General features: G+C 44.9%; 2 protein-coding genes and 2 non-coding genes across 5 annotated transcripts; 2 read left to right on the top strand and 2 right to left on the bottom strand.

The window, feature by feature from the left end:
- Positions 1-17,574: 17,574 nt before the first annotated feature.
- Positions 17,575-17,647, bottom strand: TRNAF-GAA (transfer RNA phenylalanine (anticodon GAA)). Its single transcript has one exon. It is a non-coding gene; the product is annotated as a tRNA-Phe (tRNA).
- A 214-nt stretch (positions 17,648-17,861) lies between these two features.
- On the bottom strand, positions 17,862-21,628 carry LOC100282942 (uncharacterized). Of its 2 annotated transcripts, XR_556773.3 has the most exons (6): positions 21,044-21,628; positions 19,766-20,154; positions 19,130-19,371; positions 18,377-19,004; positions 18,136-18,207; positions 17,862-18,069 (listed from the first exon to the last, which is right to left on the bottom strand). XR_556773.3 is itself a non-coding variant. In NM_001155847.3 (4 exons), the coding sequence occupies exons 1-4, from the start codon at positions 21,162-21,164 to the stop codon at positions 18,491-18,493; spliced, it is 1,266 nt and encodes a 421-aa protein (NP_001149319.2). In that variant the 5' UTR covers positions 21,165-21,628; the 3' UTR covers positions 18,145-18,490. The 2 variants fall into 2 exon arrangements, 1 of the variants encoding a protein (NP_001149319.2); NM_001155847.3 differs by lacking the exon at positions 17,862-18,069 and having other exon boundaries at positions 18,145-19,004.
- A 35,181-nt stretch (positions 21,629-56,809) lies between these two features.
- On the top strand, positions 56,810-58,715 carry LOC100280390 (uncharacterized). The gene is given in 6 exon segments (NM_001153315.1): positions 56,810-56,957; positions 57,089-57,298; positions 57,401-57,577; positions 57,720-57,944; positions 58,045-58,173; positions 58,257-58,715. Coding segments are annotated over 6 exon segments (1,110 nt in total). The 5' UTR covers positions 56,810-56,822; the 3' UTR covers positions 58,491-58,715.
- A 3,163-nt stretch (positions 58,716-61,878) lies between these two features.
- TRNAK-UUU (transfer RNA lysine (anticodon UUU)) lies at positions 61,879-61,950 on the top strand. The gene has a single exon. It is a non-coding gene; the product is annotated as a tRNA-Lys (tRNA).
- The last annotated feature ends 1,558 nt before the right edge of the window (positions 61,951-63,508 follow it).

The raw sequence follows: 63,508 nt of genomic DNA, 5'->3' as shown, positions 1-63,508 counted from the left end.
GTCCCAGTGGATTGTGGTAGAGAGATATCCCCCGGGGTCCTTACGAGCACAGAAACATTGTTCCATCTTGTTCGAGGCCAACCTCGAATGGGAGACACTGCTCCATCTCGCCTGAGGCCAACCTCAGACGGGAGATGATGTTCCGTCTCGCCCGAGGCCAACCTCGAACGGGAGAAGTTGTTCCATCTCCTCCGAGGCCAACCTCGGACGGGAGACACTCTTTTGTCTCGCCCGAGGTCAACCTCAAACAGGAGACGTTGTTTCGTCTTGCCCGAGGCCAAGTCTCGGCAGTAGAAGCAGTCACGACTCACTTGAGGCCAGCTCTAGGCGAGAGATGTTGTTTCTGTAAGGGAATTAGGCTTACACCTACTTTCTAATTGATTTTGGTGGTTGAATTGCCCAACACAAATAATTGGACTAACTAGTTTGCTCTAGATTATATGTTCTACAGGTGTCAAAGGTTCATCTACAACTATACTAAATCGACTGTCCGGAATACCGTAGATTATTCCAGACAGGAGAAGTTTTTTGGTAAAACAGGCCAAGCGCGGACCGTCCGAGCCCTTGCAGCGGACCGTCCGCGACACAAGGATGACCCTCGGACAGAACCAATGCAAAAATCCGAGTCTGCACTATGGACCGTCCGGAGGATAAGCGCGGACCGTCTGGGACCTCGCTCGGACCGTCCGGCCTCAGGCGCGGACCGTCCGGTAGGCAAGGTTCCGAAAAACCCGAAGGTGACGGGTTCGGAAGAATGAATTTTAGCGGGCTCGCGGACCGTCCGGGGTGCACGACCGGACCGTCCGCGACTGGGTCTGTCTGACATCTGATGACGCATTAAATGCAATATAGCCGTTGATATAGCCGTTACTGCTGACCGTTGCATTTTCAGCCGTTGATCTACAGGGGCGGACCGTCCGGACCTGGCGGGCGGACCGTCCGCGCTCAGCAGAATGGAGTAACGGCTAGGAAGTGGTTGGTGGCTATAAATACAACCCCAACCACCTCCATTCACAACACCCAAGCATTCCAACCTTCAACATTCAATACAAGAGCTAGCAATCCATTCCACGACACATTCAAAGCCTCCATCTCTCCAAGTTTCACAATTGAGAAAAGAGATCATTAGTGATTATTGACTTGAGAGAGAAAGTGATCCGTGTGTTATTTGTCGTTCTTGTTGCTTGGTTTTTGCAATCGTGCTTTCTTTCTTGATTCTTTCTTGCGATCAAAACTCGCTTGTAATTGAGGCAAGAGACACCAATCTTGTGGTGGTCCTTGTAGGAACTTTGTGTTCCAAGTGATTGAGAAAAGAAAGCTCACTCGGTCCAAGGGACCGCTTGAGAGAGGGTAAGGGTTGAAAGAGACCCGGCCTTTGTGGCCTCCTCAACGGGGAGTAGGTTTGAGAGAACCGAACCTCGGTAAAACAAATCCGCGTGTCTCACTTCATTATTCGCTTGCGATTTGTTTTTCACCCTCTCTCGCGGACTCTATTATATTCCTAACGCTAACCCGGCTTGTAGTTGTGATTATTTTTGAGAATTTCAGTTTCGCCCTATTCACCCCCCTCTAGGCGACTTTCAATTGGTATCGGAGCCCGGTGCTTCATTAGAGCCTAACCGCTCGAAGTGATGTCGGGAGATCACACCAAGAGGGAGATGGAGACCGGCGACAAGCCCACTACAAGCCAAGGGAGCACTTCATCGGAAGAGTCCCGCACCAAGAGGAATGAGAAGAAGAAGGACTCCTCCAAACGGAAGGAGAAAAGATCTTCTTCCTCACACCACAAAGAGAAGAAGGAAAAATCTTCTTCCCACAAGTCGCATCGGAAAGACGACAAGCACAAGAGGATGAGGAAGGTGGTCTACTACGAGACCGACACTTCATCAACATCGACCTCCGACTCCGATGCGCCGTCCGTAACTTCTAAGCGCCAAGAGCGCAAGAAGTTTAGTAAGATCCCCTTACACTATTCTCGTACATCTAGACATACTCCATTACTTTCCGTTTCATTAGGCAAACCGCCAACTTTTGATGGCGAAGATTATGCTAGGTGGAGTGATTTAATGAAATTTCATCTAACCTCACTCCACAAAAGTATATGGAATGTTGTTGAGTTTGGAGCACAGGTACCATCCATAGGGGATGAGGATTATGATACGGACGAAGTGGCCCAAATCAAGCACTTCAACTCCCAAGCTACAACCATACTCCTCGCCTCTCTAAGCAAGGAGGAATACAACAAGGTGCAAGGGTTGAAGAATGCAAAGGAAATTTGGGACCTTCTCAAGACCGCGCACGAGGGTGATGAACTCACCAAGATCACCAAGCGGGAAACGATCGAGGGGGAGCTCGGTCGCTTTCGTCTTCGCCAAGGGGAGGAGCCACAAGATATGTACAACCGGCTCAAAACCTTGGTGAACCAAGTGCGCAACCTCGGGAGTAAGAAGTGGGATGACCACGAGGTGGTTAAGGTTATTCTAAGATCTCTTATTTTCCTTAACCCCACTCAAGTTCAATTAATTCGTGGTAATCCTAGATACACACTAATGACTCCCGAGGAAGTAATCGGGAATTTTGTGAGCTTTGAATGTATGATCAAGGGATCAAAGAAGATCAACGAGCTTGACGAACCCTCCACGTCCGAAGCACAACCAGTGGCATTTAAGGCGACGGAGGAGAAGAAGGAGGAGTCTACACCGAGTAGACAACCAATTGACGCCTCCAAGCTCGACAATGAGGAAATGGCTTTAATCATCAAAAATTTTCGCCAAATCCTTAAGCAACGAAGGGGGAAGGACTACAAACCCCGCTCCAAGAAAGTGTGCTACAAATGTGGTAAGCCCGGTCATTTTATTGCAAAATGTCCTATATCTAGTGACAGTGACAGGGGCGACGACAAGAAGGGAAAGAGGAGAGAAAAGAAGAAGTACTACAAGAAGAAGGGCGGCGATGCCCATGTTTGCCGGGAGTGGGACTCCGACGAGAGCTCCACCGAGTCCTCTTCCGACGAGGACGCCGCCAACATCGCCGTCACCAAGGGACTCCTCTTCCCCAACGTCGGCCACAAGTGCCTCATGGCAAAGGACGACAAAAGGAAGAAGGTTAAATCTAAATCCTCCACTAAATATGAATCCTCTAGTGATGATAATGCTAGTGATGAGGAGAATAATTTGCGTACCCTTTTTGCCGATCTTAACATGCAACAAAAAGAAAAATTAAATGAATTAATTAGTGCCATCCACGAGAAGGATGATCTCTTGGACTCCCAAGGGGACTTCCTAATCAAGGAAAATAAAAAGCATGTTAAGGTTAAAAATGCTTATGCTCAACAAGTTGAAAAATGTGAAAAATTATCTAGTGAGCTAAGCACTTGCCATGAGACTATAGACAACCTTAGAAATGAAAATGCTAGATTAATTGCTAAGGTTGATTCTCATGTTTGTGATGCTTCAATTCCCAATCTTAGAAATGATAATGATGATTTGCTTACTAAGATTAAGGAATTGAATGATTCTCTTGCTAGCCTTAGAGTAGAAAATGAAAATTTGATTGCTAAGGCTAAGGATTTTGATGTTTGCAATGTTACTATTTCCAACCTTAGAAGTGAGAATGATATGTTACATGCTAAGGTTGTTGAATTAAAATCTTGCAAACCCTCTACATCTAATGTTGAGCACGTTTCTATTTGTACTAGATGTAGAGATATTGATGTTAATGCTATTCATGATCACATGGCTTTAATCAAACAACAAAATGATCATATAGCAATATTAGATGCTAAAATTGCCGAGCATAACTTAGAAAATGAAAAGTTTAAATTTGCTAGAAGTATGCTCTATAATGGGAGACGCCCTGTCATTAAGGATGGCATTGGCTTCCAAAGGGGAGACAATGTCAAACTTAATGCTCCCCTTAAGAACTTGTCTAACTTTGTTAAGGGCAAGGCTCCCATGCCTCAGGATAACGAGGGTTACATTTTGTACCCTGCCGGTTATCCCGAGAGCAAAATTAAGAAAATTCATTCTAGGAAGTCTCACTCTGGCCCTAACCATGCTTTTATGTATAAGGGTGAGACATCTAGCTCTAGGCAACCAACCCGTGCTAAGTTGCCTAGAAAGAAAACTCCTAGTGCATCAAATGATCATGGCATTTCATTTAAGACTTTTGATGCATCTTATGTTTTGACTAACAAATCCGGCAAGGTAGTTACCAAGTTTGTTGGGGGCAAACACAAGGGCTCTAAGACTTGTGTTTGGGTACCCAAAGTTCTTGTTTCTAATGCCAAAGGACCCAAAACCGTTTGGGTACCTAAAGTCAAGAACTAAAATTGTTTTGTAGGTTTATGCATCCGGTGGCTCAAGTTGGATACTCGACAGTGGGTGCACAAACCACATGACAGGGGAGAAGAAGATGTTCTCCTCATATGAGAAAAACCAAGATCCCCAACGAGCTATCACATTCGGGGATGGAAATCAAGGTTTGGTCAAAGGATTGGGTAAAATTGCTATATCACCTGACCATACTATTTCCAATGTTTTTCTTGTAGATTCTTTAGATTACAATTTGCTTTCTGTATCTCAATTATGTCAAATGGGCTACAACTGTCTCTTTACTGATGTAGGTGTCACTGTCTTTAGAAGAAGTGATGATTCAATAGCATTTAAGGGTGTGTTAGAGGGTCAGCTATACTTGGTAGACTTTGATAGAGCTGAACTCGACACATGCTTAATTGCTAAGACTAACATGGGTTGGCTCTGGCATCGCCGACTAGCCCACGTTGGGATGAAGAATCTTCATAAGCTTCTAAAGGGAGAGCACATTTTGGGACTAACAAATGTTTATTTTGAGAAAGACAGGATTTGTAGCGCATGCCAAGCAGGAAAGCAAGTTGGCACTCATCATCCGCACAAGAACATTATGACAAGTGACAGGCCACTGGAGCTCCTACACATGGATTTATTCGGCCCGATCGCTTACATAAGCATCGACGGAAGTAAGTACTGTCTAGTTATTGTGGATGATTATTCTCGCTTCACTTGGGTGTTCTTTTTACAGGAAAAATCTCATACCCAAGAGACCTTAAAGGGATTCTTGAGACGGGCTCAAAATGAGTTTGGCTTAAGGATCAAGAAAATTAGAAGCGACAACGGGACGGAGTTCAAGAATTCTCAAATTGAAAGCTTCCTTGAGGAGGAGGGCATCAAGCATGAGTTCTCTTCTCCCTATACCCCACAACAAAATGGTGTAGTGGAGAGGAAGAATCGAACTCTATTGGACATGGCAAGGACCATGCTTGATGAGTACAAGACACCGGATCGGTTTTGGGCCGAGGCGGTCAACACCGCCTGCTACGCCATCAACCGGTTATATCTACACCGAATCCTCAAGAAGACATCCTATGAACTCCTAACCGGTAAAAAGCCCAATATTTCATATTTTAGAGTTTTTGGTAGCAAATGCTTTATTCTCGTTAAAAGAAGTAGAAAATCTAAATTTGCTCCTAAAACTCTAGAAGGCTTTTTACTAGGATATGATTCAAACACAAGGGCATATAGAGTCTTTAACAAATCCTCAGGACTAGTTGAAGTTTCTTGTGACGTTGTGTTTGATGAGACTAACGGCTCTCAAGTAGAGCAAGTTGATCTTGATGAGATAGGTGAAGAACAGGCTTCGTGCATCGCCCTAAGGAACATGTCCATTGGGGATGTGTGTCCTAAGGAATCCGAAGAGCCTCCACATGCACAAGATCAACCGTCTTCCTCCACACAAGCATCCCCACCAACTCAAAATGAGGATGAGGCTCAAGTTGATGAAGGAGAAGATCAAAGAGATGAGCCACCTCAAGATGACGGCAATGATCAAGGGGGAGATGCAAATGATCAAGACGAGGAGGATGAACAACCTAGGCCGCCACACCCAAGAGTCCACCAAGCAATCCAACGAGATCACCCCGTCGACACCATTCTCGGCGACATTCATAAGGGGGTAACTACTAGATCTCGTGTTGCACATTTTTGTGAGCATTACTCTTTTGTTTCCTCCATTGAGCCACATAGGATAGAGGAAGCACTACAAGATTCGGATTGGGTGATGGCGATGCAAGAGGAGCTCAACAACTTCACGAGGAACGAGGTATGGCATTTAGTTCCACGTCCTAATCAAAATGTTGTAGGAACCAAGTGGGTCTTCCGCAACAAGCAAGACGAGCATGGTGTGGTGACAAGGAACAAAGCTCGACTCGTGGCCAAGGGGTATTCACAAGTCGAAGGTTTGGATTTTGGTGAAACCTATGCACCCGTAGCTAGGCTTGAGTCAATTCGTATATTATTGGCCTATGCTACTTACCATGGCTTCAAGCTCTACCAAATGGACGTGAAGAGTGCCTTCCTCAATGGACCGATCAAGGAGGAGGTCTATGTTGAGCAACCTCCCGGCTTTGAAGATAGTGAGTACCCTAACCATGTCTATAGGCTCTCTAAGGCGCTTTATGGGCTAAAGCAAGCCCCAAGAGCATGGTATGAATGCCTTAGAGATTTCCTTATTGCTAATGGCTTCAAAGTCGGCAAGGCCGATCCTACTTTGTTCACTAAAACTCTTGACAATGATTTGTTTGTATGCCAAATTTATGTTGATGATATCATATTTGGGTCTACTAACGAATCTACATGTGAAGAATTTAGTAGGACCATGACAAAGAAATTCGAGATGTCGATGATGGGGGAGTTGAAGTATTTTCTAGGATTCCAAGTCAAGCAACTCCAAGAGGGCACCTTCATTAGCCAAACAAAGTATACTCAAGATATTCTAAGCAAGTTTGGAATGAAGGATGCCAAGCCCATCAAGACACCCATGGGAACCAATGGGCATCTCGACCTCGACACGGGAGGTAAGTCCATCGATCAAAAGGTATACCGGTCGATGATTGGATCTTTACTCTATTTATGTGCATCTCGACCGGACATTATGCTTTCCGTATGCATGTGTGCAAGATTCCAAGGCGACCCTAAGGAATCACACCTTACGGCCGTAAAATGAATCTTGAGATATTTGACTTATACTCCTAAGTTTGGGCTTTGGTACCCTCGGGGATCCACATTTGATTTGATTGGTTATTCGGATGCCGATTGGGCGGGGTGTAAGATTAATAGGAAGAGCACATCGGGGACTTGCCAGTTCTTGGGAAGATCCTTGGTGTCTTGGGCTTCAAAGAAGCAAAATTCGGTCGCTCTTTCTACCGCCGAAGCTGAGTATATTGTCGCAGGCCATTGTTGCGCGCAATTGCTTTGGATGAGGCAAACCCTGCGGGACTACTGTTACAAACTAACCAAAGTTCCCCTTCTATGTGATAATGAGAGTGCAATCCGCATGGCGGATAATCCCGTTGAGCATAGCCGCACTAAACACATAGCCATTCGGTATCATTTTCTTAGGGATCACCAACAAAAGGGGGATATCGAGATTTCATACATTAACACTAAAGATCAATTAGCCGATATCTTTACCAAGCCACTTGATGAACAAACTTTTACCAAACTTAGGCATGAACTCAATATTCTTGATTCTAGGATTTTCTTTTGCTAATTTGCACACATAGCTTATAAATATACCTTTGATCATGTCTCTTTTATATGCTATGACTAATGTGTTTTCAAGTATATTTCAAACCAAGTCATAGGTATATTGAAAGGGAATTGGAGTCTTCGGCGAAGACAAAGGCTTCCACTCCACTCTACTACTCATCCTTCGCCGTCGCTCCGCGTCAATCTCCATCTTTGGTATAATCTTTTCTTATATGTTTTCCTTGCCAAAGGGGAGAAAGTACCTAGAAAGGGCTCTAATGACTTCGTTTTTGGCGATTCATGCCAAAGGGGGAGAAAGTATTAGCCCAAAGCAAAAGGACAACACCACCACCTAATTTTAAAATATAATTTTCAATTGTCAATTTGGTATCTTAATGTGTTCAAAAAGGGAGAAAGTAGTATTTCAAAATTAATTCATCAAAACCCTCTTGAACACTAAGAGGAGAATTTCATTTAGGGGGAGTTTTGTTTAGTCAAAGGAAAAACATTTGAAAAAAGGGGGAGAAAATTTCAAATCTTGAAAGATGCTTCGCAAAATCTTATTCATTTACCTTTGACTATTTTGCAAAAGACCTTTGAAAAGGATTTACAAAAGAATTTGCAAAAGTAAAACAAGTGGTGCATGCGTGGTCCAAAATGTTAAAAATAAAGAAACAATCCATGCAAGAATTCTTATTGGCTCAATTCCAAGCAACCTTTGCACTTACATTATGCAAACTAGTTCAAATATGCACTTTTATATTTGCTTTGGTTTGTGTTGGCATCAATCACCAAAAAGGGGGAGATTGTAAGGGAATTAGGCTTACACCTACTTCCTAATTGATTTTGGTGGTTGAATTGCCCAACACAAATAATTGGACTAACTAGTTTGCTCTAGATTATATGTTCTACAGGTGTCAAAGGTTCATCTACAACTATACTAAATCGACTGTCCGGAATACCGTAGATTATTCCGGACAGGAGAAGTTTTTTGGTAAAACAGGCCAAGCGCGGACCGTCCGGGCCCTTGCAGCGGACCGTCCGCGACACAAGGATGACCCTCGGACAGAACCAATGCAAAAATCCGAGTCTGCACTATGGACCGTCCGGAGGATAAGCGCGGACCGTCTGGGACCTCGCTCGGACCGTCCGGCCTCAGGCGCGGACCGTCCGGTAGGCAAGGTTCCGAAAAACCCGAAGGTGACGGGTTCGGAAGAATGAATTTTAGCGGGCTCGCGGACCGTCCGGGGTGCACGACCGGACCGTCCGCGACTGGGTCTGTCTGACATCTGACGACGCATTAAATGCAATATAGCCGTTGATATAGCCGTTACTGCTGACCGTTGCATTTTCAGCCGTTGATCTACAGGGGCGGACCGTCCGGACCTGGCGGGCGGACCGTCCGCGCTCAGCAGAATGGAGTAACGGCTAGGAAGTGGTTGGTGGCTATAAATACAACCCCAACCACCTCCATTCACAACACCCAAGCATTCCAACCTTCAACATTCAATACAAGAGCTAGCAATCCATTCCACGACACATTCAAAGCCTCCATCTCTCCAAGTTTCACAATTGAGAAAAGAGATCATTAGTGATTAGTGACTTGAGAGAGAAAGTGATCCGTGTGTTATTTGTCGTTCTTGTTGCTTGGTTTTTGCAATCGTGCTTTCTTTCTTGATTCTTTCTTGCGATCAAAACTCACTTGTAATTGAGGCAAGAGACACCAATCTTGTGGTGGTCCTTGTAGGAACTTTGTGTTCCAAGTGATTGAGAAAAGAAAGCTCACTCGGTCCAAGGGACCGCTTGAGAGAGGGTAAGGGTTGAAAGAGACCCGGCCTTTGTGGCCTCCTCAACGGGGAGTAGGTTTGAGAGAACCGAACCTCGGTAAAACAAATCCGCGTGTCTCACTTCATTATTCGCTTGCGATTTGTTTTTCACCCTCTCTCGCGGACTCTATTATATTTCTAACGCTAACCCGACTTGTAGTTGTGATTATTTTTGAGAATTTCAGTTTCGCCCTATTCACCCCCCCTCTAGGCGACTTTCAGTTTCATCTCGCCCGAGGCAAACCTCTAACGGGAGACATTATTCTGTCTCGCTTGAGGCCAACCTCGAACGGGAGACGCTATTCTGACTCACCTGAGGCTAGCTCTAGCAGAAGAAGCAGTCACGACTCGCCCGAGGCCATCTCTGGGCGGGAGACGCTTTCCGACTCGCCCTAGGCCAGCTCTGGGTGGGAGACGTTGTTTTGACTCACCCGAGGCCAGCTCTGGGCAGGAGAAGCAGACACGACTAGCCTAAGGCCAGCTCTGGGCGGGATAAGCAGTTACGACTCGTTCGAGGCCAACCTCAAGTGGGAGATGTGACAGCCCTCCCAAGTTATCGGGTCCACATGCACCAATCCTTGCCTTGATGGCCTCAGATGGCTATGCACGTGTACCAGGTAACTTAACAAGGCTATCACGAGTTCAACCACTTGAACTCATCATCCCAAGGATCTCCCACCATTCATGCATATTACAGTAATCACATTCGATACACACACTTCGGAGATAAAGAGCGGAAGACTTTACAAACATTATTTACCTTTTCAAAACTCAAGTTTTACATGTTTCGAAAGAGTAATATTTATTACAAGTCTTGATATACTCAAAGTGCATAACTTATTACAAAAGCAGGAAGGTAGAAACCCTCCAAAGCTTATACATAAACCTAGCTAGTCCTCCTCCAGAACTGGAAACGCTCTCCAGCCTCACGGACACATAGAGTACTCCTCATCACCTACAACAACATGGGTTCGAAAACCCTGAGTACGGAGTGTACTTTCGCAAGTCTTACCCGACTAAGGAAAAATGACTCTCAAGGATATGCTGATTAAGTAGGAATCAAGGAAAAGGCTTTAGCAAGAATCAACTTAGATACTTTTGCAGAAATAGCTTACTAAAGTGAGTCCTTACTTTCAATATTTTAACGCCAGATTAAATATTAATAGACTCTGGTTGCATCTAGTCTAATTTCACCATCTCATCAATACAACATCATTTTTATTCATAATGTTCACATCCTGACTTAGGTTGCAGGGCAGCGATCAAGTCTCCACTCTCCGGGGATATAACGGCGATCCGAATCGATTTACTCAGTTGAGGATCTCTAACCACACGACATATGTAGCACTTAACCCTTGCATATGTCAACCGTTCCCACAGATCCTCCACAACGTGAACCGGTCCGCGCTACCCGGGAGCACAGTACTCCTCCATCCAGCCTCCAGCCAGGAGGGTACACGCTACTCCCACCATCTCCCACGCCCAGTGCGCGGTTGTCTTTTCACGTATGGAATAGCTGGGTTCAAGCTTACCCTGTCCCATATCCAGGGCATGTGGCCAGTTAAGATAGTCCTTGATCATACAGGCCTACATACGCATCCAGTCCTTAATTAACCTGGGTGGAGCATCACCTGTTCCTAGCCCAAGTCCCGATTTAAGTACTTCCATCCTTAGGGTTGTTTTGTGTTCCTTAGGATGAAAAGAGCATTATAGGGAACTTTGCAGTAAGATCCCACCATGCTCCCAATGAAAATATTCTTGCAGGTAGAAGTCATCCTTCCTCAGGATAACCCCTGAGCTAGGCATTAACGCAAAGGACAACCTCTATCCACAAGATCTAAGCAGGGATAAGCATTTTTGTAAATCATATTTTGATACTTCATCAGAAGTATCTATAAAGGTATGGATATCAAGGTAGGCAATGCATCCAATAGTTTCCAAGCAACTTTTATAAACTTAATGCACATTTCACTAGTCTTAAAGTGTATAAAAATCTTTTAAAAATACAAGAAAGGGGTAAATGCACCAGGGCTTGCCTTTGTTGCAGAGAAGAGGCTTCAGATCCCTCTATCCAATACCCAGTTAGATGGCTCCTTCACTTGATCAGCAGCCACTGGAGTAGACTCCTTCAAATACCACTTCTTCTAGGTGTTCTACAAGTCAATTACAAATACATGTATGCTTATGTAATGATATGGAATGCAAACTCTCACAAGGAGAGGTGGTAAACATAAATACCACAAACTAAAACACAAGACAAGTATACACATGCATCTACACAACCTAGCACTTAATAAAAGTGACCAATTTGAATTCACTTAGGTAAACTAGAGAACTAATCCAACTTATATCTCATCCAAAAGCTTAAAACTTCTTAAGCAACTACATCTCTTCCCTAGATAAACTTATCTCCTTTCCAAAGCACTAACCCACACTTGATTAGAGATTAACCATTTATTTTTAGGACTTACAAGGTTTCCATAGCAAATGGTTTCCAAATAGCCTCAAACTTTTACCACACCCTCCACTATCCAAAACAAGATTACTCAAAAATTCCCATAATTTTTGGGATTGTACTTTTATTTCTAAAATCCAAACAGTCCTTCCAAAAACACCTTTAATTCACTTAATATTTTCTAATTGCTCTAAAATACTAAAACCAACTTTACCAGAGAGCTTTTGATTTTATACCTCCAATAAAATTTGTCCCATGATTTTTGGAATTTTCTACAAATTTTGGCACCATTTCTAATTTCTCAGCTAATAGAAAAAGGCAAAACTCAGAACAGTATCGGGCTCAAACTCACTCAGCCGGCCCAACCACAGACAGACCTGGCCCGTGACCGAGGCCCCGCGCCGTCCTAACTAAATCCAAAAAATTTCTGAACACTATTTACACCACCCACGGACATGTGCATGGGGGTTCTTTCCTTTTTGCTTATTCACGAACCCAGGTCCCCGATAGTCGCTCCGGTAGTCCGGGGTCGACGTCAGGTTGCACGCTCGCGACGAGTCATTGGCGGCCTTCTCCGGCAAGATTTAACACAATCGCGTGTTATCCCAAGCTCAACCCTACCTGTCCCATAAGTGAATCGGATTCAAACGACCTAAACCATTTTAGATCACGGCGGTGACGGGCACCGGGACTATGGCGAGGTTGATCGAAAAGTTTAACACAGTAACACTCAATCTAGGGATACAGAAAGCTTCTCTAGCATACTAAGGTCATGGTGCTCGCTTAAACTTGTCCGGAGAAATCGTGAACAGGCCAGTCGACTATGGGGTGGTCCACGGTGGCGTTCTAGTGTTCTGAATAAACTACACCAGTGAAGATCAAACGACTGGTTCAGGGATCTTCACTGATAGGTATAGATACAAGAACACACCACTGAAAGCGTGAAATCATATCGCGCTATCCCAACCACCGGAGGTCAGCGACCACCCTGAGCACGGTCGCCGCAGGCAGTGGCAAACATGATTTAAAGCACACCGGGGTTTTCAGATGGTGGAGAGAGATCAAGGGAGTGTTGTGGGTGTTGAGGAACAACAAAGCATAGTGAAGAAACTAAGAGATCACTGAGAGCACCAGTGACCCAGTTTGTGAGCACCCAACGCACAGAGCAAAAGGTGGCCTTGCTGTGGTCAATCTGGAGCTATAACAGAGGGAAATGAGCACTCCTATCTACCACTATACTTCTGCATGTTTACCACGTACAGACACAGTACAGGAAAACAGTAGTGGTGGCCAAACTCCAATTGGACAGCACATACTTGAGCTGTCAGGCAGGAGGAAAACCAGCTAGAATTTTCACCTTTGTCCTATCCTTAGCAGAAAAAAATATCTTTATTAACCCCCCCTCCGGATAAATCTGCATTTGTTGGCCATATTTTCTAGAATCTCCTAGAGAGAAAACAGTGGACTGAGATCTTTTTTTGTTGTAGATATTTTCTTCATATTTATTTTGATGTGCACTGAACTGCTCAAGTCCGACTGAACCCCTTTGTTTAGCCCCACTTTTCTCACTATTCCAAATAAGGGTAGCTCAAGCCTTTCTAAACAAACTTGTTGTCCAACCATCACTCTTTAGGTTTACTATGAAAGTCCAACACTCAAAATGTGTAGACCACAAGATATGCGGCTCTGAAGTTGGCTATAGCTCACTGAAAACCAAGTTCCGTTCTCTGAATTTACAGAATCAGCCAACGTTGCCTCCTTGCATACCTCCCTATTTAGCTGCCTTGATCACCCAATTTCACTTAATAACAGACCTCTCCCCTTTAACCAAAGTGATTCTCCATGCATAGCTCTTCCTCTTTTGCATAACAACTCATGGTTGAAAATATATAGAACAAGAGTTGTGGCGATCCAAAGTTACCCCCATCACTCTGCACTCCTGCCAGTTAACCGAACTCACTGACTGACAGAGGAAGTTCAGGTGTACTTTATTCCTAATTGTGTATAGTACCAAGCCCATCTCTGTTAACCAAAAGTATTCTCCAACTATAGCTCTATTAGTTTGTTGCAGCAGTTCAAGACCAAAAATGCAGGGATCAAAAGTTACAGTGCCCCAAACATCTTCCAAACTCACTAAATCTTTTAGCAACAGTCAACTAAATCAGTCCTCTCTTAAGTCTGATAGAGAACCTTTGGAGACACTTTACTCCCGCTTTTATGTAGCACCAGCCTAGCATTGCTTAAATAAGTTTGTTCTCCTAGATATGTTCTTCCATTTTTCTTTAACGTTTTCTGTCTAAAATTACCAGGATTTGGCACAATAGAGCTCCAAACAGAGCACCAAACTGAAACCCCCAACATTAACCCCTTTGATCCTCACGATCCCAAGTAATACATGTCAACCTTAGTCAATAACATTTGCTCACCAAACAAATCTTTACAAGTTTGCTATAGCATCCCAAGACCAAAAGCTCATGGATCAAGAGTTATAGTGCTCCAAAGCTTGGTGGAAACACAAAAAATTAAATTCAGCCAACTGAAGTAAGAACTGAACTCAACATACTTCCTTACTAGGAACTATTCCACTGCCTTCACTCCGCATCTTTCTTTTAATGATTGCTAACTAAAGCTCCACAAACTCTGTGTTAATAAGGTCCTAAGTCGACCAACAGAGTTGAGAGTACTAAAACTGGGTTTCAGCTGGCTACTCCAAATTCAGCACACATTTGTCTGACAGAAAGTTTAGAGGTGTTTTACTCTCACTTTTATGTAGAACCAAGTCCACCCCTATTTATAAAACATATTCTCTGTATTATGGGCTCCAACTTTTCTATATAGTTCTTAGTTCAACACCCCATGATTTAGTCACAAAAAGACATCAAACTGGCACCAAACACTAATTTTCAGTTTTTAGTGAACTGAGAAAAATTCAGTTTCAGTCACAAGGCAGTCCAACTTTGAGCAAGTTTTACTCCACTTTTTGTGTAGTATCATATCCATCACCATTAAATACATTTGTACCCCAACTTATGGCCTTCAACTCCTCTATAGAAACCATAGTTCAAAACCTTATGGATTATGCACAAGGAAGCTCCAAAGTCTGTTACAATCACTGAAATTCAGACTTAGGCACTATTCTAAATCTGAAAATTCAGAATTCAGCCCACACCACTTTGAACCACCTTTACTCCTAGTAGCATATGGTTTTAGGGGCAAGTTGCTTATTAAAATTTATACTCCAATAGTTCCTATACAGGTTTTACATAGTGACCGTTAGCTAAACCCTTTTGGACTCCAATCTATCAGAGCCCAAAGTTGGCATCAAACACAGAAATTCTGAATCTGAATTTACTCCAAAAGTCTGAATTTGACAATCTCTGACAGCTCTATTTTGGACCAGTTTTACTCCAAGTTTCGAATATCTTTGGGGCTAGGTGACTTAATCAAAATTATACTCCTCATGTAGCTTTATAATTTTGTTTTAATGATCATAACCTATAACCCTATGGATAGAGCAATAGAGAGCTCCAAAACTGCACAAATCTCACTAAAACTCAGCTGCAATGATTCAGCTAAGTCTGAAAACACAATACCTAGCATCCCATCTTTGGACCACCTTTGCTCCTGGTATCATGTAGTTTCAGGGCTAGTACACTTAAAAGGGATTGTGCTCCAACAATTACTCTACAATTTGTTATAGCAACTCCTTACCAAAAGTCCATAGATCAAAAGTTATAAGGGTCCAAAAACAGCTATATGAAACTGTTTTCAGCCCAATTCAACTGAACCCAAGCTGAAATGTTGCAAATTACTCCAAATTTCTCCATACAACTTGGAATTCTCCAGATATGAAATTTGTTTACTTTTCCAAGTTCTACAACCTTGATATATGGACTTTTAGCTAAATTCTTCTAGATTTTAAATTCCACATTTGGGGTTAGTTTCGGGTTTCAAATGAGTTTCATCTGTTTTTCAGCTTCCTCCAGGGATTCATCCCTTTGATCCATCCATCAAAAACAAAGTTACTCTCTAGTCTAAGATCCAACTTTAGTATATGCAGCTCATTCCCAATAAGTCCTTGGTTTAGGAATTATTTTTTTATCCATAATTCCAAGCAAGTTTTTTAACCTAAGTCCTATACTCAACACACCACATCACACTTTTGAATCGAAAATTTTAACCTAATAAATGCATTCTAAGTGTAACAAGCAAGTTAATGCAAATGCTTATGATGACATGTCAGAGTTTTAGTTCACGTAACACCAGGGGTGTTACAGGAGATGCAGTCACGACTCGCCCAAGGCTGACCTCAGGCGACAGCGCAGAAACACTCCATGGAGTGCTTGATGGGCCTCCCAATGGTTTGCCTAGCGAGGCATGCCCTCGGCCCGCAACCAGGCTAGATAAGCTCGACCCAGGGAGGCGAAGACTGGACAACCGAATAATGCGCAGAAGGAGCGATGTTGCCTCTGGCAGAGAGGTTGAGCATACCTAAAGTGCTAAATACTCGGAGATAACTCGGATGAAGGGCAACTGAACTTCGGATAAGGAGGAATGCATGTCGCGTTAAAAGGATAGACTCAGATAGAGTAAGATAGCCATCACGACTTGTAAAGGTATAACCCTCTAGCCATCTATATAAGGTCGAAGGGGTACCCCTACGAAGGCATCTCTCATCTCATCTCGTCACATCCCATCTCCACCTCATAGCTCATTAGCCCTCTCACAACAACCACACCACCACTAGCTTAGCAGGAGAACTCACCCTCCACCGCCCCATAGCTCATCTATAATCTATGTACACCAGTGATACTGAAATACTCAACCTCAATAGGAAGTGGGGTGTTACATATTCCAGCGGTCTGAACCTGTATAAACCCTTGTGCGATCCGACGTGCATCCGCACGTACCATTGAGTCGCAATTAATGACATCGTCCAACTCAAAACCATCATATGGGGAACCCCGTGGTGCGCAGTCGGGTCATAAACACCAACAACTGGCCCGCAACCACGACAACGATGTCTTTTAGGTGCCACCCTGGTTGGAGGAGGGGGAGGAGAGCACGGTCGCACATGTTGGCCAACGAGGCCGCGTACCCCATGGTGGCGCCCCTGGAGACTGGAGTAGCGCACGGATGGCCGAAGGAGGGAGAGGATAGCGCACACATGGGGTGCTGGCGCACGTGACGACAAGGCCAGAGTCGGTGAGGAAGAGGAAGGCCACCAGAATAAGCGCGAGGTGAAGGGGAGGCGAGGCCGGCATTGAAGGCGGAGGAGGGCGTGACGGAAGAAGACGAAGTCCTCCGTCTCATCAGCGTCCGAGACGGCCGAGAGTGCGTGGGGTAGAATGACTTGAGGAGCTGCACGAGCTGCGAGGAGGGTTCTAGAAGCCGCTTGTCCGCCAATGCGAGTTGCAGTTTGTTGCAGTTGCCTTCAGAGTGCTTTAATATGTAGGAATGACAATGATCAGCAACAGTGGCTTGCTACGAGTGCATGCTTTGTGGAACATTTTTCGAACTTTTAGAGCTGCAGTTTTTGCTACGAGTAATCCTTTATGCGGTAGGTTGTAGACTTTGTGGATGCCGTGAAGACAAGATTTAGGATTAGTCAAAAAACATAACATGACGGATTTAGGATCAGTTTATCTTATATTCGTGGTCATTGAAGGACAATGAAATGGATAAAAATGGAGCGACAATATAAAATAGATGAACAAATAAAAAAATCACATGCGGTGAGCGTGGATCGAACACGCGACCTTCAGATCTTCAGTCTGACGCTCTCCCAACTGAGCTATCCCCGCTTTTGATATTTTGTTTTGTTTTTATTTTAATCATCCCTTTCACTAGGCATGTGCCAAACCTCCCAAACCATCGATCATCCGGCTTAAGGCAGCAGACAAGCTTTATAATTTAGTTACATATCAATTTTATTTCAGAAAATACTGTTTTGCAAGTTCCAGTTTTTGGTCAGTCTGCCACACCTCCACACTGCCACCATCATGCTCCGATCCTAAGTTTTATACCCAAAAAAACTGAGATTTTTTTTAAAGACAGAACATATAAAAAAATACAGCTCCTACAACCTGGCCATTTCAAATTGTTAGCTCGTACACCTCCTGGGCCACAAAATAAAAAAAGGAACGTGCTGATGTTGATTATGTGCTCGCGTCAGTTCCTTGAGAACTCAGCAACATTCAGACAAAGACTGCAGCGACATGCTACCCTGATAAACCATCAGCGAATCAGGCAGGTTCCCCAATGATCTTGCTTCAAAAAGAAGTAGTTTCACCTTTGCATTAGATGATGAAAGATGGCGGTCCATGTGCTGTATATATGGCAATTGTCAGCTCGATCAGGAGGGCTGTCCGGCAGTGAACATTCAGAGTGAGTAAAATGGTGTAGATTTCGACTATGGTATCCGCATGATTGACAAGGCTGACATTCTCATACCCTAGTGAGAAAGGGCAGAAAAGAAGAGAGGGATAAATGAAGATATATGGTATAACAACTACAGGGAAAGAAGAACATACCAAAATGCAGCACTATACAAGTACACAACCATGGTAACTTAAAGGCGCATGTATGTATATCACCATGTTCTCGTTCTTGCTTTTTTTCACAAAAAGGTTCTAGGCAGGCAGATGCTACCAAGGCTTCAGGTCGCCTGGCGGTCCGGCGGTCCAGTTCAGGACCCTCTCCCCGGGCTTCAAGAAGACGTTGTCACCATGTGGGAGCTTGCGCGCGAGCCCGTTTAGGATCTGGTGGAATGCATCTCCCGCCTGAGCAGGCTGGGGGAACAGCATGGCCTGCTTCATGGCCGGGTTCGCGAGGAGACGCTGCTTCCTCAGTATAACATCTGTTGGGATGGACGTCAGGATGCTGTCCAGCTTCGGGACATCCTCCTCGGCGACAAACACACCAATCTCCTCCCACGGGATGGCGTCCGCAAAGGGCAGGACAATGTCGTCGGCGATGATCACCGGGATGCAGCCGAAAACCACAGCTTCCACCAGCCTGGGGCTCCATGGAGCCCAGCCCAAGGGGCACAGGCAGAACACTGAACGCTGCATGTCTTCGTAGTAAGTCGGTGGGTGATCAGTCGAGATGTCGAAGAGCGGGTTGTTCTTGAAGTTCTCCCAGACTGATGCACGAGCACCTCTGTAGAACATGCAGAATGATAAGAGATCAGACCCAGGACGCAGTGTTGTGATGAATGACTGGGGAAAAAGAAGATGCGGACATAGAGGGAAGCTGCATCACTTGCAGACAGATAGATGATTTACCTCGCATAGTAACCACCCTCAGGATCGTTGCTGGTGTCGTAGAACAGACCACGGAAGTACACGAAGATAGACCGAGGGGTGTCCAAGGGGATAAGGTGAGCCTGCATTTTCTGGGGAGGTGCAAATGGTGGGATTGTGATGGACCCGCCCTTCAGGCAGACATGGTTCTTCTGTCCAAAGGTCTGAACCAGTGTAGCACGCTGAAGCAAGGGAAGGATTCCCCGCCCGATTGCTTTCTCTTCCTGAAAATAATTTGAAGCGCTTGTGTTACAGAAATATCGAGATGTTGGAACAGCCAGTAATGTAAGGTGCCAACTGGAAGTTTAGCAAGTTGTCATTATAACAGTACGGCAACTAACAAAATTTCCAACCTGAGACATGTTTCTTCTACAAGAGACAAACAAACATGTGGGACCTAAGTATTTTAGTCATAGACTCATAGTAGTTCATTCATAGTGAAACAAGAATCTTGATGCCCACAATGCCCCATGTTCAGCGACGCAATTAGATACGTCCCAGTTGTTCCAAATGCTGGTATTCAATACTCATCTATTATTGATTAGCATCTAAACTTTATTAATGGAAGCATAGATAAATGCACGCTACAGCTACTTCATGTACCGGTGGTGTTTGTACCTGATAATGGAAGCAAGCACCAAAGTCATGTGGCGTGACAAAGAAATGATCTGCACCCTCTGATCTGTTCCAGTAAGGCCAGTTCGTGGCAATCAGCTCAATTGCGCTGCGCATCATGCGTGGAGATTTGAAGGGAAGGGGAAGACCCGAAGGAGTCAGATCACATGTGGCGTATACGGGAGTGTAGAACCAATCTGCTTCTTCAGGATTAAATGTTCGGACAGCACTTGACAACAGGAACCGGTGCATGAAGATCTCAGCAGCAAACATGTGGTTCAGGCACCTAGGATCCTTCTTCACCAGCTTCTTGTTGTATTTACTGGGGAGATCATACACGTAAACCTTGAGCCTCCCAACAGGGTTATCTTCCAACACGTCACCAGCACTTCCTGAATTTTATCGGCCACATCATTACAGGCTTTGCACAAAGGTAGGGAAAAGAATATACTTGGGCCTTAGAACCATGCTAGGGATCACAAGATCATAAAAGTACAATGATAGAATGAAAGTGTGCCAGGTAGAAGCCTTATAGGTGTAAAGTGATTTTTGCACCTATGTTGAACTGACAGTAGGGTACTTTTTAGTTCACATGTTTGTAACGTGAATGATAACCGATAACGTTAAACCATGTTTGGTTAAGTCTAACCGTAGTCAGATAGTACACTAGAAACTGACATTGTCTTATTCAAACTTGTTATCACTGGCAATCAGAGTGTGAATCATTACTTTCGTGAACCAAACGGCACATAGGATTCTACTTGTCCAAGCTTGAAGAACTAGCAACAAAACACACCGTGAAAGAGGTACATAAATTGTAGGCGTTGGTGATAGAACATAGGGAACAAGTACCATATTGCATTCTACATTTTTCACAACAGATTCATGGAGCAGCATGTAAAAAAGTGGTTTCTGCTAAATTTCACGAGAACCGGATCAAACTGCTACGAACAGAACACCACAGGATAAACCTGCATCCAGTTTCTCTGTAACTTATTAGCATACGAAATCAGGATTAAAGTTCTATGAATTTAGGATTCAGAGGTCCCGACAGGTGCACTGCCACATTAACCGATGCCAAAACTCTAGCTTTACACAATTAATACTACTAGCAAAAAGCAAATGACACCCAACTAGACAGACCAAGCAGCTTGAGTTCTACAAACTGACAAGGATGTGCCTATCAAGATGAGAAACAAGACGGGAACAAACGCAAGGAAAAGAGGCCCATCATCTCTTTCTCTCTCTCTCTCTCTCTCTCTCTCTCTCTCACGGTCTCACCTGAGATCCTCTCTGTCTGGTGGCCCTGCTGGACCGCCTGGGCCTCAGCCCCAAGGAACAGCGCCGCCGCCGAAGCAGCGGCGAGAATGGGAATGGCGATGGCTAAGACCCACCGCCTCATCTTCCTCTGGATCCCTGCGTCCCCACGAACCTCTTCCTCTTCCCAGCGAGCGCTCGTTGTCTGTGTCTCCCCTCTCCTCTCCTGGCCTAGCCGGCCAGCTCGCTCCCTCTCTCCCCCTGTCTGGTCTAATGAGCCAGGCAATCCCCAGGGGTAATTAAAGAAGAAGAGATCCCGGCCAACGGGAAGCTTTTCGGGCAATTCTTCTCCTACCAAGCGGCGTTTGGTGGGTAGCGAGAAGGTGGGCGATGGCTTTCCTAGGCTTACTTCCTCCTTCCTCCAACGCGCGCGCGCACACACAGCAGAGCTTCAGTATGACGGAGAAATAGTACTACTTGCAGAGAAGAAACGGGTGAGATAGAAAGGAGGGTTAGGAATGCTGTCCGCTGGATGATGTTGCTAATTGCTATGCACTCCGCCACTCCCCTTCTCCTGCTTTCCTAATCGTTTTTCCACTCACCAATGATGAGCTGTAATCCTCCTCTATAATAGGCTAATAATAACTAACGTTAATGTGGTCCGTGAATGGAGGTTTGGCGAGGGGTTTGTCTCCACATCAGATGTTAGGTTTCTTTTCTTTTTCTCCCTCACTCCTCTCCTGTACTAATTTTACCAAATTTCACTCTACGAACAGTATAAAATAGTATTTTGGGTAACTATACGAGTAAACTGTCAAAGACGGTCTTAGAAAAAAAGAGAAATGACATAATCTAAGGGCTAGTTTGGGAGCTAGAAAACCTGATGGGATTAGAAGAGCTAAAATCATTTTTTATTCAAAATTGAAATAGAAGGAAATTTTGAATCCTCTAATTCCCTCTGGTTTTGTGGCTCCCAAACTAGTCCTAATATTAGCTAAATACACATGGCTACGGTAAAATGACACATCTATACACACAAATGGTTATTTGCAAATAGGGTCTATTTAACTACACCCTCTGTTTCAAAGTATGTAATTGTTGGTATACATCTAAGTACACAATATATCTAACTATACAATTAAAAATATATATAAAAAACAAGTTGCTTCCATGGTGTTTAAAACTCTGCTTGTGCAATCATTTTCGGCCCCTTTTCAACACACACCCAATTGGCCAGTTCCAACTTCCAAGCAATGTCCTACTTCTTTTCCTGCAGACAAAAACAAAATGAACCCTGAGAATCAGTGGATTCAGGATCATTTTGGTTGGTAGCTAACTACACTACACTTTAGTAAAGATTAGTTGTTCGAATTAAAAAACTAAACTTAAAAAAGTTAGGTAAAATATGATAAGTTACCAAACAGGCTCACTGTTCCCTTGCACATGTGGAATGGCCGCATGGATCAGATAATGCCGTGTCACGGCTCAGCATAGCTCATGCAGGTTTCCTTTTCTTCGTTGATGACAATTGCAGCCAAAGCAGCGTGCCGTCCGCGTAAGGCTTTCCTTCTTTTCGTTTTTAATTAGCAAAGCAAAACATTATTTTTACAGAAAATATTGAACTGACAACAAAAGCAAGAAAACGATACTAGTTTGGGTGCATGTGCTTGTGGAACAAACGCGGATTTGCGGAATGGGTTAGCAAACTGTTGCTACGACTACACGGATCCCGGACACATGCGTTTGGTATCTTAGGTTTAATGAGCATGAATTAAATTTTATTTAATTAAATAAAATAAGTTCTAGTCATATAGGAGTATTTTATTAGATGTAAAACATTTGTGTAGTGTAATTAAGTAGTTGATATATTGTGTCCTTGAGTGAAGTCAACCTAGAGATTTAGCGATTAGAATTATTAAAGAGGCTTGCTTATTGTGAGAAATAGAGCTTAGCAAGTATTCACTTTATGTCTTCTCTTTTTTGAATTAACTATGTTCTAGTACTATAAGTTATTCTTTTGCTCTAGTCATCTAGGGGTAGGCTGGACATACAAACTAGTGGGTTGTAAGGGCCTCCAAACCTATGGGCTGGTAAATTTGGATATTTTTTATGTTTTTTATTGATTGGGAGCAGAATTGGATTAGGCCATTCTATTAAAAGGACGAGCACCAATTGGTGATCAAACACGACACAAGTGTGCGTGTAGATTGAATGCAGGGCGGAGCTCGTGGATCGTGTGGAGGGCCACGTCTCTCAGCCTCTCAGGCAGTGCAGTCTCCATCGTCGTAAACCACTGCTAGGTCTCGTCGTCTAACGCGGCGCAACACATGTAGCTAGGGCTGGGCAAAAAACATGTAACTCGAAACCCGAACCCGGAATACCCGAACCCGAATCTGAAATACCCGAAACCCGAATTTTGTTCGGGAATTTCGGGTAGCAACTCGTAAAACCCGAATTTAGTTCAGATAATTCGGGTATCACAATCAGGTACCCGAAATACCCGAATTACCCGAACTTTCATGTGTCATATACTCATGTCATGCTTAATTATTAATTTGTACATTTATAATTATGTGTATGTGTGCATAACTTGTTATTGTAGATTGCTTGTGTTTTATATGTCCATATATATCATTATTCAAACTATATTTTTATACTAATTTAATAGGGTGTATGTGTTTTTATGAAGTCGACACAATAGTTTGGGTAGTTCGGTAATACCCGAACCCGAACCCGAAATTTTAGGTACCCGATTTTTCGGGTATTGCAAAACCCGTTGTAATTTCGGGTATCGATTCTCAAAACCCGAAATTTTAAAAAACTGAATTACCCGACCCGAAATTTTTGGGTAACCCGAACGCCCACCCCTACATGTAGCCCCGTGGAGACGTTGTTCCTGCAGCGGAGGACAAGGCCATCCTCACGATCGAGCAGTTGCGGCCCAAATCTCTACTTCGAGCAGTTTTAAGAGTAAGTTCTCAAAAGTGCACTGCTTTGAGATCTATTGCTTCTTGTTGCGTCTTGTGTCTTGCTGCTTGCTTATTGTTGCGTATGACTTTATGAGTGTCGTGTTTTGCAACAACTAATAGTCGTATGACTTATATGGGCTCAATTTGTCTCTGAACAACCGATGCTTCGGTTTTTATGAGAATGTGCGAAGAGAAGATCAGCTACTTGTAGTGGATAGCCTCTTCAGTGAATTCCCTTTCCCCCGCTTGAGTACTCATAAAGTCATTTCTTGACGTTGCTACATCTGGACATCCGCAACTGTAAAGGACCTATGCAACATATTTGGAAGTACAAACATCACACTTATACTATTACCACAAAGTTGCATAATTGGGTTCATGTTTGTGCTCTTTTGGACTTAACGTCTTCAATTTGCTTTCTATACACCTATGCTCATGCTCATATAAAGATTATTAGTTCAAGGTGGTGTGTTGACCATTTAATCACCTAAACAATTAGAAATGGCCCAATGACACATTTCCATTTCAATCTCCCCATTTTGGTGATTTATGCCAACACACCTAAAGCAACTCAAAACTCACTAACTTAACCAAATATGAGTCAACTTTTGCAAATTAAAGTCACACTAAACATCAATTGAATAAGTATGGACGGTGATATTCTATATTTCGTTGGTGGGTGAAGAGATATAGATATTACATTGTTTTTCTGCCATACTAATATTCAATATATCTGAGTTTTATTGTAAGCATTTATTTGTTTCTTGTAAGCATTTAATTGTTACATCCTTACTCTCACTCTTTGTTTTATTAAAGCACATGAAAACTTATTTCTTGTTATGCAGGAGCTCTGAAAAGATTCAATTAGGTATAGGAGCTGGTCACAATTCTAGAGAGGTTGCTGGAATGTGGAAGCACTCCATCAAAGTTTCTTATGAAGCGACAAAGGCAGATACTACAAGGCGTCTGATCAACTGCAAGTTTTTCCCATAAGGAATTTTGGAAGCTTGAGATGAACTACAAATTCGTACTTAATTTATATTTTTCTCACGGATTCTTACTCTAGCATCTACGTTTGTGGCTGATTTGTGGTTCCCTAACGTGTTTTGAGAGGTTTTTTTATTGTCTGCTAGAATTGAAGAAATAGCTTGCTCTATTTATCCATACTTCTATATCTTAGAATTGAAGAAACAACCCATCAAAGTAAACAAAAGGTTAGAAACACGAATCAAGAGAAAGTCACACTCGTGTGGTGCTCCAACAAGAATTATTGGAGAGTCCTGACACTCTGATACCTCAGAAAACACCGTTGTGTTTCTAACCTTTTGTTTACTTCGATCATATACTCTTATACAATTATATTCTTATATTTACATTACTAGAATTGTCGTATTAGAATCGAGTTAGAACTTTGGGTGTAAAACTTTTGTGTGGATAATAGAAAACACTATTAAGCATAAGGAATAAAGTGTGTAAATCTTTTCACAACCAAAACTACTGAAACGACGGTTCAACAGATTCTTAACCGTACGACCTAGTGAATCGATGATCTCACTGATTTAATATTCGATGTAGTCTGATCCTAATAACTAGGCTCTGTTGAGCCCCAAATTGAGCGAGCGGACGGTCCGGCCCTGAGGCCGGACGGCCCGCGGTCCGGACAGTCCGCGCCTGTGGGCCGGACGGTCCGCGCATGCACAGAGCAGTTTAGGGTTCCGAGTTTTGTGCTATGTTTGTTGGCTAGATTTGCGGAATTAGCTCGGAATCCAGTCGTGTAAAGGGTCCAGCCCCCCTCCTCTATAAAAAGAGAGGTCTACGACCGATTTATGACAATCAATCGAATCAATACAACTTCTATTCGCATTTATTTCCAATACAATTAGGAGTAGTTCTAGTCTAGTTCTAGTTTAGCCTCTCGATCCCCAAATTCTTCGCCTCTCTTCGACTCTACGCCGATTAGAGGAGTCTAGGTCGGCCGGCACGAGCCTAAACAACCCCTAGGATCTCTCCTCCTCGACGGGGTCCCTCCCGGGAGCGAGATCCAGGCGCCGCCGACGATCTTCCGCCGCCCCTGCGCACGCGCGGACCGTCCGGCCCTAGGGCGCGGACCGTCCAGCCGTCAGGCAGGAAACCCTAGCCCCTGCGCCAGGTCGCGGACCGTCCGGCCCCAGGCCGCGGACCGTCCGTGCCTGACCAGAGAGCACCGCCGCCGGTTCTTCCTGAGTATTTGGCGCTCCGAAAAAGCGTCAACATATTTTTTGGCGACTCCGCTGGGGACAACACATCTAGGCTCATCAAATCGGCCCTCAAATGGCCGGTTCAAGGGAGAGCTCTGATATTTCTCCAAGCAACATCATAGAGCCGACTTGGGAAACCTTGCCGGCTGACGAGCAGCTCCAGTTTGAGGAGCACAAGGAGCGGATGATCCAGGAGGCGAAAGCAAAATTCTTGGCCAACTTCAAAGTGGACAGGAACAACAAGGTCGTCCGACATCGGGCGATGGATCCGGCTTCGCTCCAACCCACGCCAGATATCCCCAATGTAAGTAATACCAACGAGCTACAATCTCTTAGAAATTATGTAGAAGAACAGCGTGAACAAATGCAGAACATCATAGGGGGTATGCAAAGCGATGTTAAGAGGCTAGTACGTGCATTCGATAAATCTAACATTGCAAATTTTCCTTCACACGAGGTTGAGTTAGGAGGTAACACGCGTAACACATCGGCTACAGGTTGTCACGACCAGTCACAACCCCTTTATGGGATGCCGATGGACACATACCCTGAACAACCGCAAATCGGCAGCAAATCAGCCGATCTGCACATGCCCGGACCGTCCGCACGTGAGCGCGGACCGTCCGGGCCAACAACAGTCGGGCCTATTTTTAATGAGTTACCTAGATATGCGCCCGAACCACCACACACGACACAGAATCTAAACTACTCAGTCGGACCATCCGCGTACAACGATGGACGGTCCGCACATAATCACGGACGGTCCGGGCCAATGTCCGGACAGTCCGCGCATGACCTTTTTGAGGAGGATTGCTACCTGAATCCTCACCCGTCTCAGCAACACTTCCCATCGCACTATACAATGCATCAACCTATTAATTCGAGATCTAGAGCCCAGGAAAACTTTCCGGCCCCACCTAGAAGGCCGGAAAGGAACGATCAAACATACGAACCATATAGGGCAAATGGCAATGCATCACGTAGCTCAAACCAATGGGGGGAACGACAACATACCAACATGCAACCAACCCCACCTATGTTTGACCAGAGAGCCGGTGGTCTTGCACCGGCTGCCATTGATATAGTGAGAGAAGAAATAGCCGGGGCGTTCCGAGATAAGCTCGGAGTAAGCATGGTCCCTGGGGGGCAATCATATCGGAAACCTTATGACAGCCGATTTGATCACCACCCATACCCACAGGGAACTAGAATACCCGAATTCGCAAAATTTTCGGGTGACCAAGGGAAAAACACGCGTGAACATATAGGCCAGTTCTTAGCACAATTGGGAGAATTGGCCGACACAGAGGCATTTCGCGTGCGCTTATTTTCATTATCTTTAACAGGAACCGCGTTTGCATGGTATGCCACTTTACCTCCTAATTCCATTTCATCATGGGGGGATCTAGAACAAAAATTTCATGATCATTTTTTCTCCGGTGACTATGAGTTGGATTTGGTAGATTTAGTGTCATTGCGACAGACAAAAGATGAATCGGTTAATGATTACATCCGGAGATTCCGAGATACAAGAAACCGATGCTTTCAAATTCATTTAGAAGAAAAACAGCTAGTAGGATTAGCCTTTAATGGTCTACGATATTATTTAAAAGAAAGATTAGAAGGCATCCAATTCTTTACACTAGCACAATTACACCAGAGAGCTTTGGCTTGTGAAAGCCGAAGCAAAGAAACTGCTAAAACAATTCGTCACAACGTACATGTAGTAGAATGCGACCAAAGTAGCTCAGAAGACGAATCAGCAGAGGTGTATGCTGCTGAAATGGTTTGGCCAAAGCAGGCCAAATCTTCGGCTTGTGCCTCCTTACAGCCGGTTCAAAAGAAACGGCAAGAGGAGGTTAAGTTTACATTTAATGTTGGTAAGTGTGATAGAATATTTGATGAATTACTCAAAAATGGCAACATTAAAATAAATCACACTGTTCCATCCGCCGACGAGCTAAAACGTCGTGCATATTGCAAGTGGCACAACTCATTTTCTCATGCCACTAATGATTGTAATGTATTCCGTCGACAGATTCAATCGACCATTAATGAAGGACGATTGAAATTTCAGGAAATGCAGGTGGATACGGAGCCCTTTCCAATGAACATGATCGACTTTGAGGGCAAGAAAGTCCTGACTCGGCCAAACACAGCCGATGAAGGCAAAGGCAAAGAAATAGTCATCGGCGATGCAAGCGAGGCCGGTGGGAATCATAAAACTTCTTGCAGAAAAGTGGTGGCCGAGAAGACTCCTGATGGAGGGGAGACCTTGAAGGTGACCATCACAGCCTCTGGCACTGGGGGGCAAACACAGACAGGGAGACAGGCGCAAGAACCCATTTTGCGCATCACGGACGGTCCGCCATCCAGACGCGGACGGTCCGATGCTTCTCCGGACGGTCCGGCGAACTCCAGCGGACGGTCCGGCCGTGCTCAGGACCCGCAGCAACCACGTACCTTCAAACCACGACGACCCGAGATAGGTACGTGGAAAACAAATACATTTAAAGCAGCTGGTCGGCTGATCAAGCCTGGCCCAACTTTTGATCAATTGTTGTCTAAATGCGTGAAAAAGAAGGCCGGCCCCAGTGACCGGCCACCAAAGCGACCCCGCTCACCCATTCATGAGCAACGTCAGGTCAGGCCGATTGGACCACCTCACCAATCGGAAGAAATGAAAGGTCCTATTGTACAATTGAGACCTAACATACCGGCATGGACCCCTCCACCCCCTTATCCATCTATGCCATATCCATACACATACTTACCTCCACCATATGTCCCAAATCAAATGTGGGGCATGCCACCATATCCATTTGGGATGCCACAGTACCCCGCCTGGGGGGCACCCCAAACATCCGTTTTTGATAGGTTGGCGCCGCCAGTGCAAGACCGATTGAGCGCTGCTGAATCTGGTCACCAGGCACGGGCCCAACAAGATTGCCGGACTACTCAGCCTCCTAGGCCGACCAATCTGACAGGGGGGCATATGCCTGTAGCAACTCAAAGAACAACGAAAAAAGACATCATCAAAATAGGCACTGCAGATCATCAAAATAGGCACTGCAGATATTGTCATACAGGGGGACAATAAAGGGCCGATGATTTTTGGTGAATCGGCCAACACAACCAAAAAGGATAACACAACCAAAAAGGATACGACTATCATCAAAACAGCCGATCCAAAATACTCTATGCCTCGATGGTGCCCGGCGGGATTGACACGATCCCAAAAGAGAAAATTACAGCGCCTAAGAGTGAAGGAGAGTGTTGACGCTTTTTCGGAGCGCCAAATACTCAGGAAGAACCGGCGGCAGGGGCTAGGGTTTCCTGCCTGACGGCCGGATGGTCCGCGACCTGGCGCAGGGGCTAGGGTTTCCTGCCTGACGGCCGGACGGTACGCGCCCTGGGGCCGGACGGTCCGCACGTGCGCAGGGGCGGCGGAAGATCGCCGTCAGGGAGGAGAGATTCTAGGGGTTGTCTAGGCTCGGGCCGACCGACCTAGACTCCTCTAATCGGCGTAGAGTCGAAGAGAGGCGAAGAATTTGGGGATCGAGAGGCTAAACTAGAACTAGACTAGAACTACTCCTAATTGTACTGGAAATAAATGCGAATAGAAGTTGTATTGATTCGATTGATTGTCATAAATCGGTCGTAGACCTCTCTTTTTATAGAGGAGGGGGGGCTGGACCCTTTACACGACTGGATTCCGAGCTAATTCCGCAAATCTAGCCAACAAACATAGCACAAAACTCGGAACCCTAAACTGCTCTGTGCATGCACGGACCGTCCGGCCCACAGGCGCGGACTGTCCGGACCGTGGACCGTCCGCTCGCTCAATTTGGGGCTCAACATATGCCCCCCTGCCTTTTGGTGGAGCTGAGCAAACCAAAAGCAACTAACTCGATGTGATTACATCGGTTCTCTTAGGCATCTTGCCACATACTAGGATGATACTGTTTAAGGAAATGCCCATTCAAAGCCTTAGGCAAGTCCTTGCCTTGTAATGTTTGTAGTAAATAGGCGTTGCCAGACATCACCTGTTTTACTTTATAAGGACCTTCCCAGCTTGGTGACCATTTCCCGAACTTCCGGTCTTTATTCCTTAGAGGCAGAATGGTCTTCCACACCAAGTCCCCTACTTGAAATGATTTTGCTTTGACCTTCTTGTTGTAGGCCCTGGCTACCATGATCTTGTCCTTTTCTATTGCTCCCAAAGCTATCATCCTCTTGTCAGTCACCTCATCAATATTATCAATCATTGAATCATAATAATCAGTAGCAGTTAGATCATTTTGTCTGGTGAACCTGACAGCATTCAAACTTATTTCCACAGGTAACACTGCTTCCTGCCCATAGACAAGCTCAAAAGGAGATACTTTAGTAGCCCTATGTTTAGATATCCTATGAGCCCATAAAGCTTCAGACAAAATCTTATGCCAATGTTTAGGATTATCAGATATTTTCTTTTTTATCAAATTAATCAATGTCCTATTGCTAGACTCGGCCTGACCATTGGCCTGAGCATAATATGGAGATGAATTAAGCAGCTTAATTTTGTATAATTCAGCAAATTCACGTACCTCCTTTGACATAAAAGAAGTACCTTGATCTGTAGTTAAGGTCTGGGGAATGCCGAATCTATGAATAATATGCTCAGTTATAAACTCGATTACCTCCTTGTGTGTCATGTTCTTTAGAGCAACGGCTTCAGTCCATTTGGTGAAGTAGTCAGTGGCAACTAACACAAACCGATGTCCCTTTGATGATGAAGGATGAATTTCTCCAATAAAGTCTAATCCCCATCCTCTGAACGGCCAAGGCTTGATAGTAGGATGTAATTCGGCTGCAGGGACCAACTGTAGGTCGCCGAATTTTTGACACACTTGGCAACCCTTGTAGTACTTGAAACAATCAGCTATCATACTAGGCCAATAAAAACCGGACCTTCGCAACAACCACTTCATCTTTGGAGCTGATTGATGAGTACCACAAATCCCTTCATGTACTTCGGCCATGGCTAATATAGCATCATCTGGGCCCAAGCACTTAAGCAGGATGTCATTGACTGTTCGGCGGTAAAGTTCGTCACTCATCAAAACATACTTGAAAGCTGTTCGTCGAATGTTCTTATCTGTTTTGATATTGGGATTTCGTAAATAATTAAGTATAGGTGTCCTCCAATCTCTTGCATCGGCTTCATTGTCAGTCGAATCGATTAAGAGAACATTTCTGGTAACCCCGGACGGTCCGGCGCCATCATGCGGACGGTCCGCGACCTAGGAATTTGGCTCTGCACTGGTTATCAGATTTCCAGTTTTGTGAAACTTCCCTCTCTTTATCCGATAACCTGATGCATCTTGTGCCAAATCGTTAGCTCTATGATTCTCAACTCTAGAGATATGCCGAATACTGAATTCATCAAAAGAATGAATTATGCTCCAACATTTCTCAAGGTAACTATTTAGAGTACCATCAAAACATTGATATTCTTCTAACACTTGTTGGACAACCAGCTGAGAATCACCAAATACCTTCACATGTTTTACTCCCATACCATTTAAAAGTTCTAAGCCGAATAGGAGGGCCTCATATTCAGCTTGATTATTAGTGCAATAAGTTTTCAATCGGCTAGAGAAGTCAAAGGAGACATTACTTGGTGAAACAAGCACAATGTCATTTCCTTGCCCTTCATTGCAAACCGATCCATCAAAATATAAAGTCCAAGGAGTAATAGTGAGGTATGACATGTCTAGTTCATGAATATCATTAACCCGATGTTCTACAATGAAATCCGCTATGACTTGGCCTTTCATAGATTTCAATGGTTCATAGGCCAAGTCATATTCTATGAGTGCATAAGCCCACTTACCAATTCTACCACTCATAATTGGGTTATGCAACATGTATTTGATCACATCGGCTTGACCAGAAATAGTGCAATGACTAGACAGTAAATAACATCTACATTTGGTGCATGCAAAAAACAAGCATAAGCATAACTTTTCAATAAAAGTGTACCTTGTTTCAGCATCCACCAACCTTCGGCTTAGATATGTCACCACATGCTCCTTCCCCTCAGTTTCTTGTGTCAGAACAGCCCTAATGACCTTATCCTCAGCTGCAATGTATAATCAGAATGGTACTCCTGCTCGTGGTGCTTTTAATACGGAGGCCTAAGATAAGTATTTTTTGATAAGATCAAATGCTTCTTGTTGTTCTGCCTCCCAAGCGAATTCGGCATCATTCTTAAGCCAAAGAATAGGGGTGAACGCATCAATCTTCCCGGCTAGGTTAGAAATAAACCTTCGTAAATAATTCACCTTGCCGAGAAACCTCTGTACCTCGACCTTACAGGTCGGAGGTCCCACATTCCGAATAGACTTGATTCGGTCCGGGTCTATCTCTATACCATGTTCATGTATGACAAATCCTAAAAACTTACCAGCCGACACTCCAAAAGCACATTTACGTGGGTTCATTTTCAAACCATACTGACGCATTTTATCAAAGGCTTTGCGCAAATCAGCTATATGAGAACTAAACTCAGCCGATTTGACTACAATATCATCAATGTAAACTTTCATAATGTTTCCTAACAATTCATGGAAGATCAAATTCATAGCCCTCTGATAAGTAGCACCAGCATTTTTCAAACCAAATGTCATGACAACCCACTCAAATAAACCAATGAAGCCTCGACATATAAAGGCTGTTTTAGACGCATCTTCTTCGGCCATGAAAATCTGATTATATCCGGCATTACCATCAAGGAAGCTAATAATTCTATTTCCTGATGCATTATTGATTAATGTGTCGGCTATGGGCATGAGATATTATCTTTAGGAGTTGCTCTATTTAAATTGCGAAAATCAATGCATATTCTAAGCTTACCTGACTCCTTCTTCTCCACCGGCACAATATTGGAGACCCACTCTGCGTATCTGCAAGGTCTGATAAAATCAGCTTCTAGCAGCCGGTGGATTTCGTCCTTGATGCGTGGGAGAAGATCTGGACGAAATGTTCTAGCTCTTTGCTTAAAAGGTCTGAAACCAGATTTAATAGGCAGCCGATGCTCTACGATCTCTCGGCTTAATCTAGGCATCTCAGTATAATTCCAAGCAAAGCAATCTGAATATTCCCTCTATAGACCGATCATCTCATCTCTAGGATCGGACTCCAGGGTCTTGTTTACAAAAGTCGGCCTTGGAGTTTTACCATCTCCTATGTCAATCTCCTCCAAAGGATCGGCCGATGTAAACCCCTGTCCTAGTTTATCAAGATCTCTGAATTCCTCTATCATGTTCCCCACAAAGGAATTAGAAGATCTTTGTGTGATGGCAGACTCTTCGGTCTCGGGGACTGGATCATCCGTAATACTGTCCTTTTGCTGTGATATATGTTCGGTCTTAAAGTCCGAACCCTTTTGTGAAAGACCAGACCATCCGGCTTTGGAAGTCGAACTGTCCGTGTCCAGAGACTCATGAATTTTGTGTGTATTCATCATTTAAACTTTATTTAGGATTTAGCCGATTCTCCATCGGCTCTAGCATTACAGGAATGAAACCTTTCTTATCTATACTGATGAATTGATAATCAGAAAAATCTACTCCTGTGAGACATGTAGCAGTCTCATAAGTCCAGAGTACAGGGGCATCGGCCACAGCGATGCAGGACGATACATCAGCATGTACTTGTTCTATGTCATCGCCTACCCATTGTATCAACATTTGATGTAATGTAGAAGGTATACATTGATTGGCGTGAATCCAATCTCTGCCTAGGATTAAACTGTAATTTCCTTCTACATCAGCGACGAAGAATGCAGCAGCAAGGGTCTTAGTCCCGATGGTTAATTCAACGGACGTGACTCCCCTGGCTTTGATCGAACTATCAGTTCCAACACCGCTGAGGGTCATGCTGGTCTTGACAAGTTCGTCATCTTGTTTACCTAACTTTCTGTACAATGAATAAGGCATTAGATTTACAGCCGCCCCTCCATCTACCAACATCCTAGCAATCGGTATCCCATCAATGTGGCCACGCACGAAGAGCGGCTTTAAATAGTTTACCAATTCCTTTGGTTTAGTAAAGGCGGCTTCTTTAGGACCAAAATCAAACTGGGCAACAACAGGTTCATCGTCGCCGATAATAGTACAATCGGCAGAAAATGTAATAATATTTACATCCATACCTGGGCGTTCTGGAGAAGCCTCATAGTCGACCAGGTCTTCTCCCAGCAGGTCGTCCTCCTCCATTGATGTTGTCGTGTCGTTGGAGGCCTCCTGGTGAACGGCGGACGGTCCGCACGCGGAGGCCGGACGGTCCGCGCCTGGTGCAGGTTGTCCAAACGCTTCCTAGTGAAAGCCGGACAGTCCGTGCGCAGGGGCCGGACGGTCCGCGCCCGGTGTAGATTGTCCAGACGCTTCCTGGTGAGGGCCGGACGGTCCGCGCGCAGAGGCCAGACGGTCCGCGCCTGGTGCAGGTTGACTTTCTATTTCCGTGGTCGTTTGTTTTTTCTCGACGGCCTTTGGTCTCCATTTCTTTTGCGGTGGCGGGTATAGTGGATGCGTGTCATTGAATATCTTTTCCGCCTCTTTCTCCTGGCTCTCCTTCACTCTTAGGCGCTGTAATTTTCTCTTTTGGGATCGTGTCAATCCCGCCGGGCACCATCGAGGCATGGAGTATTTTGGATCGGCTGTTTTGATGATAGCCGTATCCTTTTTGGTTGTGTTATCCTTTTTGGTTGTGTTGGCCGATTCACCAAAAATCATCGGCCCTTTATTGTCCCCCTGTATGACAACATCTGCAGTGCCTATTTTGATGATCTGCAGTGCCTATTTTGATGATGTCTTTTTTCATTGTTCTTTGAGTTGCTACAGGCATATGCCCCCCTGCCGGATTGGTCGGCCTAGGAGGCCGAGTAGTCCGACAATCTTGTTCGGCCCGTGCCTGGTGACCAGATTCAGCAGCGCTCAATCGGTCTTGCACTGGCGGCGCCAACCTATCAAAAATGGATGTTTGGGGTGCCCCCCAGGCGGGGTACTGTGGCATCCCAAATGGATATGGTGGCATGCCCCACATTTGATTTGGGACATATGGTGGAGGTAAGTATGTGTATGGATATGGCATAAGGGGGTGGAGGGGTCCATGCCGGTATGTTAGGTCTCAATTGTACAATAGGACCTTTCATTTCTTTCGATTGGTGAGGTGGTCCAATCGGCCTGACCTAACATTGCTCATGAATGGGTGAGCGGGGTCGCTTTGGTGGCCGGTCACTGGGGCCGGCCTTCTTTTTCACGTATTTAGACAACAATTGATCGAAAGTCGGGCCAGGCTTGATCAGTCGACCAACTGCTTTAAATGTATTTGTTTTCCACGTACCTATCTTGGGTCGTCGTGGTTTGAAGGTACGTGGTTGCTGCGGGTCGTGAGCACGGCCGGACCGTCCGGAGAAGCGTCGGACCGTCCGCGTCTGGATGGCGGACCGTCCGTGATGCGCAAAATGGGTTCTTGCGCCTGTCTCCCTGTCTGTGTTTGCCCCCCAGTGCCAGAGGCTGTGATGGTCACCTTCAAGGTCTCCCCTCCATCAGGAGTCTTCTCGGCCACCACTTTTCTGCAAGAAGTTTTATGATTCCCACCGGCCTCGCTTGCATCGCCGATGACTATTTCTTTGCCTTTGCCTTCATCGGCTGTGTTTGGCCGAGTCAGGACTTTCTTGCCCTCAAAGTCGATCATGTTCATTGGAAAGGGCTCCGTATCCACCTGCATTTCCTGAAATTTCAATCGTCCTTCATTAATGGCCGATTGAATCTGTCGACGGAATACATTACAATCATTAGTGGCATGAGAAAATGAGTTATGCCACTTGCAATATGCACGACGTTTTAGCTCGTCGGCAGATGGAACAGTGTGATTTATTTTAATGTTGCCATTTTTGAGTAATTCATCAAATATTCTATCACACTTACCAACATTAAATGTAAACTTAACCTCCTCTTGCCGTTTCTTTTGAACCGGCTGTAAGGAGGCACAAGCCGAAGATTTGGCCTGCTTTGGCCAAACCATTTCAGCAGCATACACCTCTGCTGATTCGTCTTCTGAGCTACTTTGGTCGCATTCTACTACATGTACGTTGTGACGAATTGTTTTAGCAGTTTCTTTGCTTCGGCTTTCACAAGCCAAAGCTCTCTGGTGTAATTGTGCTAGTGTAAAGAATTGGATGCCTTCTAATCTTTCTTTTAAATAATATCGTAGACCATTGAAGGCTAATCCTACTAGCTGTTTTTCTGCTAAATGAATTTGAAAGCATCGGTTTCTTGTATCTCGGAATCTCCGGATGTAATCATTAACCGATTCATCTTTTGTCTATCGCAATGACACTAAATCTACCAAATCCAACTCATAGTCACCGGAGAAAAAATGATCATGAAAATTTTGTTCTAGATCCCCCCATGATGAAATGGAATTAGGAGGTAAAGTGGCATACCATGCAAACGCGGTTCCTGTTAAAGATAATGAAAATAAGCGCACGCGAAATGCCTCTATGTCGACCAATTCTCCCAATTGTGCTAAGAACTGGCCTATATGTTCACGCGTGTTTTTCCCTTGGTCACCCGAAAATTTTGCGAATTCGGGTATTCTAGTTCCCTGTGGGTATGGGTGGTGATCAAATCGGCTGTCATAAGGTTTCCGATATGATTGCCCCCCAGGGACCATGCTTACTCCGAGCTTATCTCGGAACGCCCCGGCTTTATCTTCTCTCACTATATCAATGGCAGTCGGTGCAATACCACCGGCTCTCTGGTCAAACATAGGTGGGTTTGGTTGCATGTTGGTATGTTGTCGTTCCCCCCCATTGGTTTGAGCTACGTGGTGCATTGCCATTTGCCCTATATGGTTCGTATGTTTGATCGTTCCTTTCCAGCCTTCTAGGTGGGGCCGGAAAGTTTTCCTGGGCTCTAGATCTCGAATTAATAGGTTGATGCATTGTATAGTGCGATGGGAAGTGTTGCTGAGACGGGTGAGGATTCAGGTAGCAATCCTCCTCAAAAAGGTCATGCGCGGACTGTCCGGACATTGGCCCGGACCGTCCGTGATTATGTGCGGACCGTCCGTCGTTGTACGCGGATGGTACGACTGAGTAGTTTAGATTCTGTGTCATGTGTGGTGGTTCGGGCGCATATCTAGGTAACTCATTAAAAATAGGCCCGACTGTTGTTGGCCCGGACGGTCCGCGCTCACGTGCGGACGGTCCGGGCATGTGCAGATCGACTGATTTGCTGCCGATTTGCGGTTGTTCAGGGTATGTGTCCATCGGCATCCCATAAAGGGGTTGTGACTGGTCGTGACAACCTGTAGCCAATGTGTTACGCGTGTTACCTCCTAACTCAACCTCGTGTGAAGGAAAATTTGCGATGTTAGATTTATCGAATGCACGTACTAGCCTCTTAACATTGCTTTGCATACCCCCTATGATGTTCTGCATTTGTTCACGCTGTTCTTCTACATAATTTCTAAGAGATTGTAGCTCGTTGGTATTACTTACATTGGGGATATCTGGCGTGGGTTGGAGCAAAGCCGGATGAGAGCACCTAGAGGGGGGGTGAATAGGTGATCCTGTAAAACTTAAAACTTAAGCCACAAAACTTGGTTAAGTGTTAGCACAATAATCACCCAGTAGTTAGAGAGAAGATCTTGCACAATACGATAACCACAAAGAGTTCAACACAGAGAAGACACAGTGGTTTATCCCGTGGTTCGGCCAGTACAAAACTTGCCCACTCCACGTTGTGGTGTCCCAACGGACGAGAGTTGCACTCAACTCCTCTCAAGTGATCCAATGATCAACTTGAATACCACAGTGTTTTGCTTTTCTTTTCTTATCCCGTTCGCGAGGAATCTCCACAACTTGGAGCCTCTCGCCCTTACACTTTTGATGTTCACAAAGAATCACGGAGTAAGGGAGGGATGAGCAACGCACACAAGACTCAAAAATCAGAGCAACAACACGCACACAAGTCGCAACAAGAGCTCGCAACACAACCCAATGAGTTTACAACTCAACAAGAGCTCTAGATGCTATCACAAAGAAATAGATGCGTGGAATCGAAGTCTCGGTGCTTAGGATTGCTTTGAGTATGCTTAGTGTCCTCCTCCATGCGCCTAGGGGTCCCTTTTATAGCCCCAAGGCAGCTAGGAGCCGTTGAGAGTAATCTGGGAAGGCAATTCTTGCCTTCTGTCGTCTGGCGCACCGGACAGTCCGGTGCACACCGGACACTGTCCGGTGCCCGATTTCCTTCCTAAAATGGCGCAGCCGACCGTTGCAGATTTGGGAGCCGTTGGCGCACCGGACATGTCCGGTGCACACCGGACAGTCCGGTGCACACCGGACAGTCCGGTGCCCCCTTCTAGCCGTTGGCTCGGCCACGTGTCCCGCGTAGATTGCGCGGCTGACCGTTGGCCCGGCCGACCGTTGGCTCATCGGACAGTCCGGTGAATTATAGCCGTACGTCGCCGGTGAATTCTCGAGAGCGGCCAGTTCGCTTCGAGTCAGCCTGGCGCACCGGACACTGTCCGGTGCACCACCGGACAGTCCGGTGCTCCCAGACTGAGCAGATTCTTGGCTGCTCGAGCCAAGACATTTCCAATTGGATTTTTCCTGTTTCCAGCACTTAGACACAATACATTAGTCCATAAAACAATGTACTAAGTCTGAGAAACATACCTTTATCCTTGGTTTGTACTTTGTCCACCATTTTACATTTAAGCACTTGTGTTAGACACTAAATCACCAAAATACTTAGAAATGGCCCATGGGCACATTTCCCTTTCAATCTCCCCCTTTTTGGTGATTTATGCCAACATAATATAAAGCAAGTAGAACAAATACAAAATCAATTCAAATAAGAACTCAAATTGTTTTGATTCAATTTTGACATATATGGATCACCCTTTGCCACCACTTGGTTTGTTTTTGCAAATCAAACTCAAATTTCTATCTCTAAGTCAAACACACATGTTAAGACATAAAGAGAGTCATTCCAAGAGAAATTGATTCAAGATTTCAAAAACTCCCCCTTTTCCCATAAGAAGCCAACTTTTGACAAGAGAGACAAAAAGAGTTTTGACAAACCAAAAGCTCTATTCTTCCAATTTTCAAAATCTCTCAAGTGGTAGCTGATCCATTTATTGCTTTGGCCTTTATTTTCTCCCCCTTTGGCATCAAGCACCAAAACAGGATTAATCTTGGCCCTTAACCCCATTACCTCACCAAAACCTTCAATAAGAATACAAAGGCAATAAGAGTATATGAGATGAACTTGGAATAAGTTACCCTCTCATCGGAGTGCAGTGGAAGTCTTTCATGGTCCAAGTCCACCTTTTCCCTTTCAAACCTCCTTTGAGACTAAAACAAGCGAACTCAAGCACATGGTTAGTCTCAAAGGGTAAAGTTGTAACACATCTCCCCCTAAACATGTGCATCACTTTGCAACGGACTTGTGAGATCCAGGGAGTGTTTGTACAACTTGAGCACCATTATTAAGCAACAAAATGCAGAAGGAACATGATCAAAAGGCATAAACACATGTATGCTACAAATCAATCCAAGTTCCGTGAATCTAGGACATTTAGCTCACTACGCAACCTGCAAAAGGTCTTCTCATCTAGAGGCTTGGTAAAGATATCGGCTAGCTGGTTCTCGGTGCTAACATGAAACACTTTGATATCTCCCTTTTGCTGGTGGTCTCTCAAAAAGTGATGCTGGATGTCTATGTGCTTTGTGCGGCTGTGCTCAACAGGATTTTCCACCATGCGGATAGCACTCTCATTATCACATAGAAGTGGGACTTTGCTCAGATTGTAGCCAAAGTCACTGAGGGTTTGCCTCATCCAAAGTAGTTGCGCGCAACACTGTCCTGCGGCAACCTACTCAGCCTCAGCGGTGGATAGGGCAACGGAGGTTTGTTTCTTAGAATTCCATGACACCAGGGATCTTCCTAAGAATTGGCACGTCCCCGATGTACTCTTCCTATCGACCTTACATCCAGCATAGTCGGAATCTGAATATCCAATTAGGTCAAAGGTAGACCCCTTTGGATACCAGAGCCCGAAGCAAGGCGTAGCAACTAAATATCTAAGGATTCGCTTCACTTGCACTAAGTGACACTCCTTAGGATCGGATTGAAATCTCGCGCACATGCATACGCTAAGCATAATATCCGGTCTACTAGCACATAAGTAAAGTAACGACCCTATTATTGACCGGTATGCCTTTTGATCAACGGACTTACCTCCTTTGTTGAGATCAGTGTGTCCGTCGGTCCCCATCGGAGTCTTTGCGGGCTTGGCGTCCTTCATCCCAAACCGCTTCAGCAAGTCTTGTGTGTACTTCGTTTGAGAGATGAAGGTACCATCCTTGAGTTGCTTCACTTGGAACCCAAGGAAGTAGTTCAACTCGCCCATCATTGACATCTCGAATTTCTGCGTCATCACCCTGCTAAACTCTTCACAAGACTTTTTATTAGTAGAACCAAATATTATGTCATCGACATAAATTTGGCACACAAACAAATCACCATCACATGTCTTGGTAAAAAGAGTTGGATCGGCTTTCCCAACCTTGAAAGCATTAGCAATTAAAAAGTCTCTAAGGCATTCATACCATGCTCTTGGGGCTTGCTTAAGTCCATAGAGCGCCTTAGAGAGCTTACACACGTGGTCGGGGTACCGTTCATCCTCGAAGCCAGGGGGTTGCTCCACGTACACTTCCTCCTTGATTGACCCGTTGAGGAAGGCGCTCTTCACATCCATTTGGAACAACCTGAAAGAATGGTGAGCGGCATATGCTAGCAAAATACGAATGGACTCTAGCCTAGCCATAGGAGCAAAAGTCTCCTCAAAGTCCAAACCTGCGACTTGGGCATAACCTTTTGCCACAAGTCGAGCCTTGTTCCTCGTCACCACTCCGTGCTCGTCTTGTTTGTTGCGGAACACCCACTTGGTTCCCACAACATTTTGCTTAGGACGAGGCACCAGTGTCCAAACTTTATTCCTCTTGAAGTTGTTGAGCTCCTCTTGCATGGCCAACACCCAGTCCGGATCTAGCAAGGCCTCCTCTACCCTGAAAGGCTCAATAGAAGAGACGAAAGAGTAATGCTCACAAAAATTAACTAATCGAGACCGAGTAGTTACTCCCTTGCTTATGTCACCCAAAATCTGATCGACGGGATGATCCCTTTGAATCATCGCTTGGACTTGAGTTGGAGGTGTCGGTTGTGCTTCTTCCTCTATTACTTGATCATCTTGTGCTCCCCCTTGATCACACGCCTCCTGTCGATGAACCTGTTCATCGTCTTGAGTTGGGGGATGCACCATAGTCGAGGAAGAAGGTTGATCTTGCTCCTTTTGTTCCTGTGGTCGTACATCACCAATCGCCATGGTTCGTATAGCGGCCGTCGGAACATCTTCTTCATCTACATCATCAAGATCAACAACTTGCTCTCTTGGAGAGCCATTAGTCTCATCAAATACAACGTCGCTAGAGACTTCAACCAATCCCGATGATTTGTTGAAGACTCTATATGCCTTTGTATTTGAGTCATAACCTAACAAAAACCCTTCTACAGCTTTGGGAGCAAACTTAGAATTTCTACCCTTCTTTACTAGAATGTAGCATTTGCTCCCAAATACACGAAAGTACGATACATTGGGTTTGTTACCGGTCAGCAGCTCATACGACGTCTTCTTGAGGAGGCGATGAAGGTAGACCCTGTTGATGGCGTGGCAAGCCGTGTTTACGGCTTCCGACCAAAAGCACTCGGGGGTCTTGAACTCTCCAAGCATCGTCCTCGCCATATCGATGAGCGTCCTGTTCTTCCTCTCTACCACACCATTTTGTTGTGGTGTGTAGGGAGCGGAGAACTCGTGCTTGATCCCTTCCTCCTCAAGGAACTCCTCCACTTGAAGGTTCTTGAACTCGGACCCGTTGTCGCTCCTTATCTTCTTCACCTTGAGCTCAAACTCATTTTGAGCTCTCCTTAGGAAGCGCTTGAGGGTCCCTTGGGTTTCAGACTTATCCTGCAAAAAGAACACCCAAGTGAAGCGGGAAAAGTCATTAATAATAACTAGACCATACTTACTTCCTCCTATGCTTAGATAAGCGACGGGTCCGAAGAGGTCCATATGTAGCAGCTCCAGGGGTCTTGATGTGGTCATCACATTCTTGCTGTGATGCGCTCCTCCCACTTGTTTACCTGCTTGACAAGCTGCACAAGGTCTATCTTTTTCGAAAGTAACATTGGTTAGACCTATTACATGTTCTCCCTTTAGAAGTTTGTGAAGGTTCTTCATCCCCACATGTGCTAAGCGGCGATGCCATAGCCAGCCCATGCTAGTCTTAGCAATTAAGCATGCATCTAGACCGGCCTCCTCTTTTGCAAAATCAACTAAATAAAGTTTGCCGTCTAATACACCCTTAAAAGCTAGTGAACCATCACTTCTTCTAAAGACAGACACATCTACATTAGTAAATAGACAATTATATCCCATGTTGCATAATTGACTAACAGATAGCAAGTTATATCCAAGTGACTCAACTAAAAACACATTAGAGATAGAGTGCTCATTTGAAATAGCAATTTTACCTAATCCTTTTACCTTGCCTTGATTCCCATCACCAAATATTATTGAATCTTGGGAATCCTTGTTTTTGACGTAGGAGGTGAACATCTTCTTCTCCCCCGTCATATGGTTTCTGCATCCGCTGTCGATAATCCAGCTTGAACCCCCGGATGCATAAACCTGCAAGGCAAATTTAGGCTTGGGACTTAGGTACCCAACTCTTGTTGGGTCCCACAAGGTTAGTCACAATTGTCTTAGGGACCCAAATGCAAGTTTTATCACCCTTGCATTTTGCCCCTAATTTCCTAGCAACTATCTTCCTATCCTTTCTACAAATAGCAAAGGAAGCATTTAAAGCATGATAAATTGTAGAAGGACTATCCATAACTTTCCTAGCAGCATGAACAACATTCTTTCTAGGCACATGATGAACATAACTCCTAGACATATCTCTATCATGCATATAAGAAGAACTAGAAGTAAACATAGCATAAGAATCAAAGGCATGTGCATCAAAAGCATTATAAGCATTACAACTCCTATGAGACTGTCTTCTATCATTGTACATAAAAGCATGGTTCTTTTTAGTACTACTTGCCATAGGAGCCTTCCCTTTCTCCTTGGCGGAGATGGGAGCCTTATGGTTTGTTAAGTTCTTGGCTTCCCTTTTGAAGCCAAGCCCATCCTTAATTGAGGGGTGTCTACCAACCGTGTAGGCATCCCTAGCAAATTTTAGTTTATCAAACTCATTTTTGCTAGCCTTAAGTTGGGCATTAAGACTAGCCATTTCATCATTTAACTTTTCAATAGAAGCTATGTGTTCACTACAAGCATCAATATCAAAATCTTTACATCTATTGCAAATAACAACATTTTCTACACAAGTTGTTGATTTACTAGCTATTTCTAACTTAGCATTCAAATCATCATTAATGCTCCTTAAGCTAGAAATTGTCTCATGGCAAGAAGATAATTCACAAGAAAGCATTTCATTTCTCTTAACCTCTAAGGCATGAGATTTTTGTGCTTCTACAAATTTGTCATGTTCTTCATACAACAAGTCCTCTTGTTTTTTCTAAAAGCCTATTCTTATCATTCAAGGCATCAATTAATTCATTAATTTTATCTACCTTGGTTCTATCTAGGCCCTTAAATAAACATGAATAATCTATTTCATCCTCATCACTAGATTCGTCCTCACTTGAAGAAGCATAAGTGGAGTTTCGAGTACATACCTTCTTCTCCCTTGCCATAAGGCATGTGTGACGCTCGTTGGGGAAGAGGGATGACTTGTTGAAGGCGGTGGCGACGAGTCCTTCATTGTCGGAGTCAGAAGAGGAGCAATCCGAATCCCACTCCTTGCCTAGATGCGCCTCGCCCTTTGCCTTCTTATATTTCCTCTTCTTCTCCCTCTTTTTCCCTTGATCCTGATCACTATCATTGTCGGGACAGTTAGCAATAAAATGACCAAGCTTACCACATTTGAAGCATGAGCGCTTCCCCTTTGTCTTGGTCTTGCTTGCCTGCCCCTTGCGACCTTTTAGCGTCGTCTTGAATCTCTTGATGATGAGAGCCATCTCTTCATCATTAAGTTCGGCCGCCTCAATTTGTGCCACCTTGCTAGGTAGCGTCTCCTTGCTTCTTGTTGCCTTGAGAGCAAGAGGTTGAGGCTCATTGATTGGACCATTCAATGCATCATCCACGTATCTTGCTTCCTTGATCATCATTCGCCCGCTCACGAACTTTCCAAGTATCTCCTCGGGCGTCATCTTGGTGTACCTAGGATTCTCACGAATGTTGTTTACAAGATGAGGATCAAGGACAGTAAAAGACCTTAGCATTAGGCGGACGACGTCGTGGTCCGTCCATCGCGTGCTTCCATAGCTTCTTATCTTGTTGACAAGGGTCCTTAGCCGGTTGTACGTTTGAGTTGGCTCTTCTCCCCTTATCATGGCGAATCTCCCGAGTTCGCATTCCACCAACTCCATCTTGGTGAGCATTGTGACATCATTCCCCTCATGAGAGATCTTGAGGGTGTCCCAAATTTGCTTGGCGTTATCCAAGCCGCTCACTTTGTGGTATTCATCCCTGCACAAGGAAGCTAGAACAACAGTAGTAGCTTGTGCATTTTTATGAATTTGCTCATTAATGAACATGGGACTATCCGTACTATCAAAGTGCATTCCACTCTCTACAATCTCCCATATACTAGGATGGAGAGAGAACAAGTGACTACGCATTTTGTGACTCCAAAATCCGTAGTCCTCTCCATCAAAATGAGGAGGTTTACCAAGTGGAATAGATAATAAATGAGCATTTGTACTTTGAGGAATACGAGAATAATCAAAAGAAAAGTTCGAATTAACCGGTTTGCTTCTGTCACACCCGGTTTTAGAAGGCAAACCGAATGCGAACCATGTACGTGCCAGGATCAGTTATTCACGTACACAGCAGTTACATAATATGGACATCATCACACAGTGCTCAAAATAGTATTAAAAGGGAATAATAGTCGATTACATCATACGTCTGAGACGTCCATATAGTTCTTACAATAAATCAAAGTGCGGAAAAGAAACGTAGATAACGCGGCCTTCACAGGCAGCCGACTGGGGGTTGCCGCTAACCCACACCTAGAACTCGTCGTAATCTTGGAACTCCTGGAAGTCTCCTTCCACAGCTTCGTCTTCGCCTGAGCAGTGGTTGCAATGCTGACAACCTGGGGGGGGGGGGGTTTGGTGTGTAGAGCAAGGGTGAGTACACATCAACATACTCAGCAAGTATCCTGTTTGGCTGTAGTGGACTAGCTTTATGTGGGGGTAAGTCAAGCAGTTGCTTTTAGTTGGTCAGGTTATTATTTACTAGTAGAAAGCCAGGTTTTAACATTAACCCAAGTTATTAGCCCATTGTATCCTTTCCAAACGGAAAGAATACCACTTACCAATACCATAATCATAACCGGAACCATCAATCTCATAACCATCTGTACCACAATGTCTCTGATCAAGTATCACTAATCTCTGGAGCTCCCTTGGCCGCTCATAACCGTGAGCACGGCTGATATATCAGTTTCATAACACTCTGCAGAGGTTGTGCACTTTACCCACAAGCCGTGATTCCCTCTCTGGCCCGGGCTTGCAAGACCCTTATTCACTCCCGAGGTGAATGGCCAGGGATTCACTACGAAGCCTTTACAAAGATTCCCCGGGGCTGTAGCCACCCGTTAGGTTTCCTAAATGCACCGCACTCCTCCCCAAGGGGCGAACCCAAACTTGGCAGAGCGAGCCGCATACACCGAGCCCCATTGACGGCACGACGGCTAAGTGAACTACACCCCGGATCCTCTAATTATTCAGCTAAGGGCACCCCATTCCACCCTCATGGTTGCACTGTTTTCCCGGGCGGTCATCCATAGAACAGGTCCTTACGGAGAGGCACTCGAGAAACCGCTCGAGTCCCCTTGAAAACCACAAGTATAATCATAAAGAAGAACGGGAAAACAGCGTATCATAGATAACCACATCATGTTCATTGATTAGAGTTGAGCAATAGCATTAGACTAAGTAGTAATAATCCGACCCAAATAGGTAAACAAGGACATGGATAACAAAAGCTAGTCAATCCTTAGGTATAAATGTGTAAAGCGGGAGGTGAATTAAAGAATGAATGGGACAGAGATAGGTCAAAGGACACTTGCCTCCACCAAACGACTGCTGCTCAGGGGCTTCTCCTGCGAATTCCTCGGGCTCTTCGACCGGATCGTTCTCTATGCGAGCGCAAACATACATACATCCATCCACATATTTAATACAAAAGAACAGTACACCATACAAGATAACAAATAAAGTGAATATGCACCAAGTATGACATTCGATAACGCATTTGTTATGGCTAGAAAGAAACGGGAAAGGTCTCGCAGGGGGTTAAATCTTATGCACTAATGACACAATTGGTTTTTAACAAAATAATTCTGTTATATATATTTATATATACCGATGGAAACCTAATCACTTTTAGTTGATCAACATTGCACAGGGTAAACAATTAACTACGTGAATCAATAACATAACGGAATTTTAAATTAAACTTCCTATTTTCCCATAGCATGAACAGTGATTAGCCTACTTAAAATACAGTAATTATGATCACAGAAAGTAAATAAAATAAAATAAAAAAAATAAAAAACAGAAGGGGGGGGCGGTTGAACCGGCCCTAGGGCGGTTGAACCGGCCCTAGGCGGGGCGCGGGCGGGGCTGCGGGCGGCCGGGCTGGCGAGGGCGGGGCGGCCGAACCGGCGGAGCGCAGGGGCGGCCGAACCGGCGGGGCAGGGGGCGGCGCAGGGGGCGGCCGAGCCGGCCGTGGGGCGGCCGAGCCGGGCGAGGCAGGGGGGCGGGGCGGCCGAGCCGGCCATGGCGGCTGGGCTGGGCGGCGGGCGGCCGGACCGGGCGGGCAGGGAGGCGGCCGAACCGGCCATGGGGAAAGGGGAGAGGGGATGGGGGAGGGAGGAGAGGGGGAGGGGGGAGCTCACCGGGGAGGGGCGCGACGGCGAGGGGCGGTCGGCGGCAGGTGCGGCCGAGGGCGGCGGCGGCTTAGGGCAGGGGTAGGGGCGGCGACTAGGGTGGGGAAGAGAGAAAATGAGAGGGAGGGAGAGGGAGAGGGTTAGGGAATAAGGGAAAAAGGGGGGGGGGGCGGCTGGGCCTATTGGGCCCAAGGGGGGGGGGCGCGCAGGGGCCTGGGCCGGCCGGGGTCGGCCCACGGCGCGGGAGAGAGAGGAAAAGAGGAGAGAAAAAGAGAGGGAGAAAAAAGAAAGAAAAGATCTTCTCCACATTTTCGAAATCCGATCTTTCTACATGAATGCAATTGCGCTTTCAAAGCAATCAAAAGAAATGCAAGGGCGGCATGGCGCATCAAACAACATAAAGTATTTAGGGTTTTTATACGTACGGGAATTCCAAACCGAATCCCGCTTAGAACTTTGGAAAAGGTCAAGGTTTAGCGAAGGGAAAAAGAAAAGGAAAAGGTAACGCCCGAATTTTGGCGAGTAAAGAAAAGAAAAAAAATTCAACTGCAAAAATTCGGGGCGTTACAGCTTCTCTCGCAGTCGTTGTCGTCATTGTCCTTTTGGGAAGAAGTGGACTCATCGCTGTCGTCGTAGTAGACGATCTCCTTGATGCGTCTTGTCTTCTTCTTCTTCCCATCTTTGCGTCTGTGGCCCGAGCCCGAGTCGGTAGGCTTGTCATCCTTTGGCTCGTTGACGAAGGACTCCTTCTCCTTGTCGTTGATCATGATTCCCTTCCCCTTAGGATCCATCTCTTCGGGCGGTTAGTCCCTTTCTTGAAGAGAACGACTCTGATACCAATTGAGAGCACCTAGAGGGGGGGTGAATAGGTGATCCTGTAAAACTTAAAACTTAAGCCACAAAACTTGGTTAAGTGTTAGCACAATAATCACCCAGTAGTTAGAGAGAAGATCTTGCACAATACGATAACCACAAAGAGTTCAACACATAGAAGACACAGTGGTTTATCTCGTGGTTCGGCCAAGTACAAAACTTGCCTACTCCACGTTGTGGCGTCCCAACGGACGAGAGTTGCACTCAACTCCTCTCAAGTGATCCAATGATCAACTTGAATACCACGGTGTTTTGCTTTTCTTTTCTTATCCCGTTCGCGAGGAATCTCCACAACTTGGAGCCTCTCGCCCTTACACTTTTGATGTTCACAAAGAATCACGGAGTAAGGGAGGGATGAGCAACGCACACAAGACTCAAAAATCAGAGCAACAACACGCACACAAGTCGCAACAAGAGTTCGCAACACAACCCAATGAGTTTACAACTCAACAAGAGCTCTAGATGCTATCACAAAGAAACAGATGCGTGGAATCGAAGTCTCGGTGCTTAGGATTGCTTTGAGTATGCTTAGTGTCCTCCTCCATGCGCCTAGGGGTCCCTTTTATAGCCCCAAGGCAGCTAGGAGCCGTTGAGAGCAATCTGGGAAGACAATTCTTGCCTTCTGTCGTCTGGCGCACCGGACAGTCCGGTGCACACCGGACATTGTCCGGTGCCCGATTTCCTTCCTAAAATGGCACAGCCGACCGTTGCAGATTTGGGAGCCGTTGGCGCACCGGACATGTCCGGTGCACACCGGACAGTCCGGTGCCCCCTTCTAGCCGTTGGCTTGGCCACGTGTCCCGCGTAGATTGCGCGGCTGACCGTTGGCCCGGCCGATCGTTGGCTCACCGGACAGTCCGGTGCACACCGGACAGTCCGGTGAATTATAGCCGTACGTCGCTGGTGAATTCTCGAGAGCAGCCAGTTCGCTTCGAGTCAGCCTGGCGCACCGGACACTGTCCGGTGCACCACCGGACAGTCCGGTGCTCCCAGACTGAGCAGATTCTTGGCTGCTCGAGCCAAGACATTTCCAATTGGATTTTTCCTGTTTCCAGCACTTAGACACAATACATTAGTCCATAAAACAATGTACTAAGTCTGAGAAACATACCTTTATCCTTGGTTTGTACTTTGTCCACCATTTTACATTTAAGCACTTGTGTTAGACACTAAATCACCAAAATACTTAGAAATGGCCCAAGGGCACATTTCCCTTTCACCGGATCCGTCGCCCGATGTCGGACGACCTTGTTGTTCCTGTCCACTTTGAAGTTGGCCAAGAATTTTGCTTTCGCCTCCTGGATCATCCGCTCCTTGTGCTCCTCAAACTGGAGCTGCTCGTCAGCCGGCAAGGTTTCCCAAGTCGGCTCTATGATGTTGCTTGGAGAAATATCAGAGCTCTCCCTTGAACCGGCCATTTGAGGGCCGATTTGATGAGCCTAGATGTGTTGTCCCCAGCGGAGTCGCCAAAAAATATGTTGACGCTTTTTCGGAGCGCCAAATACTCAGGAAGAACCGGCGGCAGGGGCTAGGGTTTTCTGCCTGACGACTGGACGGTCCGCGACCTGGCGCAGGGGCTAGGGTTTCCTGCCTGACGGCCGGACGGTCCGCGCCCTGGGGCCGGACGGTCCGCGCCCTGGGGCCGGACGGTCCGCGCGTGCGCAGGGGCGGCGGAAGATCGCCGGCGGCGCCTGGATCTCGCTCCCGGGAGGGACCCCGTCGGGGAGGAGAGATCCTAGGGGTTGTCTAGGCTCGGGCCGGCCGACCTAGACTCCTCTAATCGACGTAGAGTCGAAGAGAGGCGAAGAATTTGGGGATCGAGAGGCTAAACTAGAACTAGACTAGAACTACTCTTAATTGTACTGGAAATAAATGCGAATAGAAGTTGTATTGATTCGATTGATTGTCATAAATCGGCCGTAGACCTCTCTTTTTATAGAGGAGGGGGGCTGGACCCTTTACACGACTGGATTCCGAGCTAATTCCGCAAATCTAGCCAACAAACATAGCACAAAACTCGGAACCCTAAACTGCTCTGTGCATGCGCGGACCGTCCGGCCCACAGGCGCGGACTGTCCGGACCGCGGACCGTCCGGCCTCAGGGCCGAACCGTCCGCTCGCTCAATTTGGGGCTCAACAGAGAGCCAGGAGAAAGAGGCGGAAAAGATATTCAATGACACACATCCATTATACCCGCCACTACAAAAGAAATGGAGACCAAAGGCCGTCGAGAAAAAACAAACGACCACAGAAATAGAAAGTCAACCTGCACCAGGCGCGGACCGTCCGGCCTCTGCGCGCGGACCGTCCGTCCCTCACCAGGAAGCGTCTGGACAATCTACACCAGGCGCGGACCGTCTGGCCCCTGCGCACGGACCGTCCGGCTTTCACCAGGAAGCGTCTGGACAACCTGCACCAGGCACGGACCGTCCGGCCTCCGCGCGCGGACCGTCCGCCGTTCACCAGGAGGCCTCCAACGACACGACAACATCAATGGAGGAGGACGACCTGCTGGGAGAAGACCTGGTCGACTACGAGGCTTCTCCAGAACGCCCAGGTATGGATGTAAATATTATTACATTTTCTGCCGATTGTACTATTATCGGCGACGATGAACCTGTTGTTGCCCAGTTTGATTTTGGTTCTAAAGAAGCCGCCTTTACTAAACCAAAGGAATCGGTAAACCATTTAAAGCCGCTCTTCGTGCGCGACCACATTGATGGGATACCGATTGCTAGGATGTTGGTAGATGGAGGGGCGGCTGTAAATCTAATGCCTTATTCATTGTACAGAAAGTTAGGTAAACAAGATGACGAACTTGTCAAGACCAACATAACCCTCAGCGGTGTTGGAACTGATAGTTCGATCAAAGCCAGGGGAGTCACGTCCGTTGAATTAACCATCGGGACTAAGACCCTTGCTGCTGCATTCTTCGTCGCTGATGTAGAAGGAAATTACAGTTTAATCCTACGCAGAGATTGGATTCACGCCAATCAATGTATACCTTCTACATTACATCAAATGCTGATACAATGGGTAGGCGATGACATAGAACAAGTACATGCTGATGTATCAGCCTGCATCGCTGTGGCCGATGCCCCTGTACTCTGGACTTATGAGACTGCTACATGTCTCACAGGAGTAGATTTTTCTGATTATCAATTCATCAGTATAGATAAGAAAGGTTTCATTCCTGTAATGCTAGAGCCGATGGAGAATCGGCTAAATCCTAAATAAAGTTTAAATGATGAATACACACAAAATTCATGAGTCTCTGGACACGGACAGTTCGACTTCCAAAGCCGGATGGTCTGGTCTTTCACAAAAGGGTTCGGACTTTAAGACCGAACATATATCACAGCAAAAGGACAGTATTACGGATGATCCAGTCCCTGAGACCGGAGAGTCCGCCGTCACACAAAGATCTTCTAATTCCTTTGTGGGGAACATGATAGAGGAATTCAGAGATCTTGATAAACTAGGACAGGGGTTTACATCGGCCGATCCTTTGGAGGAGATTGACATAGGAGATGGTAAAACTCCAAGGCCGACTTTTGTAAACAAGACCCTGGAGTCCGATCCTAGAGATGAGATGATCGGTCTATTGAGGGAATATTCAGATTGCTTTGCTTGGAATTATACTGAGATGCCTGGATTAAGCCGAGAGATCGTAGAGCATCGGCTGCCTATTAAATCTGGTTTCAGACCTTTTAAGCAAAGAGCTAGAACATTTCGTCCAGATCTTCTCCCACGCATCAAGGACGAAATCCACCGGCTGCTAGAAGCTGATTTTATCAGACCTTGCAGATACGCAGAGTGGGTCTCCAATATTGTGCCCGTGGAGAAGAAGGAGTCAGGTAAGCTTAGAATATGCATTGATTTTCCCAATTTAAATAGAGCAACTCCTAAAGACGAATCCCATGCCCATAGCCGACACATTAATCAATAATGCATCAGGAAATAGAATTATTAGCTTCCTTGATGGTAATGCCGGATATAATCAGATTTTCATGGTCGAAGAAGATGCGTCTAAAACGGCCTTTATATGTCCAGGCTTCATTGGTTTATTTGAGTGGGTTGTCATGACATTTGGTTTGAAAAATGCTGGTGCTACTTATCAGAGGGCTATGAATTTGATCTTCCATGAATTGTTAGGAAACACTGTGGAAGTTTACATTGATGATATTGTAGTCAAATCGGCTGAGTTTAGTTCTCATATAGCTGATTTGCGCAAAGCCTTTGATAAAATGTGTCAGTATGGTTTGAAAATGAACTCACGTAAATGTGCTTTTGGAGTGTCGGCTGGTAAGTTTTTAGGATTTGTCATGCATGAACATGGTATAGAGATAGACCCGGACCGAATCAAGTCTATTCGGAATGTGGGACCTCCGACCTGTAAGGTCGAGGTACAGAGGTTTCTCGGCAAGGTGAATTATTTACGAAGGTTTATTTCTAACCTAGCCGGGAAGATTGATGTGTTCACCCCTATTCTTCGGCTTAAGAATGATGCCGAATTCGCTTGGGGGCAGAACAACAAGAAGCATTTGATCTTATCAAAAAAATACTTATCTTCGGCCCCCGTATTAAAAGCACCACGAGCAGGAGTACCATTCCGATTATACATTGCAGCTGAGGATAAGGTCATTGGGGCTGTTCTGACACAAGAAACTGAGGGGAAGGAGCATGTGGTGACATATCTAAGCCGAAGGTTGGTGGATGCTGAAACAAGGTACACTTTTATTGAAAAGTTATGCTTATGCTTGTTTTTTGCATGCACCAAATGTAGATGTTATTTACTGTCTAGTCATTGCACTATTTCTGGTCAAGCCGATGTGATCAAATACATGTTGCATAACCCAATTATGAGTGGTAGAATTGGTAAGTGGGCTTATGCACTCATAGAATATGACTTGGCCTATGAACCATTGAAATCTATGAAAGGCCAAGTCATAGCGGATTTCATTGTAGAACATCGGGTTAATGATATTCATGAACTAGACATGTCATACCTCACTATTACTCCTTGGACTTTATATTTTGATGGATCGGTTTGCAATGAAGGGCAAGGAATTGGCATTGTGCTTGTTTCACCAAGTAATGTCTCCTTTGACTTCTCTAGCCGATTGAAAACTTATTGCACTAATAATCAAGCTGAATATGAGGCCCTCCTATTCGGCTTAGAACTTTTAAATGGTATGGGAGTAAAACATGTGAAGGTATTTGGTGATTCTCAGCTGGTTGTCCAACAAGTGTTAGAAGAATATCAATGTTTTGATGGTACTCTAAATAGCTACCTTGAGAAATGTTGGAGCATAATTCATTCTTTTGACGAATTCAGTATTCGACATATCTCTAGAGTTGAGAATCATAGAGCTAACGATTTGGCACAAGATGCATCAGGTTATCGGATAAAGAGAGGGAAGTTTCACAAAACTGAAAATCTGATAACCAGTGCAGAGCCAAATTCCCAGGTCGCGGACCGTCCGCATGATGGCGCCGGACCGTCCGGGGTTACCAGAAATGTTCTCTTAATCGATTCGGCTGACAATGAAGCCGATGCAAGAGATTGGAGGACACCTATACTTAATTATTTACGAAATCCCAATATCAAAACAGATAAGAACATTCGGCGAACAGCTTTCAAGTATGTTTTGATGAGTGACGAACTTTACCGCCGAACAGTCAATGACATCCTGCTTAAGTGCTTGGGCCCAGATGATGCTATATTAGCCATGGCCGAAGTACATGAAGGGATTTGTGGTACTCATCAATCAGCTCCAAAGATGAAGTGGTTGTTGCGAAGGTCCGGTTTTTATTGGCCTAGTATGATAGCTGATTGTTTCAAGTACTAAAAGAGTTGCCAAGTGTGTCAAAAATTCGGCGACCTACAGTTGGTCCCTGCAACCGAATTACATCCTATTATCAAGCCTTGACCGTTCAGAGGATGGGGATTAGACTTTATTGGAGAAATTCATCCTTCATCATCAAAGGGACATCGGTTTGTGTTAGTTGCCACTGACTACTTCACCAAATGGACTGAAGCCGTTGCTCTAAAGAACATGACACACAAGGAGGTAATCGAGTTTATAACTGAGCATATTATTCATAGATTCGGCATTCCCTAGACCTTAACTACAGATCAAGGTACTTCTTTTATGTCAAAGGAGGTACGTGAATTTGCTGAATTATACAAAATTAAGATGCTTAATTCATCTCCATATTATGCTCAGGCCAATGGTCAGGCCGAGTCTAGCAATAGGACATTGATTAATTTGATAAAAAAGAAAATATCTGATAATCCTAAACATTGGCATAAGATTTTGTTTGAAGCTTTATGGGCTCATAGGATATCTAAACATAGGGCTACTAAAGTATCTCCTTTTGAGCTTGTCTATGGGCAGGAAGCAGTGTTACCTGTGGAAATAAGTTTGAATGCTGTCAGGTTCGCTAGACAAAATGATCTAACTGCTACTGATTATTATGATTCAATGATTGATAATATTGATGAGGTGACCGACAAGAGGATGATAGCTTTGGGAGCAATAGAAAAGGACAAGATCATGGTAGCCAGGGCCTACAACAAGAAGGTCAAAGCAAAATCATTTCAAGTAGGGGACCTGGTGTGGAAGACCATTCTGCCTCTAAGGAATAAAGACCGGAAGTTCGGGAAATGGTCACCAAGCTGGGAAGGTCCTTATAAAGTAAAACAGGTGATGTCTGGCAACGCCTATTTTCTACAAACATTACAAGGCAAGGACTTGCCTAAGGCTTTGAATGGGCGTTTCCTTAAACAGTACCATCCTAGTATGTGGCAAGATGCCTAAGAGAACCGATGGAATCACATCGAGTTAGTTGCTTTTGATTTGCTCAGCTCCACCAAAAGGCAGGGGGCATATGTTGAGCCCCAAATTGAGCGAGCGGACGGTCCGGCCCTGAGGCCGGACGGTCCGCGGTCCGGACAGTCCGCGCCTGTGCGCCGGACGGTCCGCGCATGCACAGAGCAGTTTAGGGTTCCGAGTTTTGTGCTATGTTTGTTGGGTAGATTTGCGGAATTAGCTCGAAATCCAGTCGTGTAAAGGGTCCAGCCCCCCTCCTCTATAAAAAGAGAGGTCTACGACCGATTTATGACAATCAATCGAATCAATACAACTTCTATTCGCATTTATTTCCAGTACAATTAGGAGTAGTTCTAGTCTAGTTCTAGTTTAGCCTCTCGATCCCCAAATTCTTCGCCTCTCTTCGACTCTACGCCGATTAGAGGAGTCTAGGTCGGCCGGCCCGAGCCTAGACAACCCCTAGGATCTCTCCTCCCCGACGGGGTCCCTCCCGGGAGCGAGATCCAGGCGCCGCCGGCGATCTTCCGCCGCCCCTGCGCACGCGCGGACCGTCCGGCCCCAGGGCGCGGACCGTCCGGCCGTCAGGCAGGAAACCCTAACCCCTGCGCCAGGTCGCGGACCGTCCGGCCCCAGGCCGCGGACCGTCCGCGCCTGACCAGAGAACACCGCCACCGGTTCTTCCTGAGTATTTGGCGCTTCGAAAAAGCGTCAACAGGCTCTTAAATCATCTGCTTACACCGGTGTGTGTATATACACACACCACCTTCTACCGATCTGAGCGTTGCGTATTCTTTTTACTCTTGTACCAATATTCGGTGGATCACGTAAAATAGTAGATGTGATGCTGAGATAGAAGATGACCTGTTCGATTTAAATTAAAGTCAGTTGTTCAGAGACTGCGGCAGCTGTAATTTAAAAACAATATACTATCGAAACAATAGAATTTAGTATGGATTAAAGCCAAAACTATCGGTGCGAAGATGGGAGGGCTACCGAGACACCCTGATACACGTAATCGTCGGCTAGTAACAACAGTCAAAGTCTGCGTTGCGTTGGTCAAACTGCACTAGCAGCCATGGAACCACGCAAGCCGCCGCTGTCACGTCATTACTAATCAAATATTTCCTCTACGCATAAAGCAACGCGATTCTAATATAATACTGAACCAAACAAACTTAAATTTAAATAAATTTATGAAAAACCATCAAATAAGTATTGTTACTATACTAAAATATAGTCGATAATCTATCTATTTGGTGTCATAATTATTATTTTTGTAAGAAAAAGTAGTTAAAGTTGACATAAGTTTTGTCAAACCTCAGTTACATACTTGGCTGTACTCACTCGAGAAAAGGAATACAATTTTACGTCTGAATTTAGATAAATGCTTGTTTAGATTCTATTTTTATTTCTCTTTTTAATTTGTGAACGGAGGGAATACCTTTCGCTTCACGTTCCAGCTTACCTGCCTGGAGGCCTCCGCTTCGCGACGACGCTACCGATTGTTGAATTGCCGCCGGAGAGAGAGAGAGAGAGAGAGAGAGAGAGAGAGAGGGAGGGAGAGATGCATGGTTTCTGAAATCTGATTTCACAATAAGCGCACAAGTTTATTCATACACGCTCTAATATTTTGCCGACGCACAAAGTTCACAATTTGACCGGACGACTTTTTATTATTTAACATATCCTCGCGGCTCCCCGATCGCCGCCACCGCTTTACCCCACTCTGCTGCTGTTGTTATGATAACAACTCGCACCCCCACTCTCAGCACCGCAGCCTCACTCCTGCTCACCCACCGGCACCGCATCCTCGCCGCCCGGACCCTCTCTGTCTCTGTCTCCGCCGCGGCGGGCTCCTCCTCCATCCCCGTCAAGGTAACCTGGCCTGGGAGGCTTGATTGGTTTTTTTTTTTGGGTGGGGGTGGTCTCCTACCTAGCTGAGATGCTGCCGTCGTGGACTCTTGCTTGACGCTTGCTCTGTTCATGGACTCATGCGCGCGCGTCAGATGACTGCGCGGTCGGCGCTGGACGAGGTCACCGACACGGGCGCCTTCGACCGGTCGCCGTCCACCTTCCGGAGCTCCGTTTCCAGGGACGGGCGGTTCCCCGCCGTGGCGGGGCGGTACCACCTCTACGTCTCGTACGCGTGCCCCTGGGCGTCCCGGTGCCTCGCCTTCCTCAAGCTCAAGGGCCTCGACCACGCCATCGGCGTCACGGTACGTCGGTAACCCTAGCCTCGCCCTCGCCATCGCGAGCCGGCAAGCCGGATCGGGGGTTCGCTCGGCCGTGGATTGATTCCAGTTCCCCGTGAACTGTAGGCCGTGAAGCCTATCTTCGAGCGGACCAAGGAGAGCGACGAGCATCTGGGCTGGGTGTTCCCCGCCGCCGCCGACGAGGAGCCCGGCGCCGAGCCCGACCCTCTCAACGGCGCCCGGAGCGTGAGGGAGCTATACGAGATCGCCAGCTCCAACTACGCCGGGAAGCCAACCGTCCCCGTGAGCCTCCTCCAATCCCGTCACTCCAAATCCACCAAACAAGCAGCGGATCTGATTCCCCGCCCCTCCTCCTTCCCAGCACGCACAAGTGCAGAACAGCACAACAGCCGAGAGCTGATTCCAGTGTTCCATTGCGTTTCAGGTGCTGTGGGACAAGCAGCTGAAGACGGTGGTGAACAACGAGAGCTCCGAGATCATCCGGATGCTCAACGCCGAGTTCAACGGCATCGCCAGGAACCCCGGGCTGGACCTCTACCCGGCCCACCTCCGGGCCTCCATCGACGAGGCCAACGAGCTGGTCTACGACGCCATCAACAACGGCGTCTACAAGTGCGGCTTCGCCAAGAAGCAGGGGCCGTACGACGAGGTGCGCTGCACGGCACGCGCCTGTCAGATCATCAGACAGCATCATGCATGCGCTGCTAACCGGAACCTTGCCTTGTCTGTTGCTCAATGTGTATGTCTAGGCCGTGACGAGATTGTACGAGGCTCTGGACAGATGCGAGGAGATTCTTGGCAAGCGGCGCTATATTTGTGGCGACCAGCTGACTGAGGCGGACATTCGCCTGTTCGTGACTCTCATTCGGTTCGATGAGGTAAACTTAACTACCGCAGATCAAAACACAAAACTCTGCATACCATTCGAGCTTACTGTCTGTCCCGTTTCCATCAATCACAGGTCTACGCCGTTCACTTCAAGTGCAACAAGAAGCTGCTGAGGGAGTACCCAAACCTGTTCAACTACACCAAGGACATATACCAGATCCCCGGCATCAGCAGCACCGTCAACATGGAACACATCAGGAAGCACTACTACGGAAGCCATCCGTCCATAAACCCATACGGGATTATCCCCGCTGGACCCAACATCGACTACAATGCCCCACATGACAGGGAGAGGTTCAGCGCCTGACTGCGCGTGGGACCTTGTTGCTTCCTTTCTCTCTCTCTCTCTCTCTCTCTTTTCTGCAGGAGCCGTGTGCAGTGTTGTTGTGCTTCATGAGGGTCTTGTGCTTGGCCGTGTCAGAGGCTGCAAGAATCCCTACTGTACTTTTTTTCTTCTTCTGAGCAGTTGAAGATGGAAGACAAGGTTTTATTTCGCACAGATAAATAAAAGGTACAAAGGGTCGTCGATTTTATACGAAGGCCTCGTTTGGCACAGTAGCACCGAACGTGGTGTTTTCTTTCTTTCCTTCCTTATGACATCCCTTCAAACCAAGTTGAACAAGATGGTGCACAGTCGCCATATACGCAATATAATGCTATCGACACACTAAATGCTTCTTTGATCCATAGTACTAAAGTTTAGCACTGTATTTTTAGCTAAATTTTAGCGTTTAGAGATCTAAGCATAAGTACTAAAAGTTGTTAAAAGCAGTGGCGTATCTAGGATTTTAGTATAGGGTATGCCAACTAAAATTTAGATATACATTCGATCAAATTATTTTGGTCAAACCATTTAATAATTCTTATATTTAAAGTTATTTGGTATGCATACACTAAATTACACAATAACTCTTATATTTAAAGATTAAGTTAAAAACAATGATAAGTCTTAAATTTAAAAATCAAGTTAAAAATATTCTCAAACTATAATACTCCATTCGTCTCAAAATATAGTTCTTTCTAGCTTTTTTTCGTCCACATTCGAATGAATGTAGACATACACGTAAACTACATTCATAGATTAATTAATGAATGTATATTTAGTCTAAAACGAATTATATTTTCGGACCGATGGAGTATAAAATAGATGAAAAGCTATAATGATAGTTTATAAAATGTAGTGTAGACATGAAAAGGGGATTTATCTAATTTTTTAGCTAGGACCTTCTAAGAGATACAATCAATGTCTTGACTTAAGCCTACACCCAACAGTCTAGCATTAATGGTATCTTACGAGCCGCGTCTGTCAAAAAATCTACTAAGCGATCGAATGTAGGATTGTCGATTTTATAATTGTGTTGTCAGTTTAGCTGGCCATCCCGAGACTTTGTTAGATAAGTCCTAAGGCCATAGGCTTAAACACAAAAATCACAAGCTAAAAGACAATTAGCGCAATATTCTTTCTACATTGACATTTCTAGATTTTTTTTATTTCTCTCTATATATATACACACACTGAACACGTGGGGTATGCCAGGGCATACCTGACATATCCCCTAGCTACGCCATTGGTTAAAAGTGAAGTGCTAAAATTTAACACCAATTAACAAATTTAGCACCTATTAACAGTTTAGCTCCTCTAGTTGTGTTATTGTGTTAAAAGTGAGCTAAAAATGATCAAGTGGAAAAAAAGACATCTAGTACCCCTTCGTCCCTCTCTCTCCTCACCCGTACTAATTAGGGATATGGATGTCTTTCCAGGTCTGTATGTCGTCCAAACACTATCATGTGTTAAACTTTAGCTCTCTACTCACCCTGCATTAATTAGGAGTATGGATATCTTTCTATATCCGTGTGGGTTATCTAAACACTATCTATATATTAAACTTTAGCTCTTTATATGAGAGGGTTAAACTTTGACACCATGCTAGAGTTTAGCACATAAGATCAAACAGGCTCTAAATACATGTAGTTACCTTGCTTTTGCTTTTTTTTAAAAAAAAGAGAGTAGATGAGGTATTCAAGAATTTCAAGTCTATTTCTGCTTCTTATATCTAAACAAGCCCAACTTCACTAGCTCTAACTTCAAAAATACTGAAATTAAAGACTAATTTTATGAAAGTTTTGAAGCTACTCAAATGGTACGTCAAAAACACTATTTTCACATATTCTCATGAAGTTAAAAAAATATCCATCATACCATTGGTTACATGACATACCAATTCATATATCTTTCTGCACCCCCTAATCATTAAGAATAATTCATAAAAGTCACACAAATTAATTGTATTATAGAAGCTGGAGTCTATATACAAACTAAATAATTTTATTCTGTCTTACCAATATGTTAAAGTTGTTTTATGGTGAAACTAAAAAACGAAACTGTCCTGGACAACGCCTAACTCGAACGTTATCCACTAGCAAACCGAAAGCACACACTTGGAGATTTGTACAGTTAGCACCGTCGGCGTCACCGCCGCCGTAGCGTTTGACAAAAGCGCTTTCAGTCGCAGTTGAGAATTGAGAACTTCCCCAATGCACCACTACGGCAAAATCCTCAAAGGATTAATGTCTGTTTTTAAATATTTTAGTATTATTTGGATTATAAAATGGTAGAACACTCCTTGGACACACTCAGCTCACAAAGCGTGGATAGATTGATTATCGCTTCATATATGCGATAATTTCAACTACTCCCGGCTCGTGTCCGTGGACGACAAAGAGTCTACAGGAGACGCGCGCTGCGGCGGGAGATCGGCGAAGGGGCAGCTCCCGGACTTCCTCAGCTGGAAGATGGACATAGACGTGATCCTCAAGGATGGATGTTCGGTTTACTCGAAAATTTAGAATCGGATAATTATAATTTTGGGTTTTGAGAATCAATATTCGAAATCACAATAGATTTTACAATATCCGAAAATTCGGGTATTTCTAAATTATTGTGTTAGCTTCATAAAAACACATACACCATATTAAATTATTATAAAAATACAGTTTAAATAATGATATACATAGACATAAAAAATACAGACAATCTAAAATAACAAGTCATACACAATTACACATAATTATAGATATATAAATTAATAATTAAGAATAATATGAGTACATGACACATGAAAGTCCATGTAATTTAGATATTTTCAGATACATGATTAGGATACCCGAAATAAATTCGGGTTTAACATGTTGCTACTCGATATTTCCGAACGAAATTTAGGTTTCAGATCTTTCGAGTTCAAATTTGGTATTTCGGTTTTTTTTTTGCCCAGTCGTACAAAAGACCATGGCGTGCAACATCCTTTCCTCAGGCCGTGTAATAACCATAGGTACAGCATGAGCGCATGGCAGTGATTTGTATGTTGCTTCCTCTGTTTGCTTACTTTTCAACACCAACACGATGGTTCCATCTAGGCGTGGTAATGAATCATGACCCTAATACTTGCTTCACAAACAAACAAGGCCCTTAATTTTGTTAGTTCAAAATTGTATTGTTTTATGATCCGGCCTTAACTTGATTCGATTCTTAAATTTGCTAGACTAAATTAAATGGCCCGTTACCACCCCTAGTTCTATCACGTTTCCGTTATCTTTTTCAACCAAGTGAATCTAGTTTGAGGCAGCTTTTAGAATAAAAATGTTTTGTTTCTTGTATCAACCTACCAATAACATTATTAACTTTTACTTTCAACACAGCCGTCCTAGCTCAGTGGTAGAGCGCGTGGCTTTTAACCACGTGGTCGTGGGTTCGATCCCCACGGACGGCGATTTTGCATTTTTTTTATTACACGCGATTTTTATTATTTTGCATTTTCTACACTGTTCGTGTTCGAAAGATTACCCACCAAACGTGATTCTACACTATTCAAGCAGGCTGATTACCCACCAAACGTGATTTTACAGGTTATAACTAGCCATCAACGACATGACATTAAGTCATCAACTCAACACTGTAATTTTTATTAAAAAGTAGCTCAAGACTGTAACACTGTAATTTTTTATTACACGCGATTTTTTTTTCATTTTGCATTTTCTACACTGTTCGTGTTCGAAAGCTTAAACTTTCAAGCAGGCGGATTGCCAACCAAACTTGATTTTACAGGTTATAACTAGCCATCAACGACATGACATTGAGTCACCAACTCAACACTGTAAGTTTTATTAAAAAGTAACTCAAGACTGTAACATATTTAGCGCTTTGCTAGCATGAGAACATTGTAGAGTGGGAAAAGAACATTTTTCGTGTTATAAAAAATGTTTCTCGATCTCAAAAAATATTGTGTATATTATTTCACATGTGAAAAACACTATTCATCAAACGTATAGAATATACTTAATGTGCTAGGCATTGTCTACTCAACATCATGGTTACAGTAAAATACGTCGCCGACTCTTAGGCTCATTTCATCCCTTCAGGGCTATATTCACTGTCACACCAGCTATCGACTGATGTGTATCGACCATGTCAACCTTCATCTACCACTACATTTCAGTACACAACATTGATATGTTACTCCATGTCCATCTATTAAACACATCGCAAAATATTATTACCTCTTGACTCTGCAATGAGTAAAAGTCTTTTGCGAGGTCTCGTGTTAAGAAGTAGCGAAGAAAGAGAGTTGCATTGCTTAGGACCCAACAAAGTGGACATAACAAGTATTTCTTTAGCAACACTTTTAAGGAGGGCTCACATGCCAGAGGGTGATGTGTCGAGTTTTCACTAGAACCCTTGTAATGTTAATGCACATTAGCTACCACACCCGATTACTTGATCTCTTGATAGTTTGCATGAGGAGTATGATGATGTGCAAGGTGGTCAGATAGGTGAGGATACCTACTCATGTACTAATGGTAGAAACCATTGTAAAGATAACTATTTTGGGTAGAGTAGTTTGTGAAAAACATTTCCAAAAACCTCGTGCATTATATGATAGCTAAAAAGGAACTTAAAGCAGTGTTGTTACAACATGCTAAATGTGATCTAATAAGTGTGTGTGGTCATGCTATAAACTTAAAACAACAAACGGTAAATTGCATAAGCATCCTCATATGTCACATACAATTTAATAGTTCATTTGGTTCAGTCATGAAAAATGGAAGGTATCAGTGAGTTGGGAGTTGTGAAAAAAATGTTGTTAGCTATGTGCTAAAAACTATAAGTTGTTATGTTGAAACCACCATCAAACCTACTCCTCTCTCTATCTCCTTCAAAACAACTATCAAACATCTTTCCATCCCACCATTTGGAAAAAGTAGAAAATCAAAAGCAGTGTTCAAGATATATGAAAATTTTACTACACAAAATAACATCTTATGGAAAGC

Source organism: Zea mays, chromosome 8, assembly GCF_902167145.1.
Source record: "Zea mays cultivar B73 chromosome 8, Zm-B73-REFERENCE-NAM-5.0, whole genome shotgun sequence".
Lineage (NCBI taxonomy): Eukaryota > Viridiplantae > Streptophyta > Magnoliopsida > Poales > Poaceae > Zea > Zea mays.
The sequence above is the reverse complement of the archived record's forward strand: the minus strand, read 5'-3'. Positions and strand labels throughout refer to the sequence as shown.

What these genes read in the sequence shown, in the direction of transcription:
- LOC100282942 (NM_001155847.3), bottom strand. Translation starts at nt 21,164, where the DNA reads ATGAGGCGGTGGGTCTTAGCCATCGCCATTCCCATTCTCGCCGCTGCT. An exon ending in CCAGACAGAGAGGATCTCAG is followed by an intron (nt 20,155 to 21,043) that starts GTGAGACCGTGA and finishes GATAAAATTCAG; the next exon opens with GAAGTGCTGGTGACGTGTTG. An exon ending in GTGCTTGCTTCCATTATCAG is followed by an intron (nt 19,372 to 19,765) that starts GTACAAACACCA and finishes AATTATTTTCAG; the next exon opens with GAAGAGAAAGCAATCGGGCG.